This window comes from Anastrepha ludens, chromosome 4 (assembly GCF_028408465.1).
Source record: "Anastrepha ludens isolate Willacy chromosome 4, idAnaLude1.1, whole genome shotgun sequence".
In the NCBI taxonomy this organism is placed as follows: domain Eukaryota; kingdom Metazoa; phylum Arthropoda; class Insecta; order Diptera; family Tephritidae; genus Anastrepha; species Anastrepha ludens.
In genome coordinates this window covers 98051233-98123321 of record NC_071500.1, presented here as the reverse complement: position 1 = coordinate 98123321, position 72089 = coordinate 98051233, and the positions used below count along the sequence as shown (strand labels likewise).

General features: G+C 38.2%; 2 protein-coding genes across 2 annotated transcripts in view; one reads left to right on the top strand and one right to left on the bottom strand.

The window, feature by feature from the left end:
* The window catches only part of LOC128862123 (uncharacterized), a 22905-nt gene extending 12544 nt beyond the window's left edge, over window positions 1-10361 (top strand). Inside the window, exon 3 of the mRNA XM_054100575.1 lies at window positions 10200-10361. Within this exon, the coding sequence (XP_053956550.1) occupies window positions 10200-10353 (154 nt within the window). The 3' untranslated portion in view covers window positions 10354-10361. The remainder of the gene's footprint in view (window positions 1-10199) is intronic.
* Window positions 10362-23040: 12679 nt separating this feature from the next.
* LOC128860290 (uncharacterized) lies at window positions 23041-48841 on the bottom strand. Its single transcript, XM_054097722.1, has 6 exons — window positions 48264-48841; window positions 32169-33151; window positions 31884-32102; window positions 25206-27050; window positions 24847-24967; window positions 23041-24774 (listed from the first exon to the last, which is right to left on the bottom strand). The coding sequence occupies exons 3-6, from the start codon at window positions 32048-32050 to the stop codon at window positions 23188-23190; spliced, it is 3720 nt and encodes a 1239-aa protein (XP_053953697.1). The 5' UTR covers window positions 32051-32102; window positions 32169-33151; window positions 48264-48841; the 3' UTR covers window positions 23041-23187.
* Window positions 48842-72089: the final 23248 nt, after the last annotated feature.

The window sequence follows — 72089 nt, the reverse complement described above, 5'->3', positions numbered from 1 at the left end:
CATAGAATGGAATTAAAACTAGATTTACATAGTAACTGCAGCATTACTCGGTGTCTGTGTATTTGTATGTAGCTTTAAATGCGCCCAAGTATGTGTTCCTAAAAGTGTATGTGCTTATGTGCGTGCAGTTGCTATTTTTCGCAAATTTATGGCAGTTGTGCACACTTTTGTGGCGAGATTGCGTCAGTGCACTGCGTTTAATGATTTCACTTTGCATTTTTACGTAATTTTTGCTGCTTATATCTCTTGTTCACTTTGTGGGGAAAACAATTTGCGCGCCATTGTAACCCTTTTGACCTTGACGGAGTGAATCAGATGCAGTCGCCTGTTAATGAAGCAGGAAGTGAAAAGAAGTAAAAATACAATTTTTTTGAAAATAATATAATTAATATAAATTTCGTCTGTGGAAAGTGGCTGCACTTTTAATGTAAATTTCTAAAAAGTGGAAATTTATATATAAAAATGTGGCTGTTAGCAAACTCTTTAACTTTTTATGATATCATATATATTAGAATTTTCTGTTTCTCGGGCAACTGAATATTTTTGAATATTTGTGGGATCATCAGGAGACTAACCTGCAAAAAACCAAAAAAAAAAATCTTCTAAGCTACATTTCTAAGTATTTTTATGCTTACCACAGACATAACCGCTTAAGCTTAATCTTAAATTATATTTTGCTTTACTAGAGGGTGGCCATAGAAGAATGATAAGAAACGAAATTTAAATAGAAAATTTCCCTATGCCAGATATGAAATTGACTATGGCCTTACTTTGAATACCAAATCCCCAAAGCTTGGTGATAGCACAAATGGCTGTATCGGTAATGCTGGCAGTGTTTTGAGCGGCTGATTAAAACGTTTTTTTTTTCAATTTAAATCCAATTTAATTTATTTACTTAGCTAAGGAATACAATATTATTCTTACTAGCTAAGCAGTTATAAATCAAATCTATGAGTTTTCATATGATTTAGGAAAAAGTTCATCAATGCCGCTCCAATAAAAGAAAAGTCGATATCTGTGACCTTTTTTGATAACTTGGTCCAATATATGCGGTTTTATTCCGCAAAAAGCATCTCGAATGTTGGTTTCAAGTTTGCTCAGAGTATATGGCTGTGTTAGCACAAATATAACTTAGTTTGAATTGAATGTAGCCCCAAAGAAAATCATGCAGTGATGCCCAGTCGCATGATTACGACAACTAATAGATGAATACACGCCGTGAGTGATCCAGCTGTTAGGTTAGGTGGAGTTGTTAAGTTTCTCTTTTAAAACTAAGAGCGTTGCATTCCTTACCTGGCATGCAGCATCGTTCCATTGCAACCAGATACGCAAATAGAAATGCTGTCGAGCACTGAACACAGAAAGTTGATTAACATCGCTCTATACCGAAAATATTAGACAATAATGGTGCATTCTTCCTTATTTTGAAAGAAAAGGTGCATGCCACAAGCTGCAACAAATAGGATGCATTGATGCTTGGACAAGCACTTGTGGAGTGTGTTCGCTCTAGTAGTGGCAATTTTGCATGCTGCTGAACTTCGCTTGAGAAGATGATTTTTTGTCCCAAATCTTGAACTGCTTAGTTACAACTGAGCCGAAATAACGACAATATTTTTTTTTTTTTTTGAACAGTTGCATTATTTTTATTTTATTTGTCAGAAAAAACTACAATACAACATATCAAATCAAATTATTTATTAGTATACCTAAGAATGAACTTATCAGTGTGACTTTAGACTAAGAAAATCTACCATAGACCAGATATCTACGATACACCAAGTCTTGGAAAAAGCCCATAAAAGAGAAATCGGTGTGTGCCAATTTTAAAGCTGCATTAACGGTACAAAAATGAGTTGCCTATGTGCCGCAATGTCTGAATTTGGTATCCCCGCAAAAGTAATACGGCTATGCAAAATGACTTTGCTTAATATCAGGAGCGCCGTCAGAATTGGCAAGGACCACTCCAGGCCGTTTGATACCAAACGAGGTTTGACTCGCTGTCGTGTGACTTCTAGAACCTGATGTTGGAAAAGATCGTGCGAGCCGTAGAACTTAATCGCTTAATCGCAATTGTTGGAGTACGCCACTGGTATTGACACCATCGGATAAATAAGCAAAGCGAATGGGTCTGGTAGTGAACAAGGACAAAACGAAGTACCTCCAATCATCAAGCAAACAGTCGGCGCACTCATGCATCGGCACCAACGTCACTGTTGGCAGTTATGACATCGAGACTGTAAAAGACTTCGTTTATTTAGAAACCAGCATTAACACCGTTAACAATGTCAGCCTGGAAATCAAACGTGGAATATCTCTAGCCAACAAGTGTTACTTTGGACTAAGTAGGCAACTGAGTAGTAAAGTCCTTTCTGGACGAGCAAAACTAAGACTATATAAGGCTCTCATAATACCTGTCCAGAAGCTTTAACGATGACAACATCCGATGAGGCATCCCTTGGAGTGTTTTAGAGAAAGATTTTGCGAAAGATTTTTAGACCTTTGCACTGTGACGACGGCGAATATCGCAGCCGATGGAACGATGAGCTGCATGAGCTTTACGACTACATAGACATAGTGCAGCGAATGAAGAGCCAGTGGCTGCACTGGCTGGGTCATGTCGTCCGAATGGAAAAACGGCTGAAAGTATTCGATGCGATATCAGTTGGTGGTAACAGAGGAAAAGGAAGGCCTCCTCTGCGTTGGCAATATCAGGAGGAGAAGGACTTGGCTTCACTTGGTGTGTCCAACTGGCGGCGGTTGGCACAAGAAAGAAACGATTGGCGCGTTTTGTTAACCTGGACCAAAATCGCTTAAGCGGTTATCGTTTCAATCATAAAGAAGAAGAACTAAGAAGTCAAATGAAATTAGAAGAAGTAAAGTGGGATCGCCCAATAGATTTGTTAATAGTATTGAATTCGATCAGAACTTTTATGATTCCTTGCATTCCTTGCTTATAGAGTACTTGTGTATAAAACGAATATGCAAAAATCTAAATTACGAAGCACTCTAGTTGGTGTTTTAAGATAGATTTGCTGTGGAAGGTAGGGCCAATCTGAAACTTCTTGAATAATATCAAACACGAAAGATAAAGGCAAAGGTGGTCGCTAAAACTGCAAAGATTTTATTGTAAATTGATAAGTAGGCATCTAAAATGGGTATATGGGGTCATGAAAAGTAAGAGTACGATGAGCAAAGCCAATGAAAAATTTTTGGGTGTGCTCAATTAGAGCTACGCGAAAGGCATGATAGGGTCTAAAAATGAAGGATGAGTATTCCATTTTAATACGAAAAAATGATGTGTAGAGCAGTTTAAGATTATAAGGACTTCTGCATTCCTACGGGCTGAGTTCCACACATTCTAACAGGCGTCAAAAGATGCATGCTGAAATGGCAAACTTTACTTAATATGTGTGTTAACAGCTGCGGGACTTCATTGTTAAAAGGATTTCACTGTTGAAATATACCAATTGGAAAAACAGTCATTCCTTCAAGCCATCCTTTATTTTCTGTTTTTTTTTTGTGATGGGCATCCAAGTTTTTTGCGAGATTTTGCACCGTGTAACTGCTATCTATTATACATATATTTTGTCGTGGTTTCCTAGGGCCTTCTATCCATTGCGTAAGTGTAAAAGCGTCCTAAAGCCTAGTCCTTTGAAGCTATGATAGTGAAAGTTGCGCGAATTCTGCAGAAGCTGCCAATACAAGAAGGTTTTGCTTTGAATGCCACAGGAATAGATTGTACATTGAGTGTAGAAATAATCAATTATATGAATGCATGGATTGAAAATGAAATGCTTTGCAGCGACAGCCCCACTATTTAAATGCCTCACCTCATTTAAAAGGTGACATCTAAAAGCCGATATGCCAAGTTTTGGACCTTAGCCGAATTTGTTTAAAATTGTCAGTTGAGTTGATCGTAGCAATAAACAGTTCTGGTCATAAAAGGGAGTTGAATTGAATTGTGGACTGCCGAAATTTTCCAAGCACTCAGACAATATTACCCATTGTTCGAGTATTGGTTTTAAGACGGATGATTTAAATGATTGGGAAATACAAGTGCGGTAGGGATTCACTGTTTTTAGCAAACTGCCCAGAGTTTTTTCAAGACTCTGAGCAGTTAGTTGGGACAAAAAGAATCTATTTTTATTATTTATTATGAATTAGGCTTAAAAAATTTATAAAAAAATATTCGCTCAAGACACTGGAAAAAATAATGTAGCTTGTCTATTCTTAACACACACATTCGAACCAAAAATGTCCCATCAAGTTCAACCGAAAGCCGATTAGGGCCAGAGAAAAAACGTTGTGCTATTCTCATTCTCCATATAAAGTGGGCACAGTGCATCGTCGTTGTTGCCTATGGTGCCCATTTGTTATTCCAAATAAGTTTGCCACGCAATTAGTTTCATCAGGTCTCATAACTTACCCTTCCTTTCGCTGAATATGAATTTTGCTACCACACTGGTCTTTCAGGAAAAATTTAGTTATTTTTCAGCTGTCAGTATTGCACCAATAGTTATCATGACCTGGTCCCGCTTTTCGTGGAAGCGCCTAAGCATCGCAATTCCTCAATTCATTACCCAGTTTGTGGGCATGAACACCGCAGTGCCCACACATCCATATATGTTCAAGTTCATTCCACTTAGTAACGGAGGTCAGTCCCGGTTTACATTTCTGGGCTATCATTGAAGCATGGTTTCTCCGGCCTTTAGAACAGCTTGGCTGTCACCGAAGATACTGATTTTACGTACTCCGCAGCTTTCATGTATCAGCCAGTTCATTGCCTTGAGTTCATAATTTCAAGTTCACTCCACTTTGAAAAGCAGTTCAGCCTCGACTTACATTACTAGATTATTTATGAAGCTTTTAAGACTTTGCGTCCGCTTTTTAAAACTTTTAACGCTGCTTAGCTGTCAGTGCAGATTCTGATTTTATGTGCTCGCCGACTTTCGGTAATTATTCAGCCTGGCATTTAATTAAGAAGCGAATACTGCATATTGAAATGCACTACTTAAGCTGCTGCTTCCGTTACTCTGCGTCTACTCCTTCTTTCCCAATATCCTCATAAGTAGCTGAAATACTAGAGCCACTTCAGTAGCTTTGGTTTTTATGCCGTTAGGTTGCGAAGCCACTGCCTTTGTATTATGCGGCATTTTATGAGTCACTGCTATTTTTTCGCATTCATTCCACAATAAAAAACAATAATGTTTCCCCACAGTCACTTAACTATTATATGATACGCGAGTATTTGTTACTCTTTTATTATTTTTATTATTGTTGCTTTAGCTGCTACTCAGAAGTTATTATTTTTTAATCTACTCAGGTTTTTTTGTGCTTTCAGAATCAGCACAGCGCAATTTTCATTGCCATTTCACTTTGTTTGCGGAGTGTATATTTACCGTTAGGAAGTAGAGTATCCAGGCTTTTTTTTACAATATTGTGTACAGTGGTGAGCATAACTGAGTGCACGATTAGCTTAATATTTTTATGTGTTTCTAATATTTACAAGGACTTTCGAAATAGAATTTTTACAATAGTTGCATTTCTTTCCTAATAATTTTCACTCGTAAGCCAAATATAAATCAAATTTTTATGCTTTATTTAAAATGCAAAAAATACCAACAAACCTTTATTTAAGTTTTGAACTTTTGAATTAGAATTTTTAGAACATTTTTGGGTACTTAGTAAAATACAAAACTTCAAATAAAATTTACCTAAATTTCTAACTGGTTTATGGCCCTCGCCTTATTTGAAATGCTGTTTTTGGGGTGTTTCTTTAAAAACGTGTAAAACGAAAACGAAAAAATGATTTTTCACTTTTGTTTCTAGTATTTCTATTTTTTGATTTATTCTTAAAAAACAAAATTTTTTTTGACCATGCAAGGTTCTTTCAAAAACTTGTCAGCCTTCAAAAAATGGTCTTCCAAAACAAGATACATATGTCGCTGGCGACACGGACTTCGGGACTCACATGTGTCTGAAATCAAAAAGACAAAAAGGTTCGTGTTCAGTGTGAACGCCGTTATCCTGTGAACTACGATTTATAAACAGAAATGAAATATGACAAAATGGCGGACGCTCAAAGTGAACAACCGTTTTTTGCCCCTTTTTTACTTTAATGGTCCGCAAAAAAAAACAAAAATTTTGTTTTCCAAATGATCGTAAATCATACGATAGCGACATCACTTCTGCATCATTTCATTTTTATTTGATCAAAATCAATTCAGTCAAACCGGCTATATTTGTATCCATTATCCAAAAGACGAAAATTTTTTGAAGGCCGACAACTTTTTGAATACACCTCGTATGACCAAACCAGAATTTGTATTTTCTAATAATAGATCAGAAAATTAAATACTCAAAACAAAAATAAAATATCTCTTTTTGTTTCTGTTTCCTACATGCTTTTAAAGCAACACCCAAATAACTCCATTTCAAACACAAAGTTCGACAAATCTTTTGGGTACTGAGTAACATGGCCTATAATATTCTAGTAAAGCAAAGCCAAATTTTAAGCCACTAAAAAATAGCTTGGACTAAAAAAAAAAATTATTGACGGCTAGTTGCACTTTATTGCATATAAAAAAGAGTTTTTTGTGAAAGACAATGCGGAATACTGTTTGCAAAAAAAAAACACTAATTAAAAAATCCCTCTCAGTTGCTCTTAGATTAGGTTAGGTTTGGCAGCCGCAACGCACATAGAATTGTGAACCGCGGGGGCTGAGCTAAATTTCACTCTCCATATTAAACCATCCTGAGCTTTTGACAAAGCGTAAAAGGTTGGTGATACCTAAAATGTATAGATTATCTATATTCGTTAAGAAGTAGGATTTTAAAAATCTGTTCCTGCTTCTGGCTGGAGCTGGCCATGTGCAAATCATGCGTGCAAACGCTTAATCTCTTTGCATGATTTCATATGAGACAATGTCCTGTGAGGGCCCCTACTAAGGTCCTAATTTGAAGTCTACTCAATTTTATAAAACTCTTGGACATACGTAAATTTAGCCTTGGGCATGTTTGCCTAGCAATTTCATAGGTGCTAACGCTAATCCATCTTTGATTTGCAGACCTGATTAATGCATCCTTAACGAGAAGCTTACAAGTTGCGAGAGGTATCTCCATAAAATTATTTATGTCTGGCATACAGGTACCTTTTCTTGCAAGTTGGTCTGCCCTACAGTTCCCTGTTATATCTTTGTGGCCTGGAACCCAGCATAAGATTAAAGGATATTGTTTGGCCATCTCATTTAGAGATTGGCGACAACGTAAGACACTCCTTGATATTGTTTGGAATGCATCCAGGGCTCCTAGGCCAGCTTGACTGTCTGATAGAATGTAGATATTCCTTGATGATATTTGTTTATCTTTAGCCATTTTAAGGCTTCATGAATAGCGTTTATTTCCGCTTGAAAAACACTACAGTGATCCGGTATTAAGGACTCACTAATAGAAAGCTCTTCGCAAAATAACCCTGATCCTACACTGGTGTCCATTTTAGACCCGTCCGTGTAGATCTTAACGGGTGTGTTTTGTGTTGGATCTTCTTCAAACCATTCCAGTCTAGAAGGGATTTTCACTGAGAAATTCCTTTCGAAGCAGAGTATGGGAGGGTATATAATCTCAATCATTAGGTTTATCCATATAAGAGTCTAAGATGGTTTAATGTCCATGTGAGACAGTCTTCCATTATGAGCTCGCTCTGAGCCTTAAAGCGAAACAAACCGCTGAGTATTTGCAGAAGAGATCCAGGGGTGGCAGATGTAACATGGCGTCGAAAGCCATGGATGGCGTGGTTTTCATGACGCCACATATTGCTAATTCCGCTGATCTCTGCATCTTACTCAATAATAGAGAATATGTTTTTTTCTGCATGCCACACCACCAGACAACATTTCCATATAGAAGAATGGGTCTGACGACAGCAGTGTAAAGCCAATAAGCAACCTTAGGTTTAATTCCCCAGGTCTTACCGAAAGCTCTCTTACAGGCATGAAAAGCTAGGTTCGCTTTCCTCACTCTTTCTAAGATGTTTGACTTCCAAGTCAGTTTCCTATCTATGGTTAGTCCCAAGTAAATACTTGGTTTCTTCCGAAATCACAAGAGCTTCCCCTTTGAGCATAATTGGACTTAGTTGAGGGAGTTTGTGTTTCCTAGTGAACAATATGAGTTGTGTTTTGTATTAGGTCTCTTAATGTAGATACAAATTTACCAGAAACAGCAATGACAACATCATCGGCGTAAGCTATCACCTTACAGCCCACCGATTCCAGTATTAACAGAAGTTTATTTACAACTGCATTCCATAGAAACGGTGAGAGGACTCCACCTTGCGGTGTACCTCTACTTACCAGTCTCCTGAGCACCGATTCTCCTAGTTCCACTTCAATGATTCTGCTATTTAGCATTTTGCCAATGAAGCCTACCAAGCCCGGGTCTACCTCAAGATCAGTGAGTGCTGCAGTAATTGAGAGAACAGCTTTACACCTGCAGAAATAATCGAGGAAATAATGATAGGAGAAGAAAAATATAATGCCGTCGCAAATTTCGTTTAGGATAGTAAGCAGAAAAGGAGGCGTGAAATGGAAATTTATGCTGAAGAGCATTAAGCTTATGTTTTTCAATACAGGCGACCGTCGTCGCATGGAGAGTTTCTGAATGTGTTCTTCTTAGGACGTCGTCTTGGACCTCTACCTTGAAGCAATGCGGAAGCAGTTCCGGGTTCGAGGGAAAAATCCCAGAGAAAAGGAGACATGTTTGAAGTGGAATTACCACATTTTAAACCCAACCTTACCGCCAAAGAAAAAAAAAATAGAGAAAAAAACTCCAGTTCGCTTATCAAATTTAAGATAGACCTGGATTCGGCTGCGCGCTTTTGTCTTCCTTCTTTCTGCAACTGACTGAGATTTCTCAACCTTCTCTGCGCTACAGCGCCATATTCAAGGAAAACGTGTATAGAAATCTCCCTCCATTAGCCAAGTTACTGCATATTAAACACTTTCCAAAAATTCGGATAAAAAAGTTCTAGATTTAGATAAAAATTTTTTGAATTTTTTAAATTTTGTGTATGTTAAAGTTTAAGAGTTCGATTTATATGGGTTTTCATTAAAGAATGAAAAATATCAAAAAGAAAAAACATTAAGGGGTTACATGGGTTTCGTTGGTTCAAAACATCGATTTTTTTTTTTTTTTTGGCTTATTAATTTCTACAACATTTCAGGAATATTATCCTAAATTTTCAAGTCGATCCGAATAATAAATTCGGAGATACAGCCTTTGGAATGTGTGCGCTCCAACCCACTTTTATTGTTACTCAAAACTTTAAACGCGGTTTTCTCGGAACTGTGTTTTCAAAGTCGGTTGTCAAATGTTCTCGAAAACTACTCAACCGATCTTGATGAAATTTTACACACGTGTTCGAAATACAATTTAGTCGTGCTTGAACGAAGGATTTTGTTTTTTTTTTCAATTACAACTATTTAAAAAAAATAAAATGTCAGCAAATTTGACCGAATTTTTCATTTTTTTGGAAAAATGCCTGCCAAAATTCCAATTTTTACTTTTTTTTCTTTCCTTCGTTCAAGCACGAGTTTATGGTCTTAACTAAAGCACTTATTTTTGTTTTTTCATTTTTGATGAGTCTGTCAGGAGTTGATGAGTCTGACAACGCGGACGCACCTTTTTTCGAGGGGTCACCGGAAATGACATCACAATGGAGGAGTTTTATTTTTTTGTTTTTTGAGAATTTCAGAAATTATTCTTTAAATATGTATCTATAAGACAGAAAAAAGTTTGAATTAAATAAATAATTTTTTACATAGAAAAAAAAAATTTTAAAATAGGCCTTTTTTTACCCGACGAAACCCATGTAACCCCTTAAAAAATGAGAAAAAAAATTTAGCTCCTTTAAAAATCATCATCCAGTCAGTTATGCTCACCACTGTATGCAACTACACACACATATATATTTACATACTTTATTTGGCTTGTGTACTTAAAAAGCTATGCAAAGCTTAATTTCCTTTTGTTTCAACATTTATTTGCTTTTATGCTCATTGCTCGACTATTGTCATATTCCTTTGTTATTGTACTTCTTGTTTGTTTGTGTGTGTGTGGGTGGTGTGTGCATGCATTTGTTTTGGTGCTAGCATTTAATTCTCTTTTTTTAATTATTTCTTTTTTCTTGCTTGCTTCCTTTGCAGAAACTACAGAGTTCAATCAACCGGCATGAAACAATGGTACCTCCTCTCACTCTACATTGGCGATGCAGTGCGCGATGTGCCACTGTGTCGGCACCTGGCCAAACGGATGCCATGTCCAGGCGTTGGACCATTGCCGCCACCGCAACCACGTTAAGTCAAAGTCACCATAGACAAAAGTAAAACCAAAGCTATGTAAAATCAGTGTGAAGTTCCAGTGAGTGTACCAGCTAGCTACGCGCTGGGAGTTGACGGCGCTTTGGCGTGGGAGCAGGGCGAGCTGCTACGTCAATCATGGAGCGAAATATAAAACGCGTACATATATACATATTTATATATACATTTCTTTGCATTACTTACCAAACAAAGTCAGCGTACATCAGTAGATCACCCACATTACTCATTACCGTTTCAACAGAGTGCAGACATTTTTTCCGACGCTCTTTTTTTTGTTTGCTTTGCATTCCATTTTACTTTATTTTACTTTATTTCACTTGTTTCTGCTTTGTATTATCATACCTTTTCACATTTGGCACATTTGTGCTTTGCATGTTTGCCAAAGTTTTTAATTTTCAAGCCAACGCAATTGTCATGACAAGCAAATGCTATACTTTATGTATGCATGTGTGTGTGTGCATGTTAGGGTGACTCACCCAAAACTGAAAAAGTTAAAGTTTTTCCAAAAGAGTTGTGAAATCTATTATACTTTGAGATTTTACTCCAAGTATTGAGCAACAAATTCTATGCCTGGGCCGACTTTGAAAGTATCTCCAAAAATCGAATTTTTTATCAAATAAAATTAATTTTTCAAAATATCTTTTGCACAAAAACAAATTCAAAAAAAGGAGGTAATAAAGTAGTGATGATTAAAAGCCTTAATCTTAAAGGGTCTGCATAAAAATGCTGAACAATTTTATCAATAGAGTTTATCAATGGGATTTTCGATGCTATTTTTGACACTTTTTGTACGATAGACTTATGAAAAATTTGAATTACTCAGCCAAACTATAACCGATTTAGACTTTTAATTTTTTTCAAAATTATTGCATTCATCTCCCAATTTTGTTTCTTCGAAAATAATTTTTTTCTCGAAAACTTGAATTACTCAGCAGAACGATAACTGATTTTATTTGTATTTTATCAGCCTTTTGATTTTTTACAAAATTCTTACATTCATGTCCCAATTTTTTTTTTTGAAGATACATTTTTTTTCCGAAAACTTGAATTACTCGGCCAAAACATAACCGATTTACACTTATAATACGTCGTTTTATTCGTCTATCATCAGCCTTTTAATTTATCCAAAAATATTAGGTACATTCATGTTCCAATTTTTTTTTGTTCGAAAATAATTTTTTTTCGAAAACTTGAACTGCTCAGCCAAACCATAACCGATTTAGACTTATAATATAACATTTTATTTGTATATTATCAGCGTTTAAATTTCGTCTAAAATTATTGCATTCGTGTCCCAATTTTTTTTTTTGAAGATACATTTTTTTTCTGAAAACTTGAATTACTCGGCCAAAACATAACCGATTTACACTTATAATACGTCGTTTTATTCGTCTATCATCAGCCTTTTAATTTATCCAGAAATATTAGGTACATTCATGTTCCAATTTTTTTTTGTTCGAAAATAATTTTTTTTCGAAAACTTGAACTGCTTAGCCAAACCATAACCGATTTAGACTTATAATATAACATTTTATTTGTATATTATCAGCGTTTAAATTTCGTCTAAAATTATTGCATTCGTGTCCCAATTTTTTTTTTTGAAGATACATTTTTTTCCGAAAACTTGAATTACTCGGCCAAAACATAACCGATTTACACTTATAATACGTCGTTTTATTCGTCTATCATCAGCCTTTTAATTTATCCAAAAATATTAGGTACATTCATGTTCCAATTTTTTTTTGTTCGAAAATAATTTTTTTTCGAAAACTTGAACTGCTCAGCCAAACCATAACCGATTTAGACTTATAATATAACATTTTATTTGATGTTATTAGCCTTTTAATTTCTTCGAAAATTATTGCATTCGTGTTCCAAGTTTTTTTTTTCGAAAATAATTTGTTTGCGAAAACTTGAATTACTCAGCCAAACCATAACCGATTTAGACTTATAACAAGCCGTTTTATTTGTATATCATCCGCCTTTTAATTTATTGGAAAAATATTACATTCCTGTTTCAAATTTTTTTTTTTTCGAAAATGAATTTTTTTTTCGAAAATACAATTTTTTCCTTAAACTTGAATTATTTAGTTAGACCATAGCCGATTTGATTTGATTTCTTGCAAAATAATACATTCATACCCAATTTTTTTTTCGAGAATAAAATTTTTTTCGAAAACTCGAAACTTTAGAAACTTCATTATATCATATATTTTTTTCGAAAATTTGAATTTCCCGGCCAAATCAAAGCCGATTTATACTTATAATATATCAAATAAAGGTATTTAATAAACTTTTTCATTTTATAATCTCTCTCATTCATTATATCCATTCACCAATTTATTTTTCGAAAATATCAGGTCACCTCTCTTCCTTTGAATGTTTTTATGCACAACTTTTAATCTTGACTATAAACTATTAGCAGAGGTGATTTCTTGGAAGAAAATATTAAACATTTTTTGTTGTTATGAAAAGTTCGATTTTTGTAGATAACCTCAAATCAGTCCAGTTCACGTAAAAACAAATATTATAACGGACGTTGTAAAATATAAAATTCATAAAATCTTTTGTATGACAAGTGATGCACCCTAGTGAGCTTACACACGTAAGAAAATTTTAAAAAATTGCAGCAGTCAACGCTGAAGCGCTGAAGCGACAAGTGAACGAAATGAAACGAAACGCAAACGACAGCCACAAATAACACACTCCAATGTAATCATGTAATATATGTTTGAGTACTACCCCACAGCCAGACCTACTAGTTCTGAGGAACCTAACTAAGAGTTTTCCTTCCAGCTGAAGTGCTTCGTATTCTATATCTTTTCAATACTAGCAGCTTGCATTTTTAGCATCCTACGAAATGTCAGCTGTTGGCTTATACATTACAATCACACCAGTTAACGGCCTGGTAAGCCTCAGCCCCAACAACTAGTAAATCTATGCATTAGTGTTGAACCGGGTAATGAATTGGTTCGTAATGGTCCAAAACGCAGCTGATTTACTTCATTGACGATCATTTTATTCACTTAGTTTTCATTTTGTTTGAATCATTCTTTTTTAAGTGGTAAGACCATCCTGACTGCAAGAAAATTAGACGGTAATAAAAAAATTTGTATTTTTTGTATTGATGCTTCAAAAGTAGGGAAAGACTAATATATTAGTTTCGTAAAAAAAACTTTTAACCGTTTAATCTCCTTGCCATCAATGTGATCTTACACGTTGAACTCATAGAAAAACATTTTCGATGCATACACCTCGACTTAGTCCATTTGCAACTAGTGAAATTCAGACCACTCTCGAACTAGTATGATTTGTACCACTAAATACCACTACATTTCGGAGAATTTTTGTTAGTTTGTTAAAGTTTTCAGCAAAGGGTATGCACTTCTACATATGTAGATCTGTATGTGTAGATTTTTCTAGGTATGCTGGAAAAGTTAAAAGTTCTCGATTAAGGGTTTCGTAAAACAAAATACTCTTAACTGTTTCAATTTTCTGCCACCAATGTGATTTTACACGTTAAATTCATAGAAAAATATTTCGCTTGCATTTATCGTATTCCTAATTGGTCGCTTTGCAACTAGTACAATTCAGTCCACTCTCGAAGTAGATGATTTGTACCACTAAATACCAGTTCATATACAAGAATTTTTGCTAATTGTTAGACTTTTCACCAAGGGCATATATATATGTAACTATGTATGCATGCATATCTCTACGTAGGTGTTGGCTGCCAACATTGGTCAGCGCATCACTTTTACCTGCACTCCCTCCCATTCACCCATTTATGCACATAATTGTAATTGAAGCGTGTGGTAGGAGTTAGCTTATTGCGTCGCTTTTGTGGCAGCCTTAATGGAGTATACTTGCACTTGCACCTTACTTCTGCTTTTGCTGTGTGAACACTGGTAGTTGCCGCATGCATATGTGGCATACATACATACATACGTGGCATATACATATGTAAGTAGATATGTATGTAAGATGTATATAACTTTCAAAAGTGGAATGTAAATAATTATGGCGAATAAATTAAACAAATGTGTGCACATGCAAAGGCGGGAGGCGGGAGGCCGACGGTTGGCAATGACGTGAAATAAACGCTTCAATGACGCTAACTGCTTTCGGAGGAATCCACTTGCAATAATACTTTTTGTAGTACTTCTTTATTGAAGTCTTTAGAAAGATTTGTAAGAAGGCATGTAGGGAAATATTAGGTGAAGTAAAAAGTTTTGAGCATTTTTTCGCTCTATTTCGTTGTTGAAATTGATGAAGTTAGAACCAAAAGATTTAGATATGTTATTGTTTTTTTTTCTATGACTAATCTTCGGCTACTAATTTATGGAATATTGACTTATATGCAGTTTTTGTTTCTTAGTATTCTATCGATGCTTTCGATGATGCTAGTAGGCCTAAATCTTTTTTCTTCTTCGTTGTCCATACTTATTGCCAGAATAAAATAGTTGGAACCATCGCTTTGCCATTTCAACCGATCTTATATTGGATTCATAAGTTAGGTTGTATGGCTCTCTACAAGGATAAGTGGGCTTATTTAGAATAGCTTTGGGTTCATAAACAGCACACATTTTTGTTCGTCCACTTAAGTCATGAAGCACTGAAGAACGCATCGAACCTCCTGTTTTTTTTTTAGCTCCTCTTTGAAACGCTGTAACATGCAAGTGGAGCCATCAAATAAAAAACGGTCAGAGAACTTTTTGCAAATAGCAATGGCAGCTTTATGAGCTGTATGTACTTTAAGGCGACATAGACATAGTGCAGTGAATAAATATCAAACAGCTCTGCTAGCTGGGTTATCGCGCCCAAATGTATAAAAAACTCTAGCACTGAAAGTATTCGATGCGGTACCAGCTCGTGGTAGCAGAGGAAGAGGAGTACATTTTCTGCATTGGAAAATCAGTGGAAAAGGGCTTCTCTTCACTTGGTGTGTAAAACTGGCGCTGATTAGCATGAAAAAGCAACGGCTTTGTTATACTGTAAAACTCATTATTCAACTCGGCCAAAATCGCTTAGGTGGTAATCGCGCCTGGAGCGGAATCTTACTGGAAGATCTTTCGCTCTCCATTGAAGAGAGAATTGCTCAACTGCTTCACCGGGCCCTCTAAAACATCCTCCTGATACACTTTTGCCCCGGTATTAACCCCTTTTTCGCAGAAATGAAAAGATGTAATGCCCTTACAAGACACTCCTCACCACACCACTACGGAGGTTGGGTGGTGGCCACGCTGAACCCTTGGAACAACATTTTTGCGTCTTTAGAAGTTTTATCTTAGATTTTGTCGTTTTGTTTATTAAAAGCTTCTTCAACCGTGAAAATTTTCTCATCTGTGAAATGAATATTTCCATACCTGCTGACCGCGTGTCGCCGAAGAAGCTGCTTGCATCTGTCGAGTCTAATTTTCTTCAAGCGCGTTGCTGAAATATTACCAGTTGAGCGACTGAGGGCTCATTAGTCTTGACATGGATCTGGTCGGTACATTAAATTTCCTGAACATGAGTCTCTACTTTCTAAGCGTGAATTTTAGAGCTATTAAAATTAAAATACTTGAACTTTCTTTAAGAAACTGGAAATATGTCACGCCAGTCCATAAGTTCGTGCGTTTTTTAAAGGTGGTTTTAAGATTAATAAAAAAGATGTTTAAAGTATTTATGAATCAATAATATATTTCCTTCATTATTCACAATGTCAATTCACGTTTAGGCAAATTTTTAATTCCCTGCTCAAAAAATTGTTTGTCCTTGGAACCAAAATACGCTTCGATATCCCTTTTTATAGCTTCCTTAGAGGAGCAGTTCTTGTTACTCATATGGGATTGAAGTCCACGGAAAAGGTGATAATCACAATTTGCAACATCCGGTGAGTATGGAGGATGCGACATTAGCTCCCATCCGAGCTCGTTCAGCATGCCTAATGTTTGCCTTGCGGCTAAAGACGGTCGATTTTTTTTAAGTGCCCCATTCAGGTTTGATAGCTGATGGGAATGTAGTTGCATTTTCCACTTTTAATATTTTGTTTGCGGTGGACTTTTTGGTAGAAATGACCATATGGAAAAAATGACTGTAAAACTGCATATCCAATGTTAAAATATAAATCCAAAAATTTAAGTTTTTTTTTTAATTCTGATTATATAGGATGAAGATTTGATGAAAATTGAATGAAGGTAAAAAAACTTTGCATAAAGTTTGAAATTTAAATGCATGTGGTTTTTGGTCATAACATGAAATATATTCTTATTGAAAACCAAGCAGACATTACAATTAAATTCTAAAGAAATATTGTCAAAAAGTATGACTTGTTTTGTTCGCTGAGTAGTAGAACCTAAGCGTTGTGAGTCTGAATGTTCTACTGTGAAGTTAGCAAACAGTGCAGGAACAGATTTTTGACAACCTTTTTTTAGTGCATCTCTCAAAGTTGGCAGTCACTTATTTTGATTAACAATAAAATTTTTGTAAGTTAACTTTTAAAATAAATATTAAAGCAATTCACAATTAAGTGCAAGCAACTTGTCATTATCATCGATTGCTAAAGTTCCATGCTGGAGGGCCACTGTCATTATGATATTTGAAAATTTTCATGGAAACACTACAAAAATATGTATATATAGTATTATTTATGCTGCCTAGCCATGCATAATACAAGTATACAAATCTTCCGATAGAGTGAATAAATTTGCGCCAGCTGGTATGTGTAACGGAAATATCGTGTAAGTTGCTCGTCAAAATGAAACAAATATTCAATCATAACTGCATTACAATAACATAAATATCACAAAAAAATACATACATACACAAAATTCTATTGCTGTTTCCCAAACTCAGGTATTTTTCTAGCAAAAAGTACGCACTTCCAATTGAATTCTAATGCAGTTCGTGTTTGGGCCACTTAACTTTCTTCTCTTTTTTGAAACATAAGCAACCTTCTGCCGCCACTTCAATGCTAAATGGTGTTGTTTTTTTTTTGTTTATATGGTTTTTTGCATCAATTGTAGTTGTCGCTTCTTGCTTCCATCGAACTGATTGCTGCGATTTCATTGTCGTTGGCCATTGTCGCTGCAATTTTGCTGTAGAACTCTTTTCTCAGTTGCTTAAATAAAATGAAGAGGTAGATTTTTTTTTTATTTCTTAATTCAGTTTTGCTTAATTTTCATTTCGTTTAATGCTACGTGCATTTAATTCGTATTATCTCGGTATTTATTATATTCTGTTATTTAAATCCATATTTAATTCAATTGTTGTACAAATATAAATTCATACATATTTAGGATGGCTAGTAAATATTTCACGAACTTCCACTCCATTTAATATTTTAATTATCTAATTTATAGCTAAACACCTAAACTAAGTCAATGTTTAAATTGTTTTTATTTATAAATAAATGAATAAAAAATAACCAAACAAAAATTATAAACTGAAGTTCTTTATTACTGTTAGGGGAACAATTGTCTATTAATGCTACCATGAAACCGAGCGACAGTCAAGTTTTTCGAGGAAAATTTTGAAAGGCGTCTGAAACTATAGATTTCATATAGAAATACTGCATACTCAACTTTTTATTTTCTTATCCATTTAATTTTTAAACGGTCTTTAAATTATATTAAGGAATTAAATTTTCAGAAAATAGTGTTAATTACTTATCCTTATAATTATACTAATTCTTATACTTATACTTATACTTATACTTATACTTATACTTATACTTATACTTATACTTATACTTATACTTATACTTATACTTATACTTATACTTATACTTATACTTATACATATACTTATACTTATACTTATACTTATACTTATACTTATACTTATACTTATACTTATACTTATACTTATACTTATACTTATACTTATACTTATACTTATACTTATACTTATACTTATACTTATACTTATACTTATACTTATACTTATACTTATACTTATACTTATACTTATACTTATACTTATACTTATACTTATACTTATACTTATACTTATACTTATACTTATACTTATACTTATACTTATACTTATACTTATACTTATACTTATACTTATACTTATACTTATACTTATACTTATACTTATACTTATACTTATACTTATACTTATACTTATACTTATACTTATACTTATACTTATACTTATACTTATACTTATACTTATACTTATACTCATACTTATACTTATACTTATACTTATACTTATACTTATACTTATACTTATACTTATACTTATACTTATACTTATACTTATACTTATACTTATACTTATACTTATACTTATACTTATACTTATACTTATACTTATACTTATACTTATACTTATACTTATACTTATACTTATACTTATACTTATACTTATACTTATACTTATACTAACCCCTTCATATCAATTCCGAAAGAAGAAGAAAGAGGATACAACCAGCTATTACAAAAACATTGTTGTTTATATTTCCTCAAATACATGGCAATATTTAGTTAAAAAGTATTCTACATAATTTCATCAGTGCATTTTTATATGTGTGACAACATTGTAAATGACATAACCTTTTTTTTTAATTTTCGTGGAGTTTCGGTTTTTCCCCGCTTATTATACTCGTAGTATATAAAGTCATCCAGGGGTGCCCAATACATTGCATCTTGTTGCTTGAAAAATTTAAAAAATGTTATCCCGCAACAACATGTAATAGCCTACAGCGACATGATAAAATAGAAATTTGATATTGGCTTTAATGTGGCTTTAAGTTGTAAGAACGACGTACAAATTATCGACCGGCTACCGTAATTCTTTCATTTATTTATAACCAAATATGTATGTCGAAATAGAACGTCGAACGCTGGAGTATGTCGCTGGAGTCGGACACATAACCATTGAAAAAGAAATCGGCAAGATGCTAAGTAGCGAAGAAACGTGGGAGATCATCATTGGTTTCGCGTAGAGAATCCTTTGTATTGAAAAAGATGAAACGCCACTCTGAAGTAATGGAAAGTAGGATGGGCGACGGTTCCAAATGATGACGCAATAGGCATTTTAAACCTCCTCATCCGCAAAAAAAAACTAGTTATGTATGTATGTCAACTATGATCATTGCGCTCACAAATGCCTAAAATCACTTAATACCGTACAACGAACTTTTGCACTGAACAATCCAACTAAAGCCTGGCATACTTTTAGGGAGAATGTCAACAGCAAATAGGCAAATGCTTGCTAAAGAGATGTATAGCACTCGTTAGTGTAAGGTACAATATGAATGCGTAGTTGCATCGTAGTGAGGTGCCATCAGAAATGATGAACGAATTCTCCTCCTTCACATGATTTGGTAGCAATAAATGTAATTAACAAAGGTGATTCAACATATGACCGGTGGGCAGCTAAGATGCGCGGAATTAATTTGAATTAGTAAATAGTTAATCGGAGGTATACAGAACTGTGGTTAGATAAAGTGGCTGTCTTACGGTGCACCTAAGCCAAATAGAGGGCCTTTGTGATACCACAGGAAATATACTATCCTTACTCCACTTGGTCCTCTTTAAACTTCTTTAAACGAGGGGTAACTTTACGACCGGAGTAGGGAAACATATCGCACCCTAAATTCAAAAGGGTCACAACTCAAAATTTTCCACATTCGAGCTTGACTTGTTTACAGTAGCAGAGAAAACAAACTATGTGACATATCACGCTGAAATGTGTCATGTAAGCTTATAACAGTCCTACCAAAAAACAAAAAATTTATTTTTGCCATATGTCATCCGCGGACCGTTTTATTGATAACGTCTCGTTCATATTTGAGCAGAAGGTACATTTTGTTGTGACCCTTTTGTATTTAGGGTGCGATATAATTAAATGCTGCTAAAGAGCGAATAACAGACTACATTTGTTGAGCAGCATATCGAGTGTAGTAAAAATGGCTACTTTAAACGTAATTTTATTTTTCGCCCATGACCGGAATAAAAGAAACCTATTTTCCAATCGCATATATAATTTCTACACCGATAAATCTATACCAGTCTTGCAGAGAATGAAAGAAAGGATGCGTAAATTAAGACTTTTGTATAAGTTATAAGAGAAAAGGGTGTTCATATGTTCACCAAACTATTGTAAACAAATTTTGAATTTGACGCAAAAATAATGGAACGGCTTTAGATTATAGTACATAGTGTTTAAACAAAATGTAAAAACAAAATATTTTTATCTGGTGTTGCCATCTGAATTTTATTGCAAAAAAAGCAACTTATAATTTCAACTTATACATATATATATACATTTTTTTGCTTCGAAAAAATATTACACCTGTATAGTGCCAAGTCAAAGTCAAGTGATGCTGTAAGACCATTCATGTTCAGTATAATTTAGGAAAATGTAATTCATTTTTAAAATATTCACCATGATAATTTAGATAAGTACATAAATATCTTTCTTATTATTGCATTAAAAAAGGTCAGTTTATGTTTTTCGTTTAAGTCTCTGCTTACTGATTTTTTCTTCAGCAAGAAGCCCCCTCATCGTCGGATCTGTGTGCGTTAGAGGTCTGCATACATATGTGCGTTCTGCTCGTGGCTTGTATTGCTTTTACTTATTACTCAGCCGATGTTTACTTAAATGTAATCCTTTATTTTTATCGATATCTGTTAACTACTCGATAATTTTCGCCGATACCAGAAACAAGCAGAATTTTCGATACCAGAGAGCTATCGCACGATTATTACTCTAGAGTAGTTGCAAGATGCAGGCAGTTGTATGCTCTCGCATATAACGGCACTTTTCATTGATTCACTGATTTGAATATAACTCGAAAAGTTGTGGGAATCCCATTATGAAACCTGCAGAGATTATTAAGGATAGTCTTGGCTATTAATGGCGAAAAACAATAAATAAATCTGAAGAGGGTTTTTTTTCAAAAATTACCAAAAACTTTTGGTTTTCCAATATTTTTTAAAAATATATTAAATTTTTTCTTAAATATTGTTTTTTAATACAAATATTTAGAATTAAAACCAAGATGCTCACAAAAATATTTAAAAGAGCCTACATTCTTTCAATTTCAAACAAAATTTAGATTTTGCAAAAATCTTAATATTAAATTTTTTTAAATTTAATTTAAATTTAAATTAAAAAAAAATAAATAAAACAAATTTTAATTTAAATTTAAATTAAAATTTATTTTTTTAAATTTAAATTAAAATTAAAATTTATTTTATTTATTTTTTTAATTTAAATTTAAATATTTTATTTTTTAGTTTTTTTCTTCCATAATTTTATTTATTATTTATTTACCTCATTTATTGGGGTCCTCAGGGAAGCAGAAGCCGCGGTGGGCCAAAGAACACTTGGAAAAATTCATTCTGCTTGACTTATCTTCCATAAATGTTGGGTTGGTTAGTTTTGAGGCTTAGAAATGGAATACCCAGGAGGCGCAAATCAACAATTTCGACACCTGCTCTTCTTTGCTTTTCATCCAAGCCGAAACAGCTCGGCACATTTGTGATTTGTATGAAGAAGGTGTCATGGGCGAAATGGTTCGAAAAGTTCAAAAAAGGCGACTTTGACGTCGATGACACGCCCCGCAGTGGCAGGCGTTCTAAATTCCATGGGATTTACCGAAAAAATGGGAGTCTGGGTGCCTCACGTGCTGAACGAAAAAAACAAAGAAGTTCGCCTTCAAATTGCTTCACAGAATCTCGCCCGCCATCGTGCAATGCAATGCAAACCGGTCATAAATAGTGCCTTTTGTACCGAATCGTCACGGTAGATGAGAAATAGTTAGGCACTAGCAAAGAAAGGAGTGTATGGCTCCAGGAGATACACCAAAGCCAAGAGTCAAGCCGGACTTTCATCCAAAGAAGATCATGAAATGTGTTTGATGGAATAGAGAGGGCACTGGGAAATGCTTGAAAAGAATGCCACAGTTAACAAGGAGGTCACATGAGTGAGGCTATTCGACTGAAAAGACCTGATCGACATGGACAAACACACTCCTTCACGACAGTGCCAGGCTCCATGTTGCACAAGTCGTTAAAGCCGTACTGCAAGAGCTCGAATGGGAGGTACTTCAGCAGCCGTCGTATTCTCCGGACCTTGCACCGACCGATTACCTTCTTTTCCGTGTCAAACCATATGAAAGGCGTTACCTTCGATAACAAAGGGGTACTTAATGCTAGCTCAACAACTTCTTTAACACCAGACCAGGCGATTTTTGGCGGAACGACATCAATAAATTGGTCGAGAGGTGGGAAGAAGTTGTATACAGCAACGGCGAATATATAATTGGTTAACTTATTGATATAATTATTATTTTTTGTTTAAATGAAAGACTTCGGTAAAAAGACTACGAACTTATTCCTCAACCTAGCACAAGCTGGGACAGTGCTAAGACAACAGCATCTAACTGCGTGCGTTGGAAAAGCCTTGTAGAGGCCCTATGCTTCTCAATGAGTAAACAGGAGAACAAAAAAGTGAAGCCCTTAAATATAGCAATTTTTAGATGAATTGACGATAATGTCAAAAATATTTGCATCACTTGGCATGAAATCGCTCAGTGAACCAATAATTGTATGAAAAAAAACATGCATATAGATGTATAAATTTTTGTATTTTACTTTATTAAATAAATAATGTCGTTAAACTAATTTCATTAATGAATTAATTATTTGTGCATTTAAATTTTTTAGTTAATCAAATTATTTACACACTTCCCTTTCGAAGTCTAAAAACTTGCTCTTCAATTTGCTTAAGAAATAAAATAATGCCTCTTATGGGTTAAACTCCTATGCTGACTATGCAAATATGGAGAAATTGAATTCTCCTTCATTGACCCTTATAAATACACCTTGCGCCCATCTGGCGTAATATAGTGCGTTGTCACCCCCTGTGCATTGGTCACATAAATATTGTGATCATTCTCGCCGCCACGAGGCGAGCGCGTTGTCGTTTGGTAACGACTGCCATAACGGTTATTACTAACATAACTCTTATTTGGGTAATCGTAGCGATTACCCGATGAGGTAGCAGCGTAACTGGGACGCTTCTTATAATTTGCAGATGAGCTGCTGGAGGAGTAACGATTTTTGTTGTAATTAGCTGAAGAAGACGGGCTCGATTGGGTATAACGATTGCCGTTATCGCTCGGGTATGTGTCAGCGCCACGATTGTAATGCAATCGGTTGTCGCCGTATACCTGCAGGCGCGTACTATGATGCGTAGTGTGTTGTTGTTGGTGCGTTGAGGACTCACTATAGTAGATGGGGCCCAACTGCTTGTCACCATCAAAATTATCGCTATCATCTGCGGTCGCATCAATGTCATTGTGCACCGGCCGATGGCTGTCGGATACCACAAAATGATCTGCATCCTCATTTTGCATATAATCGGCATAGTTCGAGGCATATAGAATGGGTCTATTTAGAATTTTACCCTTGCGTATGTGCTTGTCGTAGTGATCTGGGAAGATCACGCGTTCACCGCTTTGTTCGGTATGTTCCACATCGAATTCTTCGCGTGGTTGGCGTGTGGGGTCATAGCCACTACTTTCACTGGGCTCTTTGAGGAGCACAGTCTTACCGCGGCGTGTTGGCTTTTTATAGTGTTCGGCTTCAAAGTGTATTGTGTTGCTTGGCTTCTCGGTTTCACGCAAATTGGTCACGTCACTATCATTTTCATCACGAAAGCGCACCACTTTGTCGCCTTGGGTATCCAGTGACTCGCTGTAAGCCGCACTCTCTTCTACTTGGGCATCTGCGCCAGTGGGAAATTTCAGTTTCTTTTCCAATCTGTCTGCATTAAATTTATTGATAACTTCTTCCAGATAGATGTCTTTCAAACGCTCTGTCTCTACCTGCCCATCGCCTTCCGGAAAGAAATGCTGACTATGTTCGCCACTTTTGAATACTACTCGCCCTTGTGAGTCGCCATATTCGGCGCTTGCAAGCGATTCGCTAGTGGCCTGCTCATCTTCAAAGTCTACCACTCCGTGCATATCCTCTTCATCCTCAGAGTCGTGAAAGTCTTCCGAATCGGTATCGAGTGGAAATTTTATGCGCGCCTTTTCATTTTTCGGTGCATCCTCGAAACTAATCGCGCGTTTAGCACGACTGCTCCTACGCTGATACTCAACGCCACTAATATATTCAGAGAGTATATTGCTAAAGAAATTGCCAATGCCCTGCGTAATGTCGAAGCTGGCGAGTGTGGGTGGTGGCGTGGGCCGTGGTGTTGTGGTGGTTACAGGCGGATCGGCGCCGGTTAGCGCAGAAAGCAAACTGAAGAGTGAAGTGCCACCAGACGAGCTGGACGAGCTGTGAGTTTGCTGCGTTGGCTGCGAAACGCTGGGCTTTTGTTCCTCCGACTCGCTGAAGAACTTGAAGAAGCCACCGCGATGGTTGTTCAGATAGTAGAGTATCTCGTACTAAAGTGTGCGTGCAAGGAAAGGTGATGCCAGTGAGTTGATAGGAAAATAACAGTATTTATGTAGGCTTACCTCATTCTTCGGACACTTAGCATACGTTTGCGTACAGCTGCGCTCTCCACCGCTAATGCCCAGCAACGCTGCACGTCCGTAAATGAGCGCTGGCGATTGTGCTGGAAAGCCGGCAAGGAAGCTGTAAACGGCAAGTAAGAAGGAAATTGCATTAAATACGCAAGTTTATGGATCTAGCAAGTACATCAATTCAAATTTTAAACGAAGTACAACATACACCGCATACACCAACACATTTGCCTTCGAATGCGCCTGGCGTTCAAAAGCAATCACTGCTCGGTATTACTGCTAATACCCAGCAACATTAAAATTGAATTACTCTTACCCCAATCTCTTGCCACGCACTCACACATACTCACTTCGTTATCGCCGGTGACGTGATGAAGTTAGGCAATTGTCCACGTTGTGTTTGACTAGCAATCATATTGCACAGCACCTTCGGCACGCATTCCAAGTCATCATTCCGTGCGATATTCTCTAAAGCTTTTATGAGTTGCATGTTCGGTGGGCGACCTCCACTGCCCAACGGGCGCGTACCAGTTAAAGCGTGCAGCAGACCACCACCACCGCCATTGCCGCCCAAGAGTAGGTTAGTGAATTGTGGCGCATACTGTTGTGTGCCACTGAAGATGGAGGCTAAGGTAGCTAAGCCGCTCATGCCACCACTAATACCACCAGCAGTTGGCTGCTGTGGCTGGTATTGAGGCGGGGGTGGCCGATAATTTGGTGGCGGTGGGTAATGCTGCGAAGGTGGGAAATTCTGTGAGGCTGGGTAACTCTGCGGAGCTGGGTAGTTCTGCGTTTCTGGGTAAAATGGTGACGTTGGGTAATACTGTCCGGGTGGGGGTCTCTGACCGCTACCTACGCCTGATTGCTGCACTGAGGGTGGTGGTATTTCTCCCAATTGATACTCATAGTAATTATTGTTGTAGTTTGGTGGACGTCTTATCGGTTCATTGCCTTGCGGGTAGTAAGGCGGTGCTGGTCGTACAGGAGCTGATGGCGGTACGGGCGGACGTGGTGTAACATACAGAATATCGTTGCTGTAATGTGGTGGTGGACGCTTGTAATAGCCACCACCAAGATCGCCCGCCTTACCGCCGCTTCCAGCGCCATGCAAATAATTACCAAACTTGTTTGCATAATTAGAAGACGTCAGCTCTGGTCTGTTGAACGTTATTGCAGCCATCGTTGTTGTTGCTGTTACTGTTGGCGCTGCTGGTGCTGGTGGCGTTGCATATGCTGATTGCTGGTAATTTGGTGTGTTGTCTTCTTGTCGTTTCGGTGATTGGAAATTCGATGTTTGCTGTTTATAGTAACTGGGCGGTGGGTAATCATGCGAATCGTAAGAAAGCTTTGTAATCGTACTTGGCGATACACCCAATTTACCCTGGAACGGACGTTCCGTTTGTGTATCACCATCACGTCGATTATAGTCGCTGGTGGGTGGTGTGGGCACGGTGCTGTCAACCATTTCATATCTGGTGCCATACGAAGGTCGTTGATTGTAAGACGCACCCAGTTGTTCATCAAACACATGTCCAGGCCGTTTATGCTCGCCTCCTTCCACCACATACTGTGGTCTCTGCTGATTGTACGTTGCCGGTGGTCGTTGTTCGGCACCCACAACCAACATGGATTGCACCGTGTACTCTTGCGGTCTGCCAGCCTCAGAATATTGCACTTCGTATATCGGTTCGGGTGCTGGACGATAGTCGTGTTGGCGCTGACTGGTATTGATCTTATTAGTGTAAGGGTCTCGATAGATAAGTATGGGTGTTGTGTGTAATTGAACGGGCACTAACGACTGCTGTGTGGACGACGGTGACGGTGCGTTGCTGTAGAGGTACTTTTGTATATCAGTGTTTGTAGTAACTACGGCTGAGGCAGCTGTTGCTTGCTCCTTTTTATGTGGAAAGCTGAAGTGCTTTTCTTCTTTTCCATAGGAGACTGAACCATATGGTCCTCCTTTGCTAATGTGCTGTGTATGATAGTTCGGTTCAAGGTAACTGGGCGGATATTTTTTGTATGTTGACTGTGCATCTGATGGTGTAAACGAGATAATTTGTGATGGCCGAAAATTGCCATTGTCACCTGTAGACTGATGGCGCTGTAAGTTGTTGCTGGTCGTGGCTGAGGTTTCTTCTTTTACCTCGGAAAGCAGCTGTGAAGGGCGAAAGTCTTCGTTGTAGGGCGCTGAGTAGCTGCAAGTGGAAAAAATAAAATGAAATAAAAGAAAAATTATGAGGGGTCTTTTGTATTTCGAATGAGTTTTGTTTTTCTAGGGCCATGCTAGTGAGCTTTACTAACGAAACCGTGGGCTAAACAATGTAATCGAGCATTCCGACGCACAAGTGGAACATAGCGAGGAAATCGGTGTCGCCAAATCGGATAGCTCGATTTTGCTAAATACAAAGTCTCCGTTACAACAAAGATCATAGGCTATAGATTTGACAAAGTAGACTTTAAAGTCTACCATACTCTGATAAATAAAACTGCTGAAAATCCAAAGCTAAATGCAAAATCTTTCGACCCACTCTTCGATGCAAAAGGATCATAGGCTATGGGTTCAAAAAAGTACATCTTAACATCTACCACACCCATCGTAAAGGGATAGCACTGAAAATCTAAAACCGCTGTGTGATAATAAGTTCAAAAAGGCGGAAGCGCCCATGAGTAAGGAGGTGAACTTCGTCATGTCGCAGGTTGACAGCGAAGCTAATGTTACTTCTTATATCGCGAGTCTCTCTTCAGTATGGCACAGCTATTCAAAAGGAAAGAGAAAGAGAGGCTCTAGTCTTTTTTCGCCATTTTGGCCGCGTTAAGCAAAGTCTTCAACTACGGACCGCATTAACGTCGGGGCTCTATAGAAGATCGCAGAGGATGTGAATCCTTTGGATACATTTTCAGCACTCTAAGGATAAATTTACAGCACTCTTGCGTATGCTCGTTTTTCATTCCCCCTGGAGCAAAAGTATTTTTTAACTTACAGGGTCCGGAACTCGAGTGTAACCAACTTCAAACCTGTTAGTTGGCTAAATAACAGTTCAGAGTTTTGTTTACAAGTGCGCGGAAGCATTTTGCCGAGAGTAAGCACGAAAAAAGCAGTGGATCTCAAACGTAAGTGCCAATCAAATGGCGAAAGAACTGAAAATACCTCAAAGTCAACCCCTATAATATTCAAAAGCAACAAGTCAGACTTGAGACAGCGCAGGAGTTGCTTCCCTAGGGTGAAAGCGGTCAATATCCGAACATTGTGTTTTTTGAAGGGAACATTTTTCAAATTAAGCAATTCGTAAACTCCCAAAACGATAGGGTTTATTTGACCGACCGTTCATACGAGAATTTGAGTCATCGATTCGGCACTAGGAAGCAGCACCCGCCACAAGTAATAGTTTGGGCCGCTGTAACCGCAGATTGGCGCTCTCCAATCGTTTTCATCGAGCCTGGCGTCAAAGTAAATGCGAAATATTATCGGGAAAGTATTCCGGAGGTTGCTTTGAAGCCGTGGGCAGACAAACATTTCGGTGGACCACCATGGAAGTTTCAATAGGGCTTGGCACCGTGGCACCGTCTCACAAAGCTCGAGTGAACCAAGAATTGTTAGAAAACCACGTTCCGAACTTCATAACGTCCACACCAAAGGCTCTCAAATTCACCAGACGCGAATCCGATGGATTATTCTCTTTGAGCCATTTTGAAGGGCAAAGTCCGACCTAAAAGATTTACCAGTCCGGAGGCGCTGAAAAAAGTCACATTCGGGCAGCTTGCCATTCGTTCCTCGACCGTCTCAAGGCCATAGGCAAGGCAAAAGGTGGTCATATCGAGCAAAAGTAAATTGATTCTTAATTCTGTATTATTTTCACACATTTTTTACTTTGAATTTAGCAAAAGAATTTTCCAAACTAAATTTATGGCACTTTTAGTTGGTTACATTTCGAGTGCCGGACCGTGTATCGCAGCACTTCACTTCATCAGCTGAGTTTGTTTTAGTGAAGTTTGAACTTTACTCGTTGACATCAAACCCTAATAGAAAACCTTTGGCTTGCAATCAATTTGTTTCAGTAATCTCGGTAATCTCTTCATAATTCGTGTACGTAAGGGTTGGTCCCTATAGTGTTTTTTTTTGTGTTACTGTAATCAGATGTTATTCTGACAGTGACAGCTCTTTACCGCTGGAAATTTTGATATAATCTTAGTATAATATCTTCGCTGAGCGAAATGAATCGCTTTACGCTTTAACAACGTAAAGCAAACATATTTCTGAAGTCTGTATTGTGTAGCCCAAACTGTCCGTTTATTGAAAATAAGTCAACATCAAATTTTCTGATGAAGCGCATTTTCGGCAGCTATGTTAACATATTAACAAACTGATACATAAGGTAATCAGGAAACCCACACTGGGTCGTCGAGAAACCAATGCATCCTTAGAACAGTTTCATACCGATCAGTGGCCCATTTTGTCTTTGAAAATGCTCCTGGAAACGCCATTTCTAGTTTTCATGGTGAGGCATGATAACAATTTTTCCTGACTGTAATTTGGAAAAATGGACTTTGACGATCTTTGGGTTTAACAGGATGGCGCGCCATGCCATGCAGTCCATGCCACAATCGTTAATTTGAGCGCCAAGCTCGGTAATCGTGTTATCAGCCGACTCGGCGATGTCAATTGGTTGCGATTTCACGTCGTGAGACTTTGTTTGGCGGGTACTGTGAAAGACCGCTGTAAAGCGAACCATCGGTTAACAATTCAGGTTCATACGGCAAATATCGCACAAATCATTTCTAAGATAGCACCAGAAATCATCACGCAGGTTTTAGAAAACTGTGTTAACAGAATTAGCTAATGTGAAACCAGCCAGAGGTAGCCACATGAATGAAATCGTATCCCATAAATAATGGGAATATTTGTTCAATAGTAGACTGAAAAAAATAAGTTTTGCTAAATTTTTTTAAAATTTTTAAATAAACCTCTCAACCACCCTGTATCTTCTTTCTCATATTATTATAAACAGGGTGGTACTATCAAAAGTAGCAATAAACGTGATGAGTTCTCGGTTGGTATGAGCTGAGGAGGTTTTAGAAAGAGTTCGAATCTTTGGAAAACGATTTCGCGTCTGATTGGTAATAAAACGTCTGCACTTCTGACAACTTATGTAACTTTTTGTTTGGTTTTGCATTCATTGTTTGTGCATAATAAATTGGAAGTGAAGGCTTCAAAAACGAATAACTTCCCATATATCTGTAGTGCATTTGTGGTTCTTTAAATGAGCAAAACAAGATGATAGCCGCCTCCTTGAGAGCCTGTGGTCTACTCATGAAAATATGGGCCTCGCGTCCACTCAGCTAGCGCTGGATTAGTGCGGAAACGTGCAAAGTCGTGAGATCCTTCCGACCACAGTTGGATCGGAGACGCTCGAGAGAGCTTCTAAGTCTAACAAAGCTGCAGGTTGCGAATTTGGGAGTTATGCTTACCGGACAGTGTTCGTTAAGTGTCCATGCAGTGAGACCTCGAATTGCTTCAAGCCCGTTTTGCAGAAGCTGCCTAAGGGATGAGGCGGAATCACCTCAGGATCTTCAACTCAGCGGCTCTGCTCTCGTCGGGTAAAGATTTAGACATATGGGCTTTCATTTTTTTGCTACACCTCCGAATATTGCGGGTTTAAATATCACACATTTGGTGAAATTCACCAGTAGCTTGAAATTCATCGGCCACTGCTGGTCGTGAACCTCTAATCCAAAGCACCTTCTTCCTTTTTTTCACCTATGTGTTTTTTTTTTTTTTCTGTTTCGTTCCCCTCCTGTATGACATGACAATGGTCAAATTTCAATTATTCGTCCAAGTGGACTCCTCGCAAGGGCAACCATTTATTCTATGCCTGGGGTCTTGAAATTGACTTTAGAGCTAGGCTCCAATTGACTCTTTTTCTTAGAACCTTCTGTCCGTTTTGTTTCGTGCTGGAAAGATTTGCGAAAGAAAGCGTTCCATCGAAATTAACCCATTCAATTGCACACATATTTATTTTCTTCTTGGTATAAAACTTAAGGCAAGGTCCCTTTCGCCCCTTCTCTTCGCCATCGCCCTTGACGACGTCATTAGCCAACTGACCTTGCCCAAAAAAGGGAACGTAAGGAGTTTTACCATACATCTTGGGGTCCTGGACTTCGCCGATGACATCGGCCTCCTCTCTCAGAAACTCTCTGACATGCAAGCGAAGGCGACCAAACTTGTCGCTCTGGCACGCACTATCGGACTGGAGGTTAACATCGCCAAGACCAAGGACATGAGAGTTAACCACAATAATGCAAGGAAGATATTGGTTGAGGGATGCAGATGGTGGAGCAGATGAAGATGTCAACTACAGGCTAAAGAAAGCAAGGGAGCATTCGGGCGAATGCATATAGTATGTGGGAGTTCGCAAATCTTCAGGGGCACTTCTCTACGAATATTCGGCTTACGCGTAAAATCCGTATTGTTGCACGGAAGCGAAACATGGCTGGCCTCTAACACCATCACACAGGGGCTACAATCCTTCATCCACAAATGCCTCCGCATCATCTACAGAATATTCTGACCAAACACCATCAGTAGATTAGACAAATCGAACGCAGAAAGTGGCGATGGATAGGCCACACATTGAGAAAACCATCAGATAGCATCACGAGAATGGCACTGGACTGGAACCCCCAAGAGAGCAGAGGTCGCGATCGACAAAAAAAACACTTGGCGTAGCTCGATGTTGCGCGAACTAGCAGATGTCGACATCTCCACGAAATAAAAGACTTGAAAGTCTTACATATAAAGCATAATTTTTTAAATAAATGCAATAAATATCAACGCTTAGTTTCTCTGCTTCTTCCTTCTTTTCTGTACTTAGTTTTTTTTTGAATTTGTGTATGATTTCTGCTCAATGACCTCGCGTGCCTTTGAACCTCATCCAGTGTATATAAAAAGTATCAGCAATAATTTCCTCAACTAACTTTTCTCATTACTCATTATGCGCTCACTTACCAAAACTTCTCTTACCCCAACTTACCTTTCATAATCAGCGATAGCTCCCACATTGCTGCTACCCATCACCTGCACCGCACTGCCACCACCACCAGCAGTACTAGCCGTATTACGTATGCCCGTCACGTAGACAGCAAACGTTATAATTAGAGTTGCAATTTGTTGCATACATTTCGGCGGTGAGAACAACATTTTAGCAAACCTTTCTGCTACTTATGATATGCTGCACAGACGGCAAAAATTGCTAAGACGGCAAAATAGAAAAAAAAAAAATATAATAAAAGAAAAAAATAAAAAATTAGTCGCGTACTCATGCAACACTTGTCACCACTTGACTTTGAATTATTCCAGGCAATCAGACAGCAGCAACTTCTCTGGCAACTCCCTGAACTCTCACGCCGCACGCACACCTTGAAGTGCTGCTTTCTTTTCGCCTCAAGCGTGTCGTTGCACGCGCCAAAACAATTCGCACTTGTCCTCCGTCTGCTGGCGCTTTTGTTGCTAACACTTTTATGTAGGATCTCGTTTTGGATTTTACTTGGTTTTGAAGCAAATGTCAACGTTGCCGTCGTCAGCAATTCATAAACATAAGCCAACAGCAATTGCGCTGAGACAAGAGATGATAGTCTTTAACTAATGTACTTATAAGCTGCTAGCGACGCTCAGGGTATGGGTTGGAGTTGCAGGTTGCAGGTCTGCAGCGCGTTGCCACTTGGCACCTCGCTATGCTTTTTTTATGAAGAATGTGTGTATGTGGTCGCGTTCACTAACACTCATGCCACGAGTTGTTGCTATTTGAGTATATCATATCTTGGAATTCGGAATGTAGAAAAATTGCAGCTTTTCTTTTCATCCGCGGCTAGTCCTTGGAGATCACGCTTTCAAATACACAGTCTCGTATTTGCATTGGCATTTAAGTTGCAACGATTTGCACTACTTTCCACTTCCCTTTCGCTCCTTTTCCTTTCACGCTGCTATGCGTGTACCACAACTTCTTGGCAATTCTCACGTGCTCATCTGGGACGATAAATACTTTAGTTGATTTTCCCTCAAGTTTAGTATTTGCGCCAAGTTTTATTGGTCTGCTCGTAGCGTATTTGCTTTGCTTTGCTTACACTCTCCGCATTTGCTACTTCTCTACCACCTGATTTTGGCGCAAATTTAATTTTTCCTGATTATGCAACGTCACAGCATTCCTTGCATTCATTGCATTCACCGGCTGCCTTGGCGTCCTTAGTGGATTATGTTGATTTGGTGTGTACAATTTTTCTGCGCCTTGGAGTTCGGTGTTGCCTGCAAAGTTGACAGGATAATAAATGAAAAAGTCAGTTTAGTAGTTGAAATGTTGCATAATGAAAATGATGGCGAGTGAGTGAGGGCATAGAACATCTAGTGGCATAGAAATTATTGCATGCAAATTATTCAAATTATGTTGATTGAGTTGCGTTATGAGTGTTGTGACTGCCTGTACGTGAGGTGTATTAATGAAAATATGAGGAGCATAAAATGTTGGTGTGAGATTTCCACTAATACTCATCAACTAAATATGCGTTATTATATTTATTAGACTTGCAATACGAGGTAACTATACTGTGGATAACTTGGAAAAGTATATAATTTTGGTTAGTTATAAATTTAATACTTTTTCACTTCTCAATTCCCAGGCATATAAATGAGCGCTCAGACTAAAACTGCGTTTCTTCAATTGATTTGAAGCTATTAATTTAAAGAAAAAAAATTTTTTAATTCCGAGGTGTCAGCGAGTTCCCATTCCACCTTTTTCGGAAGACTCAAAGAAGTTCTACTATTTCATAATCCTGATTGCTTTTCATTGACCTATCTCACGGACTGACTGTAGACTTAAAAAAAAGTAAAAAAAATGCTTAGGTCTCACCGAATTCCTAATGCAAATTTTTCGGAAGACTCGAATTTTATGGACTAATCGAGTGGGCTGAAAAAAAAAACTGTTTGAATGAAAGGCACCTATGAAGTTTTTGAAAAGCTGCATATTTCAATTGCTTGATAGTTCCCAACGCACCTTTTTCGGAAGACTCAAAAATATTCTCCCTTTTCGTTACCTTGAAAATGCTCCAGCACGTCAGGATTTTTGGCAATTTGAAGTTAAATAGTCAAAAAATGCAGATTTTGGCCATTTTTTTAATTTTTTTTAATTTTCCACAACGCCATCCCAAAGTACTACTCTTTAGCTTTAAGGTCCTTTTTTAAAAATATTTTTACGATTAATATAAAAAAAAGTTATTTTTTTTTGAATTGGAGACTTTTAGATGTGCAAATTCAACCTTTCTAACTCTCGAACGCCCCTCTAAAGGCCGAATTCAAAATAGTATAATTTTTTTTTATATTAACCGCAAAAATATATTTAAAAATGGATTTTAAAGCTGAAGACTAGTACTTTGCGATGCCGTTGTGGAAAATTAAAAAAAAACTTTACCTTGCTTAAGAAAAAATTAAAAAAATTGCCAAAATCTGCATTTTTTGACTATTTAACCTCAAATTGCCAAAAATCCTGATTTGCTGGAGCATTTTCAAGGTTATATTCGTTTTCAGCTTAAAAAAACCTTAAAGAAACACCCATAGCCGTTTTAGAAACTGTACCTCGCAGGACTGTGACATATATCCGATACATTTTGGTACATAAACTTTATTTTTACTTAATTGTAAAATGTGAAAAAATTGATGGGTGATATAACTTTTTAATTATTTTTTTCGCAATCAGGACACCAAATTACAAAGTAATTAGTTAAAATTGTCGAAAAAGTTTTTTGGTTGTTGGCCTGTGTTATCTTTAGATTAGATTTGCGGCGGGTTGGACCGGTCTGAGCACTCAGTCAAAAAGCCCTTCTACTATACCCTATATACGCATAACAGGGAAAAAGGGAACTACCCCAACTGCTGGCATGGAAGCGCTTTTAAATTTACCACTGCTACATTTAGCAATACAAAAGGAAGCTACTATGCAAGCACTCTATTTTTATAGGAAAGAAAAACTTAAACCAGGAGATGTTACTGAACACCTCAATATCTTGAACAGGGTTCAACATGCAGTATGCATAACCCAGGTGAATGACCACACGGAACCTGTACTAAATTTTACAAAGAGATAGAAGGTTATCTTCCGTCTAGGGAAGAGTGGAACACTAACCCCACATGGATAAATGATGACTCACAAAAATGGTACACAGATGGTTCCAAAACGCTCCAAAGAGTAGGAGCAGGAATAGTGGGGTCTAGAGCACTCAACTCCCTAACACTAAGTACAGATACCACATTTTTCCACGCGGAGCTCTTCACCATAATGGAAACAGTGGAAATCATATCCAAAAGAGGGTTCGAAAAAGTAAAAATTAAAATACTTTCGAACAGCCAATTGGTTCTCAAAGTCTTGAATAGCTTTACATTCAAGTCAAAAGTCCTAATAGAGTATAACAATGCACTCAACAAACTGGCCACTCATAATCAAGTCGCACTGATTTGGGTACCAGTACATGAGGGACACGAAGGAAACGAGAAGGCAGAATTTTATGGCAAAAAAGAGGCGGCTTTACAAAAATAACATAAAACAGGAAACTAAAAAATGGGTCCAAACTAAAATCAGGGAACACTGGAACGGCACAAGCGGCCTTAAGAGCTCCAAAAACTTGAACTTCAAAGCAGACAGAGCAAAACCTTCTCTTACCTTAGATAAAAAAGGGCCAAGATTACTTTGTGGAGCACTTACAGGTCACTGTGCCTGTAATAAACACTTCAACACAATAGGATTATCTAGTAGAAGATTATGCAGGTGCTGCTGTAATCAAGAGGAGTCTATGGAACACTTAATCACCAACTGTGAGGCATTAGGCCACAGGAGACATAGAATCCTGAGCTCGTACCTACTAGAGGAGGAAGACCTACAATTGCTCCCTAATAAGGAGCTGGTTCGATTGCTTGGTATAATAAATAGTTACGATTAAGTAATTAGGGGCGCACAATAGATCAATCTGGTCGCAGTGCATAAAAGCCTTAGCCTAACCCGTACAACCATTACCATACAAGGATAGATTACAGTGGAAGCAATAGACACATAGGTTTGAGGTCACTCTACCGCAAATCTTTTGGATTCCTTGATGAATCTTAGGAGGCCCGGAAGAGGAAGAGTATGAACTTTATCCATACTCAGTTCATCGCACCCCAATTCATCAGATAATGACGTATTATCCAATCCTCCCTTAATTAAAGATTGCAAATAAGTTTACTTTGTTGTTGTTCTCACCCTCGAAAAAGTGCATTTTGTGTGGCTATTTGAAGTTATTGAACAAGTTATAAACTGCTGAGAAAAACCTTACACCCTTTTTGGGTGTTTGACCGAGCTTCTCCTCCTATTTGTCATATGCGGCAGATGGTTTTTATGAAGAGTTTTTTCTTGGCAGAGATAAACTGGGAGGTTTGCCATTGCCTGTCAAGGGCCGACGGCTAATAGGCATTTTTTTTTTGTCGGGACAACTAGTCAGTGCAGCACTCAGACATTAATTAACTCCATTGTACTAGACTTGGATTCCCTTTTAATTTTCTTTAAATCTACCCGATCTCCGAAGAAATCTGAGTAGATCTTTTGGTGCCAAGGAGCCAAGGTAGTCGCTTCTTAACACATCAGTGCCAAAGACCTCTAACCTTATTCGAGCGAAGTGGTCCGCCGTCTTATCCTCCTCTCCACAAGCTGGGCAGAGTACACTGTCTGAGATGTCTACCTTTTCCATGTGCTTCTGCTTAATGACACGAGGATTTGCAACAGTCGATCGGGCATGACTGGTAACGTCAGTTTAGTCTATCTGCAGCCTCTCTCAGCCCTCCAGGCACGCCTGTGGGTTGTAGTAACCCATTTATTAACCGTGGCTTTGATGGCTGCAGAAGGGAGTGGCAGAACGGGTTCCGGGACAAAGAAGTTAACATCAGGCTATTATGTCTACCGACATAGTTCTGCCTGGATTTACAGGACTCGACTACCCCTGATGTGGTTGGGGGCTGTCTGAGGCCATAAGCGCAGCTTGGATGTCGCTGCAGACACATATAGATCTGCCTCTCCTTCGGTTTCCCACAACAAAGTTCATCGCTTCTTGAACTGCATACACCTCCGCTTGAAACACAGATTCATACATTCCAAGAGCAAAGTGCAGTTTTGTCCTGCTGGATTCCACGTAGACCCCAGAGCCGGAGCCATGTTCGGTCCTGGAGCCATCCTTGAAAATTAGTCTTAGTCAGTTAGTTCCGCGTTCGTTTTCATTAGGTGCTGATTTTTAAGGCGTTTGCTCACGCATCCATCTAACAGAATAGCCGAAATAATGAAACGGGTGACTTTAATGGTTCAATAGCGAAGGTAAATTTATTGAATATTTAAAGGATAAAAGTATTAAATTCAATAACAGTGCATTTCAAATTCTAAAGTAGCAACTCAACCATACGCCACCAATGCCAATCAACAACTGCCTGCACTTTCTCTCTGTCATCCCCTGCTAAAATTGCCAACAGTTGACACATCTAATTTCATATTTTCGGAAACACTGCCATGCGCCGCGGCTCAGTATATACTAACGCTGTGCTGTTGAAGATTTTTTCCGCATTAAACTCTATACTCCATTTTAAAATTGTTTCGTTTTCAAGTAGTTCGATTTTTTACCGATAAAAAAACATAATAATTGACAGAACAAAATTTAGCAAACTATATAAGGTATGTGGGTAGGAAGCTCGAATTTTGCGAAAATAATTTCGTTTCGTGTCTCAATAAAAAAATGTTGGGGTCAATCATACATACGTACGCACTTACTTCTTTAAGTTTTTGTTATTAAATTTGAGTGCGTTTAGTAATAAACTTTTTATTTGCCTATAGTCTTTAAGAAACTTTGCATATACTAAACTTATATGAAAAACATTTTACAAATTATATTTGTATGCCCATAAGTCACAACCCACATCGCGATGATCAACCAAATATTGGCTAATTAATTCAATAAAGATATTTCACGTAAACTGATGAGTTACAAAACACTGACCTTCGCATTACGCTTTCTCTTCAAATTCCCTAAGATGTACATTACCACAAGCTTTTATGTAACTGAGCACCTACACGCCTATTATTTGCTTCAAAAGCGCATCTAAGCGTGCTAAGGTTGAGTAACAACATGACGAAGATGTAAAACGATGGCATAAGCGGATTTGCTTTCGTTATGGCAAATGCCAGTTTCATATAAAAAAATTGTTTGCTCGAAATAGCAGAGCAAAATATGAAGATGATATCTCTGGAAAGGTATGATGTTTACTGCGGATTTAAATTTATTAACTTTTGAGTGCGATGCTACACAACTCGCATTTAACCCTCCTTTGGTACTCGGGGCTGACACAATTTCATTGACACAATTCCATTATAGCTAACGATTTGGGCTTCCAGGTAGCTTCCTGAAATTTCATTTTCTATCGATTTATGGATATAACCTTTTAGAAATCATCCTCGAACAGGAAGAGAAAAGGGCAGACCCGGTTGCCCAACAGAAGCTTTTAAAAGAGGTGTCCAGCGGAGTGTTTAAAGTGATGATCGGAATTAGAAAGACTAGACCTAAATTTTATGCAAGAGTATGAAAGAGTTTTATGGTAAACTTTTGCAAGAAGTGTATTTTGAATGGAAAGGGTATCGAAGCATTTCGGAAAAATTACTACATATATTAACAATTTCACTGAAAACCTTTGCTTTTAAAAGCGTGCAAAATGGAAAGAAAAACGGATTTTTTATTTTTGTTTTAAGTATTTCATTTCTCAATCCATTGTTATAAAATAATTTTTTTTTTGGAATCGTCTTCACATAGACAATGGTCACAGACATAGCCAGGTCTACTGAACCCATTTTGATGAAATAAAATTAAAGTGGCATACCTGTATTATTGATGTCGTTATCGTGTGAACTGCAATCATTCCGAAAAAAATTTCAGTCTTTTTTTCGGAGTTTTAAAGTAAAAAAGGGTCAAAAAACATATTTTTGATCGATATTTGATCGACCCCAATTTTGTCAAATATTTTTTTTAAGATCGTAGTTCACACGGTAACGACATTCATACTGAACGAGAACCTTTTTGTCTACTTGACACCTGTGACGGATTTTAGACACCTAACGGTCAGCGACAAGCCAAATAATTCCTAGTGCCAGATAGAGGAATTTCTGATAAGCAACATTCGGTTAGCAGAGTAGACTTAAAACTTTGAACTGGTTACTTTACAGGCCACTGTTGCCTGAGATACAAAAAATAAATAAATAATTGGTGCGTTAACGATTCTGTTGGGTGTTTGGCCGCGCTCCTCTTCTTATTTGTGGCGTGTGTCTTGAGGTTGTTTCACAAATGGGAGGATCTACAGTGTAAAGTCGCAAATGGTTTTTCATGAGGAGTTTTTTCATGGCAGATATACATTCAGGGGTGTGCCATGGCCTGCCGAGCGGCGATCGGTATTAGAAAAACCTCGTCTATTATTGGCAGAGATATCACTTTAAAAAAACTGATTTCCCTGATAACATCATGTGTCACTTCTGTGAAAAAGACACTGAAAATTCAGAACACATTCTTTGTGAATGTTCTGAACTAGGCTAGGAAAAAGGCTACACCACCTTTATGGTATTGTTTCGTGCACTCGTATAAAATGTGGAACAGTAAACCTCTGATTGAGTTAAAAATTATAAAGAGCCTTAAAATATAGGGTACAACAGTAGGGTTTGCACAATAGATCTCGTTTGATAGCATAGCAGCTAGGGATAGAAAAAATAAATTTTCAGAGGAAAAAAATTTGTGCAAGTTTAAAAAAAATTCAAGGAATTGTCATCAAAATGTCACACTTTTTAATTTGAATTTTTAGCAAAATTTCAAGTATGCAGTTTTAAGGCGCATTACATTCTTATATAAAGTGGAAGTTCGAAGTGACTCAAAAATCGCTTTGATTTTTGACAATTTTTTTTTTTGCTGGTGGTCCTGTTGATTTTCTCCATAGAACGAAATAGTGCATCAAAGGTTACTGGTAGTGATACGACCTTCAGAAGTGAAGGGTAGCTGTGAATAAAAATTTATTTTAGAAATTTCCAGGCAATAATAAGCACCGGGTAAGTTTAACGCCCAAGAATTCCTACTGACAAGACACACCTTCAAGTAAGAATTCCGCCCTGATTCCACAACGCAGCGTCTGTCTTAAAATGAGGAGTGACTTAAACGACGCCTGCCTTGGAAATACAATAGAATTCTACATGAGCTCTCGAGGTTAGGGACTCTAGGCTTACAACCAATTACTCCGAAATCACATTGTTACTGCAACCAGACCTGGTACTTTACCAGTGATCGACGCTATAGTAATTAATCATCATCCCATCAATGTCACATTGCGTTGGAAGCATCATTATCATCAACCTAGCAAGCATCACAGTCCTGTGTGAACCATTGATTCCTTTACACTTGTCCTCCACGTCACTGGGTCTTCAGCTTTTCTTTTGACATCAGAGGTGCCCATAGTCCGTCGGCCTTCTTCTGTGCCATCTCTCTATTTCTTTCTCGGTCGAGTTCTTCTTCTATCGTCTGGTGGATTTGTTTCGAAGATCTTTTTTACAGTTCGAAGTGACTTAAAAATCGCTTTGATTTTTGACCATTTTTTTTTTTTGTAGGTGGTCCTGTTGATTTTCTCCTTAGAACGAAAATCGACTTTGTTTTTTTACATGGGGAAAACACCCAACACCGTCACATGAGTGTTGCGCTCATTCGTAAAGTAGTGTGAGCGGAAGAGTTATTATCTTCAACAGCATGTGGCAAAGTAACAAAACTTGCAACAAACGTAGAATTACAAATGAAATTTAAGTTGTGGAACGTTGTAAAGGAAGTTAATACACTTTAATGGAAGGCAGCCGAAACCCCGTATATCCCACTCGCAACTTGTTATTGAACTTGTTGGGCCACTCGATTGTTGTTGTCGATGTTCATGCTTACTTGTTTTTATTGGTATTGGTTGGTAGCAGAATTGCAACGCTTGGGCGTGTACTGCAGCAGCAATAAAAGTGCACTGGGTAAGAGAAGCAATCGTGTCAGCAATTGTTGTTATTGCCTGGCCAGCTGTAATACAAGCGCTTTGCTGTTGTTATTGTTGTTGTTTCAGCAACAATTACAGCTTGCCAAACATTGAAATGCAACGTTTTTAGAGTGCAAAGGAGTGTCACAGCCATAGAATTCGACTCAAATATGCACACTTGCAACACACGCACACTTCTTTACGGCAATAATCGTTAAAAAGGATGCTGCACAACAAGGATGTGCTGCAGCCGCTGAGTTGCTACCACCGAAAGACTCCACCACAGCCTCCGTCAGCTAGCAAATGCAGCCGGAAATTGACTAGTAACGAATGCATTTCGTTTGTTAATGTAAACTATGAACGTGCAACGCATCTTAAAACGGGTTGTACCACTTGTGTGACGGTAGCCACAATTGCCACAGCTGACTGACAACTCAAGCCTCAACTGCATACACGACGCTAGCGTTTGTCAATTTACCATGAAGAAGTACCAATGCAAAGGGGCATTTAAAATTTTATTACAACCAGTAGAAGACGTGATTCCAGTTTACACCGTTGTGCAAGGCGTGTGGTGTTGCCACCTGCGGTGAAATTTGATACGCGCAAGCCACTACTGCCCGTGACTGCCAACGTAGCTCCTACTGCGCTTGCTGCGACATTGCTCCACATCGCGTTTCGAGTCGTTGATTCAAATGGCAAAACATCGCTAATCGTATCACTCACTCAAGTCGCGCGCTTATTTCTTATTACGATCGTTTACATGTAAAGTATACGTGTATTATACACACATACACGAGTAGTTGTGCGCTTGCAAGCCACTCTGAGTGGTATTCCGGGGGCACCAGCCGCTTGGGTTGCACTACTCAAGTTCAAGTTTATTAGCCAGGTTTTGGTTTGCGTACACGCAATTATTCGCATTATTTTAAAACAATTTTTCGGCACTTGGGCATGCCTAATGTTATTTGCTTATTATTGCCTCCAGAGTAGAGAAACTTTCAGGGCAGTACGAGAATGAAAATTGTTTGAATTTCTTAAATTACTGCTTTTCATCATATAGTGGGAAAAACTTCTGTGAACGGCTTAACAGTAGCGGTGGGACTACTTTTGCTAAAGAAAAATACAGTAGCGTTTACTGGAACTATTATAAAATATTGGGTATTTAAAGCGGAAGCATTGTGTAATCTTTTCACTGTTGATAGCCATTCAAGAACGAGCAATGCCACATCCGGTATCGCGCAACTTTCGAGTGCCATGGAAGCCGAGCTGCAGGCTACTGGACAGATCACAGGAATAGTGATTTTCTCCATAGAACGAAATAGCGGATCAAAGGTTACTGGTAGTGATACGACCTTCAGATATGAAAGCTAACTGAGAATAAGTATTTATTAAAAGTAAGCAGCTCCGGAAAAGCAAAGTACAGAAATAGTGGGTGTGAGTTTATTAAGTACTTGAAAAAATCCACAGTACCGAAAGATCCAACTAACTAAAGCGAAAAAATTCCTCCTCCAAATAAAAATTCCGCCCTAATTCCATAACGCAGCGTCTGTCTTAAAATGAGGGGTGACTCAAACAACGCCTGCCTTGGATATATATATTAATTCCAGATGAGGCCCCTCGAGGTTAGAGATTCTAGGCTCCTAACCAATTACTCCGAAATCATATTGTTACCGCAGCCAGACCTGACACTATATGCCCAGTGATCGACGTTATAGCAATTAAGCATCATCATCATCAAAGTCACATTGCGTTGGAAGCATCATCATCATCAACATAGCATCACAGTTCGGTGTGAACCATTGCCTCCATTATAATTGCCCTCCAGCGGGTGGGGGAAAGATCTCACCCGCGGTAACGTATGCCTGTCGCATGAGGCGACTAAAATCCGGCAGGAGAGGAAAGTTTCTCGGCTGAAAAGACCTCTTATACCCTGGGTACCTCCAGCGTCAGGGCTGTAAGCTCATCAGGATTGAGACCAGTAAGACCAGCATGGCTTCAAGTACGTTCGATGCTACATTATCATTAAATTGGTGGTACAGGCTGAGTTGAGACAACTCCTGAATAGTGGTTCCGGCTCTGAACACAAGCTCCGTAAGGACTCGTGTCAAACCTCGCCTGGCCTCCCTGCACTTGCATACATAACCACGGGAATAAGTTTTAAGACAACTGTACATCGTGCAGAGATACAAAATACAAAAATGGAAGGTAAACAAAAACAACAAAGCATTTAAAGGAAGGGCCGATGAGAGAAACGAGTTCAAAAGTGGCAGCAGAGTACTGCGATCTCCAGTCCTGAGCACGTCTCAATCATCAAAAAAGGCAAATGAGATTAAGGTGGCTCCAGAAGTGAAGCCTAGGAAAACAATAGTGGAGGCTATACGCGATGCATTGAAACAGCTAACACAATACCTCACTCATACACAAACCGGACTACTGTCTTAGTATCACAGTTCTCCAGAACAGGGGTTCGTACAATAGAGCCGCCGAAGGAGAATCCCTTACGAAATGTAAAATAAATAAAATGAAACTTGCGTTTCTAAAGCAAAAGAACGTCAGCATGGACATAAAAGACTTAGTATCAAACTCCAGTAAACTAGCCTAGTCTTGTGTACCGTACCTCACGGAGTATCAAAATTGGAAGAAATTTTCGATGTAATTGACAGCTACCGACGAAACTGGATGACGGCAGAAAAAGAAATATTTTTTGAATTTAAACACTATGTGACCAGTATCGAAAAATGTTGACTAACCCGCCAGATCACCCGATATACCAAAATATTATTTATGGTGTTAAATATTTAAAGTCCAAAGTATACGTCAACGACACCAATACCTTATCTCAATTTAACTGCAAGATCTACTTAAGAAAGAAACTATAATAAGATTTATTAAGTCTCATTTACTTAGATGGCTGGAACATGTGGCTAGAATGCCAAGGGAGCGATCAACGAGAAAGGCACTAGATCTGCGCCCGATTGGAGAAAGAAAAGGGGACGCCCGAGTAAAAGATGACTAGGAGATGGGGAAGCTGATTTTAGGAAAATGCGCGTGCAATGTTGGACGGATGTGGCTGTAAATCGAGATCAATGCAAGAAGCTGTGAAGAAAGCAATGGTTCACCAAGGACTGTGACGCTAAGAAGAACAATAAGAAGGAAGAGACTAAAATACTGTTCAACGTGATGGTAATCATCGAAAAACCCAGACGCGGGCAGAGACACGACAAGCTGCATTGCAATCTAGCCTACAGTCAACGCTAAACTTAGGCATATAATTGGCTCTTTCTATTATGTCAGCCACTTTTCTACCTTCAACGCAACGCTCCAGTGTCCTGTACAGTCATAAGTTCAAGCTTATCCCGTTTGGTGACGGATTTTTGCCTTAACCTAAATTTCCGGATAATATTCCAGAGTCCTAAGCGTAGCATAATTGTCGCTTACAGACTCTAGTCTAGTAATAACCTGCGTTTATGTATGTACTCCGCTGTCAAAAAGGTTGCAACCATTTTCATTTGATTTTCACAAATCCGATCGTGGCGCTCTCAAAAATAAATGCCTTCAATAAATCTTTATTACTTTCTATTGCAATTTTCCAATCTTTTGAAGATAAAAAAGCAAATGCCTGAGTTTAAATCCTTGACAAAGTTATACCTTCAAGCTCCAGAGAGCTTCAAATAGTTATTAGAGAGCTTGCCTTGAGAGCAAATAAATTTAACCGCTCCACCAAAGTTCGTCGGAAGTGGAACTAAGTGAAAACTTTGTGAACTATGGCAGGTTTCAGATGTCATATTCAGTTCAAGGTATGCCCTCCACATTAGTTTCTTATGAAGAATTACTCACAGATATTTCGTTAACGTAGAATTATAATTGTTGAAGCCTTTCCTTCCTCGCCTTCCTATCTCCAAAACTCGGCTTACCATCAGTACGAGGTGTGTCCTGCACATTAGTTTTTAATTCAGAATTACTCAAATATATTTCGCTAACATAAAATGATAAATGCTAAGGCTCCCTCCTCCTTCTATCTTCTCAGTCCTGTTATTTTCCCCGAATTTTTGAAATGCAGTGGTACCACTAAAGACGGCTTTGATTTTTTTCATCTAAGTGGATCCTTTCGTCAGGCAACCATTTAACCTAACCGAAATGTGTGGAGGTTGAGATCTCCCAAATTTACTTCCCGCCCCATTAATAACACTAGCTGATGCCGACACTGGTAACACAAGGAATTAGTACGCCACAGTATAATGGAAGTCCCTGACGGAGACAGGCAAAACCGTTTCTCTCTTCTTTAGTAGAGCATAGAGTAGGCTTTTGAGCTCAGATAGAGAGATCTTACGAGCTTTCACTGTATTTTATAAGGAGCATTGTAGCCTTCGTTATTATTTGAGAAAACTAAGACTGTTAGGGTTATTCTGGGTTTAGATTCGAATTGAATACGCTAAGAACCTCAGAAAATTATAGCCTGAAATTCTGAAAGTCAAACAAATTTTGTCGACTTGTGCAATACAGAGTTGTTCTGTGGAAATTAACAGCAGGTTTCTTCGAAGTGCAAGAGCGAGGATTTTCTTTCTTTGAGCTCAGACAGTCCTAAGACATCTTTTTGATGCCAGTGTACATTGGCAGCATGGCTTGCATGTGATGGAAGTTTCGTACATTCATTATGAGTCAGTCAATTATTAAATACTATAAAATAGGCCAAATCCGCCCTCCTTATTGTCATGATATTATATAAATGCGGTCTATCTAACAATGCTTCGTAGCTGAGTATATGGATCCAAAATAACCCATTTCTAGTCTTACTTCGGAAAAAGTTACAAGCGCATGTAGAGCTGAATCAAATTTGCAGTTCGAAATCACGAATTGTGTGCTTTTAATATTGCACTATGAACGCTTCCATATGCCCAGTGAGCCAAGAATTTTGGATATTGTCAACAATTCTTCAAACATCGGCTTACATAGGTATTTGAAGAGCGACTTTACCTACCTGTAGCGAAACATTTTTCAGTGGATTTCATATAAATGTGAAAAAGCGCCACAGTTATTCTTAATAGGTACACCGTTGCGTAGGTTGATGTTTTCGATTTAGTAGATATTTATATTTGCTACAGATAGGAAGGAATTTGGAGGCCATTGAAATGAGCTTGAAAAGAATCGAAAAATATTCGTTTACTACCTTGAGCAAGAAGTTCACGGAACAACCGCCAGGTTACGCTTTGTAATTTGTCCCATCTGTGATTAATATTCCTACCAAAATTTTAGCGCCAATGCTTGACATTTCTTAAGGTTACGCCACCTTGAGTAAATCTACCTCTGCACGCGTTCTCGATTTGCAGTTTTAAAAAGGGAATTGAATGGTACGAAAACTTCAGAAATTTGGGAAACTGTTTCGGTAATGTTATTCTTAAGAATACAGCCGTTTATGAAAGGCATACACTCTTCAGAAGAGATAGTGAATCCATTGAGGATGACGAAGATGTGGCATTCCGTCGACATAAACAACTGATGAAAACAACAATAAAATGAAAGAAAAGTTGATCAACAGCTGAAAATTAACCTTCACAGAACTGGTAGAAGACTTGAACTTATGGATCCGTTCAGGACATTATAGTTAATTATGTTGATAAAGACATGATTTCCAAGCCTGAATCCGTCTCAGCATTCCTCAAACCCATCATTAGTTGAGACGATACGTGGAATTTTGAGTACGACACGCAATCCAGACATCAGGCTAATGAAAAAATACCGAAAATTGAGTTACAGAAATGTTTCGAGAACTGAAAAAACACTGGCATAAGTGCTTTGCAGTTGCTGGGGAGTACTTTGAAGGCGATAATATCACTTTTGAAGAATAAACTTGTGTTTTGATATTTCTGAATATATTTCGGGAAGTTTTTGGTCGAGGGAGTATGTGTCCAATAAGTGTCTTAAAAGAGTCTGGAGTAAGAGTCCGAGATGAGTTGAGTCATATATGACTCCTACACTGACGGTTCTAAGATGAACTGTGGTAAGAGAGCTGGTTTCCATTCGGAGCCGCTCAACCTATCTCAGTCAATTCGACTTCCTGACTATGCCAGCGTGTTCCAGGCAGAACTTTTAGCGATCAAAGAAATATGAAAATCACTAAGTTGGTGCACGAACATGCACGAAAACTCTACAAGGAAGTCGGTGGAAGGACAGTTAAGCAGCTATCAAGGTCTTAGACTCCAACTCCATTTCATCCAAATTAGTCTTAGAGTGTATAGAGGAACTATAATTGCTTAGTTATTGACTTGAAATTACTCTGATATGGATTCGCGGTCATAGGAACATACGAGGTAATGCGATAGGGGATGAGTTAGCAAGAAAAAGTTCGACAATAGACATAGCAGAGGCGATGGCAGTCTCCACCCTACTCAACACAATAAAAGCATTCATTGCGCTTCACACTATCTTGCTTTAGCCGAAAGAAGGAGGAAGCAACTACCTACATGTATTACAACAAAAAACACATGGCCGTCGTACAAAATCCAAAGGACGAATTACCTGTTAGGATGTTCTCGACCAAACATTTCACGCATCACTGCAACCCTTACAGATCATTGGAAAGTAGGGAATTATGTAGCTGGACTCAACCTCCCTTCAATCCCATCTGCAGAAGCTGTCAAGCTGTTATTTGAATGTCCAGGGCTAGCTATGGCACGACTTCGCTCTTTCGGTAAGTTTTTCTTAATGAAAGACTCAAATTAATGAGATCTCAGACATCGAGAAAAGAATTTGCTGCTATACTTGGATGTCACAAAATGGATCTGACTTAGAGGAACGGTCTGACAAAAAAAAAAACAAAAAAACGGCAAGACATGATCACTCGAGGACAGTGGTAGTAAAACGGTGCTGGTCGCTAATTAGGATTATTTCAGCACAAATACTCAACCTCTTCAACAACAACAACATCAACATATATGACTCATTGCTGTATGCATTTAAACTCATATAAGGCGATTTTTGCGGAAAGGGAAAAATCTTCATTTCGGGCTAGAAGAGCTCATTGTGAGCGTAAGCGCTTGGAAATATGATGCCTTAATGCCTCTTTTATGACTCCAAAGGTTTGCTGGGCTACAACTTTTTCTTGTCGATTGCTTCTTTCGATGGCATTGCAGTATTAGCATTCACGTACTTATATCTTTGTCGCGAGTCAGCTGATTACATCACTGACAGCCACAGCTAAACACTAAATGCCATTTGTTGTAGTTACTAAAACTTTGTTATTGCCACAAATGCAGTTTAATTTGTATTTTCTGTACCGTTACAACTTTTTTTTCATGCATGCACTAATTTTCTGTATGAAATCTCTTACTTTTCTTTAGTGTTTCATATCCCCTTTACAATCTCACTGAATTTAATAATACACCGCAGCCCACTGGAACAGCTTACTACAACAGTACTTTCTTAAAATGTTTTCACTTCCACAATTTTATTTCTTTACTACTCCTCCGCTTTTCTCTTCATTCACATATTCCATATATGCATTTATTAGTACATGTGTATGTGTGTACGTAAGCCTGTCCAAAAAAGCCCGCGTGCCGGAAGCAAGCTGTGCCCCAGCGTTGTTCACGTAACCTCTCCACAGACAATGCGATTACTTTGTTGTTAAAGTAAGTAAGTAAGTAGTTGGTATTTTTTATTTTCTTATTTTTATTTTTTAATATTTCACTTTTGCTTTCATTTCGTAGCTGCTTACTTTTCGCGTACGGCTTCACACAGTCTGTCGCTAGTGCCTGCAAAGCACAATAATAAATATTTTTCTTGTTATTATTTTCGTCTTCGCGTGCCTGTTGTCCCGCTTTTCGTTTGTATTTTCAACCGACCGTCGATGCGCATGCGCTTTAGCCAGCGTTGTTCGTCCGCGCCGTCTCACGTTTGGTTTACATTTGTTGGCCAGCTCAGCTCGTTGGCTCGAGGTTGTTGCCACTTTTGGTGCTCACAAGCAATACAACGATTCAACTCATGCAAGTTTTATTTGCTCTGTTGATTTTGTTTACCATTTTTCAATGAATATCACGAGTGTGAAGCATTAAATATTTCCTTATTGCTTTCGGTTGCGCTCATCGAAATCGAAAGTGAGTTGGAAATTTCTTTCTTGATGCAACAAATGATTTGATGGACCATGATTTCTGAGTGAAATACTCGTAGAGTGAAATGAGTGGAAATTAGTAAAATGGGTGAGAGCACAAAGTGGCGGAGTTTAATGATAGCAAAGATTGTTGGAAAAGGTGATTGTCGAACTTGCGGAGTCATGGTTACGCTTAAAGCGTGTTTCAGTGGGGTTTTGAGTGCAGAGCTTTCGTAAATGAATATATGTATACAAGAATGATAGAAAGAAGATTGCGCCCATCAGAGCGTACGTGACGTCACGTTTGCAGAGTTGTGCAGTATTGCCAACCATTTGCTCTTCTCAATAAATTTTTTATACCGAAAATGCGACAATTTTTAAGTTTGGTGTTTGTTTCTTTTTGTTTTTAATTTAAGGCTACCGAGACTTAAGTTGAAAAAAAACTGTATTATTATACAAAAGAAGTTTAAAAAAGGCCACTCTGAAAAGATTTTAGTGCTAATGAAAAGTTTTTTACTCTTATAAAATTTGATAATTTGAAAGTGCAAATTTAATTTTTGGCTCCATTTAAGGCTATGCAAAAATATTAAATGCCCCTCTCTCAACTCTTCTTAAGATTGAAAACCTTTTTACACATTTTAAAAAGCCTTTGAATTTATTGAATGCGAATTGAAACCATAGAGGTGTAATCGTTTCTTCCGGTCATCAATCCTTAGTGAGACATAGAGCATCAAGAGGTGTATTCATAGTAAAAATAACCAACAAAATACCAGAAAATACTAAAGAAACCATACTGACATTTTTACAAAAAGAGTACCTTATCTAGTTACATAACTTCAAATATAGCAAAAAAGTCGTTTCCTTAACAAAAGAATTTCGCTTAACAAAAAAAACTCTTAAATTAAATTGTACATAAGCATAACACATTTATTTAAAAAAAACGCACATTCTACAGACAATTTGTCACGCATACAAAGTTCTTACTTAACACAATAAAAATTTCGTGTTTTATTTTCTTTAAATGGGCATTTAGTGCGTTTTTATATCCAAAGCTAGGCAACTCTGCAGTAGCGAGAGAGAGATTTGACTGCCGAAAGCAGAAGAACACCCACAACACCGGCAATCGCGGGCAATGCCACCAGATGTAAAAAAAAAAGTAAAGCTAAATAAAACTGAGTGAATTATTTAAATAATTATTAAAAAATGTATATTTTACAAAATTATAAACATGACATTTTAATTAGAACAGCTAGAAAAATGTCATGAAGAAAGAGCTAAACCTCCGAGACAAAAAATAATAAAAATAACAAAAAAAAATGCTAAATCAAGTTACGAAAATGGTAATCTGGCCATACTGGAGCTAAAATCACGTAACTAGTTGTCAAATTCACTGAGCGCAAAGTAACGGGACCACGATGGGCGCCATCTCATTATTCTTTGCATCATGATATGTATATATACTTAATCGTTATGTATGTATGTAGATGTGAGTATGCGGTATAGTGATTTATTAGTGATTTTTGGGAGCAACTTGTGCGCTTAGATCTTTAAAAAAATATGGGTAAATCCCACCAAAAAGGGATTTTACCTCAGCAAACTATAAAGTTGGCAACTTTCGAGGAAAGCGAAGAAAAAAATTAGACATTCAAATTTTTAAATGTTCAAAAGTCTCAAATAAATACTAGGCATTTATTCGATGTGTTATTCTTAATATTTTTTTATGCGTTTATACATCGTCGATGTATTTGCGACGATGAAATTTACAAATACTGCATTGGATAGCTATAGCGCAGGGACTTATTGACAATTTATTTGTTTCTTATTTCATTTTAATAATTTTTTTTTTATGAAAATTTAAGAGGTGGTACAAAATGAATCCTCCAATTTCGTTTTTAAATAACTGTTTTACTAAATTAAAAAAAATATATTTTCAGATTTAAAATTAATTATCCAATTAGGTTTTCAAATAACTTTTTTACTACATTAAAAAAAGTGCGTGTAGCGTAGTACACATAACAGAAGTGAAACTCTCAAGGCAGACAAAGAAAGAGGGATAGACCCGAGAGAGATGAGTGAGAGAGAGAGAGAGAAAGAATATATATCTAAATAAATTCACAACATTTGCAGAGAATGAAAATATACAAAATTTACAAAAAACGGAGAAGGGTCGGCCGGTGTAGGTAAACGCCGGACACAAACTGTGGCAACAACGCGCACTACTCCGAGCGATTATCACCGGCACAACCGCACAGGATTCCAACACTGCAGTAACGGCACAAATTACCGCAAGACAATACCAATAAATCCGACGCTGGAATGGATAGCACATTATAGTAAGCACAAGCACTAGCCAGGCAACGGAAATAAGCGCAAAAGTAGGCACAAAAAAACGTCAAAAAAATTGGGACCAAAAAATGCCCCAAAAAGTAGGTACCAAGAAATATGACGCCAAAGGAATTTCGTTTATTCCCGACAGAGGATTTAATTCTATTTTTTCAGAGCTAACTTCACACTTAAGTCGCATTGTTAGTTAGCAAGGTTTGTGTGTAAATAAGTTCAATTGATTTTACGCAGTAGTTTTTTTGTCAGTGCCCTTTTAAATATGAAGAGCAATAAGCAGCATTTTCGTCACTTTACTTTTTTACTATAGAAAAGGTAAAAATGGTGGTCAAGCCATAAAGAAATTAACCGATGTGTATGGAGAAGATTTGTTGACAATACGCTAGTCCCAGCACTGGTTTGCAAAATTTCGATCGGGCAATTTTGATATCGAAGATGCACCATGTTCTGGAAGGCTGGTTGAAGCTGATAAAGACGCGATGAACACTTCAGAAGAGATCGGGAGTCCATCGAGGATGACGAACATAGTGGCAGGCTGTCGACATCGAAAACTGATGAAAACTCCAATAAAGTGAAAAAAAAGTTGATCAATAGCCTCAAATTAACCAACAGAAAACTGACAGCGGACTTAAACGTTGCACATGGGGCCATTCAGGACATTGTATAAGCAGTTAATGATTTGAGTTTGCGCCGTGTTGCTCCAAGATTGGTCCCAAAGGACTTGGAACGGGGCAGGCTGATAATGCGAAAGACATGGTTTTCAAGGCTGTAACCATCAAACGCATTGTTACTCAGGGCGAGGCGTGGGTTTATGAGTACGACACGCAACCCAGACATCAGACGAGGGAGTGGAGAGTTCGAAATGAACCAAAACCAAAAAAACACGTCGTTTTCAGTCAAAAAAGAAATCGATGCTCACTGTTTTTATGGATTACAATGATATTTTACGACACGATTTTTTCCCGGAAGATCAGGCAAGTAATTAAACTTTTATTTGGACTTTATGAGCCGTTTACGTGAAGCAATTCATCAAAAAAGGAAGGATTTGTGTGCGTGATTGTCCTGCATGATAGCGCACCATCGTTTACCAATAACGAAACGAATACCATCCAGCAGCCATCGTATACACCTGATATGGCTCCTTACAATTTTTTTCTGTTTGATCGAGTCAAAAACCCACTACGGGGAACACGTTTTAACATCCGAAAGATGTAATGGACAAATTCGAACACGGCTCTGATGGTAATGTTGGCTATACCGGAAATAGAGTTCTACAAATGTTTCGAGAGCTGGAGCAAATGCTGGCATAAGTACGTTGCAAATGATAAGGAGTACTTTGAAGGTGATAATATCAATTTTGGTGGTATAGTGGTGACGCTCGACATTTTTTTTATATAGACGAAAACAACCAACACAGTCAGCAAAAAATTGTCCTAAATCAACCCATTTTTCGAGCCACATGGAACTTGCACTTTATTATAGCATGAATCGCCTGTAAAGCTGCATTCCCCGCATTTTTTTAGAAATTCTGCCTAAAAAATTTGGAATTTTGTTGAAAATTTGATAATATTTCTCTTAAGTTTTCACATGGTTTGAAATTTGGATTTAGGCTAATATTTTCATGAAAAATTATTAAAATTAAATGAGAAACAAATAAGTTGTTACGGCTTGTGAATAAGTCTTCCTGCTACAGTTATTTAAAGCAGTACAGCTCAAGTTTAGTCAAATATGCACACTTTCTTCGATAAATTTTGCTTATTTTGCAGGCAATTTCATAATTCTTTAGAAACAAATTCCCCATTTCAAAAACTAGCTTATTTCCCCCAGCGTCTCTTGGAGGCAGTTCTATTGCATCAAGAAAATGTTGTATATTCTTGAAAGGTTTAAATTCTCAGGATCCCTAGAGTGGACCAAACGGTGGATGCAATAGACCTCCCATCGAGTGCTCGCGTCTTTCGGTGCTTCGTTAAAGGTATTTGTGGAGCCTTGCGTTGCCTTGATGGTTACAAGTCTGATTGCTTCTGGTCGATTGCTTGCTGTAATCCGAGTTTTTTACATATGCTAATTTAGGAGTGTTTGGGCGGATAGAAACAGCTCATGGCAGATGATTCCATTATTATCCCATCAAGCACACGTGAAAGCCTTTTGGAACGTTAATACGAGCTTAGTAATCGCTGAGGACAGTTCAATAATGATTTCATATCGATATTCATTGGCTGCTGTTAAAATCCATTTTTAAGCGGCAGTTACCAAAATGGGTCTACGTAATATAGGTAAGTGAAATGGTTGAAGGGCCACTCTGGCACTCCTCAAGTAGCACCGTTTTGATACCATTATGAGACCTCCAACAGGCAGATATCTACAGCCAGCCAGAGCTATTGATGTAATGGAGAAGAAGGATGTGATTTAGCTTCGCACACTGCCCCAGGCTGTCGAAGAAAGGAGCACCCAGTGATCTTAATCGTATAGCTGCCAGTAAGAGAAAGTGCTCAACAATCGTCTGCTCTGAAAGATCCTCACAACTTCTGCCATGGGGGTAAATGGTAACTCTACCTTTTCTGCATGTGTGCCGGTCGTCCAGTGACTGGTTAATACAGCTATGAATTTGGAAACTGAACGGCGAGGAGTCCACAGGGCTTTCTGAGTCCTTCGTATATTGTACTGGATCCAAAGAATATTGTACTGGATTCCTAAGAAATAAGTTGTGCAATTCCCCTTTAACAACTGTCAGGGGGATGCCGATGATCGAGTCGGAGGTCTCTGAGGTCAATTCGGTCCCCTTCCTGGCACCTTGGCGTCGTCAGAGCCTTGATCGCGGCTTGACTGTCGGAGAAAATATTAATATCTTCCTCGCTCCCGCGTTCTCGAAGCATTTTGCATGCTTGCCGGTTTGCAAAGACTTCAGCTTGAAAAACACTAGCAGTATTCGGAAATTTAAAGGAGATAGATAAATCTGCTGACTTAACCCCCTTAAGAAATCCCCTGTTCTGACTCCCGTTTCCATCTAGGAAATTTCAGTGAAGACACAGGTGCAAGCTTCGGTGCTGATTCCCAATCCTTCCTATTTGGAAAGATTGCCCTAGCACGACTCTCAAACTCTAGTTTGCGGATAGAGAGATCTGTTCAAAGTTCGGACAAATACGGTGTTAACTGCCCGAAACCCAACCTTCTTTAACTTGATTGCACTTTGAGCTGCGATAGAAATAACGTAAAAGTCGATGCCAAGTAAGTGCAAAACGACATTCAGGGCAGCACTGGCGCAAGTTTTACATGCTCCGGAATACATACAGTCCTTCGCACCCTCCCCAGTTTAGGGTCTATTCCATTACTTTTCAACAAATTGCAGGTGCCAGTGTGGTACCTCCAAAAGATTACTTTTTGACGTAAGTTCCTGTGCAATAGAATAAGTGTTCACATGCCGGTCTGGTTGGAAAGATTTCCATAAATTTATTGATATTTTCCACGATTAATCCACCAAAGCGTGCCTGATATTCGATGTCCATATTACCCGAAAGGAATCATGTTTAGACCTACACATTTTTTTGTCTTCCGTTTGAGACTCAAGTAAGGTGAGTTACTTTTAGTAGAGATCCGCATGAGTCCACCGCAAGTTTTCTGTTAAAAGTGAATGAACTCATAATTTTTGTTTTAAATTTAGGTCACGTTGAGCTGTTGAAATACTTGTTTATTAAGCATCGATTGAAAAACAAAAACCAATAAAACATCCAAAAAATTAACACGAAATTATTCGATTGCGTATTTGCATAAATTATGAAATTACTCAGCCAACATTAACAAATACCGCAATGGTGGCACTTTGCGAAATTTCCCACTAAAACAAATAGTTCCAATTTATATTGTATTAAATAAGAGCTTATAGAAAGCGAAAGAGAGGAGAAAGAGCGCTGGACGCGATGTAGGTGCCAAAAAAGCCAAACGCAGTCATTGTGCCAAATCCATAAATAAATACAAATACAAAATGTAAATGGGCAAAAGTGATTAGTATACACATTTTGCTCATAACAGCAGTTAAGGTGTTGGTAGGCAAAATTAAAAGCAAACATAAAATCGCTAAAAAATGAAGATATGTGAAAAAATATATTACGTTAGCAAGTAGTCGATTTTTTTCCAATAAAATGCATGCCCTTAAATGTATTCCTCAATGAATGAAACCTACGTAAACGGCTAGTTTCCATTTTAGCAAACGATTGAATGTATGACCACCCTGTTTATTCTCAAGTGTCCTGAAGTCACCGGCGTAGAATCTTGACGTAGGAACCTGTTGTGTCAATAGACATAAACGCAGATCCCCCATGAATAAATGCTAACGCGGTTCCAGGGTGAAAATCAGCCGAGGAGGAGCCACTCACACGGGAGCACGCGCCATATACCATAGTGTGACGGTACCTTTGATAATGTTTCTGACATTTTGATATCAACCGCCTTACCAAAAAAAAAAAAAACAAATAAACAAAAAATAATCCTGAAGCCCACATTTCCATCGTAAGCGTTTGATAATGCCACTTTTAATAGTATTCGCAGCTCTGCTAGTAGACACGGCGTAGACCGGGTTCTAGTGAATTGCATACGTTCGATACTGGCCCAAAGAATCGTCTCGGTGCGAGCAGAGGAAGATCAGCTGGAGTTATCCGGGGTTAATAGAGGTTGCCCCCAAGGCGGTGTGTTGTCTCTATTGCTCTGATGCATAATGATCGATCCTTTGCTCACCACCTTAAACGACTCGGGAGTCTACACACAAACATATGCGGGTGACGTTGCCTGTTTGGTAACAGGCCCTTCACTTATGAACAGGAAAGTGCAGGAAAGAGCTCTGGATATGATTGACAATTGGTGCTGTGCGAATGAGCCATCGGCAAATCACACCAAAACTGGTATTGTTCTCTTCCCCAGAAGGAGGAAGCTTGATGGACTCGATCTGCCTAATCTAAAAGGAGTCCCAATCCAGCTATCCAGGGAAATTAAGTACCTCGATAGTAAACTCCTCTGGAAATCACACGTTGCAAGAAAGACATCCAAAGCACTGACAGATTTCTGGCAGTGCAAGAGTGTTTTTTGGGAAAACGTGGGTTCTTTCTCTTAGCAAGGTCCTATGGATGTACATGTCTATGATAAGTCGTATTGTCACCTATGCTGCAGTGATCTGGATGAGTAGTATATCTCTCGTGGGAGTCAGGAGGATCTTGTCGAGACTACAAGGCACTGTGACTATCGCGTTGGAGGTTTTCCGAGTACTTCAGGCCCGGCATTAGATGCTCTAATTGGTCTACCACCACTTGATTTTTTCATCCAAGGAGAGGTCTTAAAGGCAGTCTAAAACACAATGGAAATTGCTAATGAGCCCGGCGAACACTGTTTTCTCATTTTCACAAATGACTCTAGAACCAAGCACGGTTTCGGCTCTGGGGTCTACGTGGAGTCCAGCAGGACAAAACTGCACTTTGCTCTTGGAATGCACGCATCTGTGTTTCAAGCGGAGGGGTAAGCTATTCAAGAAGCGATGAACTTTGTTGTGGAAAACCGATAGAGAAGCAGATGTGCCTGCAGTAACAGCCAAGCTGCGCTCATGGCCTTAGAAAGCCCCCAACCACATCAAGGGTAGTAGAGTCCTGTAAATCCAGGCTGAACTATGTCGGTAGACATAATAGCCTGATGCTAACATGGGTCCCGGATTACGTGGGTATCGTTAGTATCGTGACTCCTTAGGTTAGCTCCGGACCAAAGAAGTTGGCCACAATATACGCTGCCCAGCTTATGAAGAGAAGGATGAGACGGCGTACCACCCACTTCCTGTGCGTCTCTCCCGCCTTCGCTCGATTCAGGTTAGAGGTCTTTGGCACTGATATGTTAAGAAGCGACCACCTTGCCTCCTTGGCACCACAAGATCTACTCAGATTTCTTCGGAGATCGGGTAGATTTAAAGAAAATTTAAAGGGAATCCGAGTGTAATACAATGGACTTAAAAGTGCAGCACGTTGCTAGTTGTTCCGACAAAATAAAAGTATAAATAACACACGTACGGAGTGAAAATTCTCTACTAACTTTCGCATGACCGCTCAATGGGAACATCAAAACGGAAAAACATCGATAGATCTTTCTTGATTCTTTCCACTTTATAAATTCCATATACTTTTCGTACAAAGTGTATAAAATACATAAAATAATTTCCACATAAAAAATCTTTTGTTTTCTGGCGGTGTGTCATGACTAACACGCAAAATATTGAATATTTATTTCATTTTTCATTTGTGTTTGTGTGTGAAAAAAATTCATTTTCATTGACCGCTTTTTTCGACGCTAAATGGAAAGAAATGCAAGGAAAAAGAGCGAAATGTGTGCCAGATAAAGAAAAAAGTACATTGAATTCAATATTACGTTATTCTTCTTCTTAATTGGCGCGATAACCGCTTACGCGATTTTAGCCGAGTTTAACAAAGCGCGCCAGTCGTTTCTTTCTCTTATTACGTTATTGCTTTTGATATAAAAACACATAAAAAATTTCAAAATAGTTTAGAAAAAAACTAGGGAATGAACGAAAATCGATTTTTAAGGCCATATCGAACCTGCCGGACTTCGGTCAATTTTAGCCGAAGTCGAACCGAAACTAAATCAAACATTTTAAAGGGAATGACCTAGTCGAACGAGTCGGTGCTTGACTAAGGTCGTTGAAAGGCTTGCAACTTCGGGCATGAAACAACTAATGATAGCAAACAGTTTCCTTTTTTAATATGAAGAACTTCTCATAAAAAACCATAGGCCATTCGAAGGCGGAAGAAAACTGCTGTTCAGCCATTTATGGAAAAACAGCAAGTCTCTCATCAAGAATAGGAAGAGGAGTTCGACCCAACAGCTGATAAGGAGTTTAAGCGCCAATAAATAAGCAATATTTTTTTAAAAATCCACTACGTTTATTGAAAAAAAAATGCAACAAGGTACATTGTAAAATTCAGGAGGCTGTTAGAATCCAAAGTTTTATAATATGAATATCAAACTTTGCTACTTCAGATTTCAACAGTCCGATAAATTTAAAATTGATTGTAAAGTATATAATAATGTAATATATAAAATATATTTATGTCGAAATACCTTTTCTTTGCATGTATGTAATAAATATATAATATAATATGAGGTGCTCAAAGAGTTCTCGCTGTTTTTTTGATGAAAATACGACTTTATTCTGACAAAATGGTCACAAGTGAATCATTGAAAGTATTGCCCCTCGCTGGCTATTACTTTTTCCCATCTTTCTTGTAGATCTGGTGTACCGTCGCGGTAAAACTGTTCATCTTTTGAGGCTATCCACGGATCAATTTTTTTGATGTCTTCATATGAATGGAACTCCTGGTCAGCTAGTCAATGTGCCATCGATCGGAACAGATGATAATCCGACGGCGCAATATCTGGAGAATATGGCGGGTGGGGTAGGATTTCCCATTTCACTGTTTCCAGGTAGGTTTTAACGGGTTTGGCAACGTGAGGCCGACCATTGCCATACTGTAGAATCACTTTTTCATGCCTCTCTGCGTATTGCGGCCGCTTCTCGCAAAGTGTTCGGCTCAATCGCATCAATTGAAGTCGATACCAATCCCCAGTGATGGTTTTGCTTGGTTTTAACAGTTCATAATAAATAACACCAACTTGGTCCCACCAAATACATAGTATAACCTTCGCAGCGTGAATATTCGGCCGAGGCGACGACGTGAAGCATGACCGGACAGTCTCCATGACTTTCTTTTCTTTGGATTGCTGTAATGAATCCATTTTTCATCACCGGTCACGATGCGATGATGAAAACCCTTCCTTTTTTTTGCCGCTGGAGCAGTTGTTCACAGGCAAAAAATGACGTTCAGCATCCCTTCGTTTTAACTCATAAGGAGCCAAAGTGCCCTGTTTCTGAATCATTCCCAAAGCATGCAATCGCTTGGAAATGGATTGGCGCGTAACTCCTAATACTGAAGCAAGCTCTTCTTGCGTTTGACATGGATCCTCATTGAGCAATGCCTCCAATTTAGCGTCTTCGAAAGTTTTTGGCCTTCCTTCACGCGGACGGTCGTCAACATTAAAATCACCGTCTTTGAAGCGACGGCACGTTGCTCCACTTAAAGCAGCATTTCCATAAACTTTTTGTAGTTTTTGATGCACTTCAGCCGCCGTTTTTTTTCGAATGAAAGAAGAAAATCAACACTTCCCGCAAATGACGATTATTTGGCACAAAATCGGACATTTTCACAAAACCAAAAGTATATGCTACCAAAACAAAATCAGTAATGTGTCGAATCAGTTTATTTACCATATCGCACCCTAAATACAAAAGAGTCACAACTCAAAATGTTCCACACTCGAGCTTGACTTGTTTACAGTAGCACAGAAAACAAACTATGTGACATATCGCGCTGAAATTTGCCATGTAAGCTTATAACAGTCCTACCAAAAACCAAAAATTTATTTTTGCCATATGTCATCCGCGGACCGTTTTATTGATAAAGTCTCGTTCATATTTGAGTAGAAGGTACATTTTGAGTTGTGACCCTTTTGTATTTAGGGTGCGATATGTCTAAGCTTGGTTTATGACGTTGAGGTTATGTTAGAATGGACTGGCACTCACTGCTGACGGCATCTATTGACAAACAGCGAGAACTTAGTTGCGCACCTAATATAAAAAACTAAAATTTCATACAATTTTTCAACAAAACAGAATACCGATATGTTCAGCCAAAGTTCGACTTTTTTCTACCAAAGTTGAAATTTTTTGAAATTTTTGAAATTTTTTGGCCGCACATGGCCGAAGCTTTAACTGAATTTCGATCGTTCTCTAAAAATAACTATAGTGAAAGAAAAGATTATGGAAAAATTCAAAACAGAAAGCAATACGTAGCCAAAAGTAAATAAAAAAATCGCAAATTACAAAACGAAACATTCGGCTCGTCGACGTACAAAAATGAATACCCAAAACGATAAGCGATATGAAAAATAAAAGTAATTTAGCCAACGCCAAAGTGAAATGCGAAAGATGGCTAAAAGCAAAAGCAAAATCAAAATCAAAAGATCTCATTCACGCAGTGGATTACTTAATTTTCGAGATTCGCATAACGTGGCCTAAAGCGTTTACTTTACTATTTTTGCTTCCAGTTATAAGTAAATATATGTATGAATATTTGTGTTTAGTGAAGGACAAAAGCCAACAACAAATTGGCCGAAAAGCAACGAAAGACAGTAACTAACTAAATGGTGACCCTGTGCGTGTGTTTGAGCCGGCTAACTTTCTCCCAACAACCAGCTGATTGCGGCGCATTGTTGCGATGAGCGAGCAGCTTACTAATTGTGTGAGGAGAGTAGAACTCTACTTAAGCACACAAATATATTACAAATATGCTTAGTAAGGGCGTTCACAAGCCTTACATAGAATTAAAAAAAAAAAAATTAAAAATTAAAAAATTAAAAAAAAATTAAAAGAAGCGACCTTTTCCTAATTTTTGAGCTGCGCAAATGATTATGATGATGATGATACAAGATTAGTTCGCTTGAAGGCAGCGGGCAATAAAAATATTTTGAAAATATTTATTTTTTTATTTATTAATCGAGCCATTAGTTATTTTACAGTGCCTAGAGCTTAATTCTGGAAGCTAAAAATAATATTGAAAGTAGAGATTTTTAGGGAAAATATTTGACAAAGAGAAGTAGTAGGCTGTAAAAAGTGGAAATAGGAAGTAGGAAGCGAAGATCAAGAAAACATATTAGCAACTTAGTGAGCAAAATAATGTAGAGGTTCATTTCAAGGTTTAAAGCTCAATGAACTTGGGCTCGGTTTTGATCTTTTGTGGCAGAGCGTTCCAAAGATAAACAGCAAAAATTAAGAACTGACGCACAGATACAAGTCAATTCTATTTCACACTAAGCAAGTTAAGTAATCGTGCTGATCTAGTGAATTTAATCGTTCGAGAAGATATTTGGGCTCACGAGTGTATTAGGCGATTAACTTTTAATAAATCATCGAATTTTAAAGAAAATATTTTTAAGGCAAAAACTGATATGTGATCGCGACGTTTTACACAATACACGCATCTCGCGATGTTGTTGTAGAGGGCATTAAGTTTACCTATTACGACATAGACTTTCATAACTAGCATACAATTCACAGGCATACAATAAAGTTGTTAACAGAAATGTGACAGTGGCATTTTTATTAGAATAAAGTACTGAATAGCCCACAATGAACGGTGAATGCCGTAGACATCGGCTATAGCACTGTAAGTGTGGCTTTTTCCACTATTTTTTCTATTGAAAATTATTCCTAGATTTTTGACAGAGTCAACCAATTTTATAATAGTGTTGTTCAAGTTTACTTCACTGTAAATATTTGCAGCTCGCGTCTAACGATCAAGCACATCAACGTAATTTTTTTTAATGTTCACTGTTTTTTTTTTATAAAAATATATCTAATTGTCTAACAAAAATGCATACTAGCCACATTTAATTTTGAGTAGTTTTTTCATCGGCAGTTCCTAAAAGAAGCCTCGCCGCAGCTGAGCTTTTGCCTCATAGGTAACCCCACCTTCGTGCAAAACAGTGAACAGTTAATTGTCTCTGTTACACTAGGCACGTCTGTTTTTCAGTCGAAATCGCTGATATTCTGGAACCTTGAAGATGACTGGATTGAACGCATTTATTGTCCACATCTTAGAGCGAACGTGGATTTACTCTTCGAGGGCTCACTACCTCCTCCCCACGCGATAAGTCATAAGCCAGGTACTCGAATGAGATATTCGTGTTTTTTTACTAAGTTTTTATTGAGTAATTTCACAGTTTTAATTCAAACTACTAATTGTTGTTTCCTCGTTTAATTTAAACACATTAAATTTGTTGACGTTTAGTTTGTGGCAGTCGATTTGTTAACCAAAACAGATGATTTTGCCTTACCAATATTTGTTGCCGATTAGCAAAATCGTTAAAATTTTTGTTAAGGAAAGATAACAAAGCCAATATCGTTAAGATGTATTAGTAATCGGACTACTGTAGCTTGAACTCCGATCTTTAAGATTTTCTGGGCCTATACCCTTTCACAACTCGCGTCTAAATCTATTTGGTCTAAAACCTCCTGAATCAAAAACAAAATGCAATTTTCTCTCTAATTTTTTTGGCATTATTAATGGTACTGTTGCTTGTTCGTCTTCATTGTCACGCTTCTTTGCCATGTGGGCTTTATGCAAGTAAACCTCTTTCTATCCAGACAATGTCAGGATTAATGATGGCATAAATGTTCCTTTAGCGCGCACTTCTGGAATTCAATGAGATCACATTTTCTCATGAACGAATGAACGGGTGCGCTAACAAAAAACTGAGACTTCTGAATGGGTGTGATTTGCCTAGCGACGATAGCTGCATACCTTATCCGAAAAAAGCAATAAGAAAAATAATGGTTTCGGGAAGTAATATCCACATATATGCATGCCCCCAAATACCATATAACCCAAGTTGAAAATTGTGAAGAATTAGCGCATGAATACTTGTATGCTCACGGTTTAATACCATTTTTGGCAAAGATGGATTTTTAAAGCCACTGTAAATAGCATTGAAATGGCTCCAATATCAAAAAGTTCGGATTTCACTTATAGTGAAATATGTTAAACTTTCCAGTGTCTTCAAGAAGTTTTCAAGATCAGAAATATAAATGGCAACCCTTGTCTTATTCCGAGAGCGAGAAAATGAATGCATTAAACGATTATGGTAAGGCAGAAGATCACATAGAGAGCTTGAAAGTTTTTAAACTTTTTAGGCAGAATTAAGTTTTTCTTCATTTCGTTGAATTTCTTCATTAAGTCTATGGTTACAGGAATCTCAAAAATTGGATTGGATAAAAAGTTCTTAAAAATAGCTTCCGAATGACTAAGTACGAGTACAAATAATTGAATTTTAATTGTGCATCACAAATCATCCGCATGCCCACTCAATAATATTAATTTTTGAATTAAACATAACTGGAAATTTTTTAAACAAACGAGCTATTACATGAATTTCTAACAGCTTTCCGCTGATATACTAAATGTTGCATTTTTACACTTCATGTTTTTTTACGGGGATTGTGAACGACTCCTACTTTACTCCAACTCAACGCGAGCATCGCCCTAGCCCATGCTTCCAACACCGGCTTTTGTCTGCAAATATTTACATGAACTAAATAAAAAACAGAGTGAACAACTAACTGTTGATATATACAAATGTCGTTTGAGCAAATACTCTACAAGCTCAAATTTCATTCAGCAAATAACTCAAAACAAATTGCGTTCGTTGATTGTGAAAAGTATTGTGGCGGCCTCAACAGTTGCTAGCTGACATTTCGACATTGTAATGGAGACAATAAAATCGCAAATCATTTTGGCTTTATGTCAAGATAATCTACACTATTTTATTAAACCATTTTTTTTGCTTTTTTGAACAACTGTTTAAATGTTAAACATATGAGCGTATGTATGCATGTGTGAGTATTTTTAAATGTTTATACCTGCAGAGCGCGCTCTTGACTTAAGTGCACTACAACTTGGCTTTGTATATGTATGGTAATGAGATTTATGACTTAAACCAACACATAAATATGGAGGTTTTCATGCTTTGAAAGTCAATGCGATTTCAAGACTGACAAAATTTAACTGCGGTTCTAACATAAAGTTTATTAAAATTAAAATTTCATTTCGGACTAGTTCGTCAACTTGATCTTCTTAGCTTGCAAACTGGCTTTCTTGGTTGCCTTTTTGGGTTAGGTTAGATTGAAGTGGTTGTCTTGTGGGATACACTGGTATTTTTCCTAAAACCAGTGTGCTTTTCAAAAATTTTAGAATATCTCTGATTTCTGCAGAACCGAGATCTTCCGAGACTGTCTGCTTAGAATAGTAAATCTCCTCTTCCTCATCAAGCAAACTTCTACAGAAGCCATTTGCAAACCCATTAGGCAATGCCACGCTATGACTGAGATCAGTGTGCTAAGACTGTGTTTATTTTGGCTCGGCAGAGATTCTGTGCGTTTAGCATTGAGAGTCGGCCACAGTTGATGGGCGATTTAGCAGGTGGCTTCATTACGCCATCTTTCGTTTGTTTTCCTTACGATTTCTTCAGGGATGAGTAGCTTACATGTTTGCAAGTGTATGCCTATGCCATTGTCTATGTACTCATCGGTCAATTCGGTGCCGAGTCCCGCTAGTTCATCGACTCTGTAGTTACCCTCAATGTCGTGATGGCCTGGAATCCATATTATCCTTAAGCGAAATGACTAAGCCATATCGTTAAGAGATGTGTGGCATTTCATGTCTAGCTTGGAGGTTGTCGACAGTTTTGTATGGAATTATTTCGCCGCTTGGCTGTCAATGAAAATGTAGATGTCATTTCCAGATATCGAACCACACTGTACCAGTGTCGCGGCTTTCATTATTGCCGTCAGTTCAGCCCGAAAGACATTACAGTAGTTGGGGAGCCGAAAACTGTAGGAGAGCCCCAGTTGCTTGGAGTATACATCTCCGCCCACCCTGCCCTCGAGCTTTGAGCCATCTGCGTATACATGGATAGATTCGCCTTGTCTTACATCGTCCCGTTCCCACTCTTCCCTTGAGGGTAGGAACCTGAACGTTGTACTGGCAAGTGTAGGCGGGAGTGCATAGTCCACCAATCCGGGAAGCTCCGAAGTGCCAGCCAGGATTTTACCGTGCCCGTAGCTCATATATGACCTGGAACAAAAAAAAAAATTTTACTACTTATAAGTATAAAAGGGGTTTCATTCATGGTAAGCCGATGGTGACAGGCTGTGGCGGCCATCTTGTTTTAGCGGCCCCTTTGTTTAATAGCCAGTCAATAGGGTCAAATTACCTTTGCAAGTCACGTGATTGAGCGGTGCATCCAAATGACAAATCTTTGTTAAGAAAATACCATATATATAGGGGGGGGCCATGTAAAATTTGCTTTTTGAATCGAAAAAAAAAAACTAATCAATATTTTTGCAAACTTTTTTTTTTATGATGAAGATTGAACATTGTCTTTTATGAATGAAAAATAATATCGTTCAAATGAGTGCCACGACTGGCTTTACAGTAGGCCATTCGATCAATCCAATTTTTGAGCACATTTTCGAAAAAAAATGGCCCGATGATGCCGCCAGACCAAAAACCGCACCAAACAGTGACTCGTTGTGGATGCATTTGCTTCTCTACTGTAAAGTGTGGATTTTCTGAGCCCCAAATCAGACAATTTTGCCTAGAAAATATGATTTTTCGGTAAAAATGAAGATGAGTCAAACTATTTTCTGCCAATTGAGCGAACCGAAAACGAATTGGATGGTCATTAGTCTTCAGTTCTTGCACCAATTGAACTTTGTAAGCCTTAGTACCGACGTCTTTATGCAAAATTCTCCTTAAAGAAGTGCGTGAAATGTTCAATTCTTGAGAACGTTGACGAGTTGAGGTTGTTGGATGTTCACGCACATTTTCGGCTACAGCAGCAATGTTTTCGGGTGTACGCACTGTAGGAGCACATTCACGTCTTGTTTTATTAACGATCCACTTTCACGATCACGATTAACAAATTGATCCACAAACTGTTTTGTTGGCAAATCCTTTTTTTGGAATTTTTTTTCTAAATTTCTCACAGCTTGAGTAGAAGACTCACCACTTTGGAAATAGGTTTTCAATATTTCCCAATTTTATTCAAGCGCATAGCGTCCCATTTCGTAAATGTCAAACCTTTAAGTAAATTATGAATACATTTGACATATCATTTGTGTTACCATTCTCAAAAAAATAGGCGGTTCAAAAAGCAAACGCTATATGGCCCACCCTGTATATATGTTTGAAAACATTGTTCACATCGCGCCTATTTTAATTCAAGTGTAGTCGCACTTTAAAGTCGATTTTAAGTTGAAAGATAGCCTGAGAACATCACCGGTGTATACGAAAGTGGAAACCACAACAGTCCAGGGCAGACAAATTTCACTTCAAGATTTGGGCCTAACGCCGTACACTATTCAATTTGCCCCTGAGCTAAAAGTTAATGACCATAGAAAAGATGGCTTGTTCGCTGAGTAGGTTGCGGAACTTTTGAAAGATAAGTCGCTTTTTTGGTGTGAATGGTGTTAATAAGCAAAATTTCCATATGTGGGAAGGCTTCAACGGACATACATTTCACCAGGTCAATGTGTGACAAATTAATTACTGTTTGGTGTGGATTTCGCGCCGGCAGCGCAATTGGTCCGCACTTCTTCGAATACGGCTTTGGTGATGAGGCCCTCATCGTATATGGCGAGCGTTACAGGCCTTTTGAATCCAAATTATTTTAAGGCAAATTGAATCATTTGGTGGTGGATGGCATGTATATCCAACAGAATGGTGCTATCAGCCATACAGCGGTCAGCGTGATAAATATTCTGTATGAACGATTTGGGATAGGCTTATCTCTTACAAAGGTGTAGTGGATTGCCCACCAAGATCGTGCGATTTGATCGCGTTAGACTTACTCTTGTGGATATCTTCAGAAGTTGCAGATCCATGCTAAAAAATTGCGATCGACTGTTGTCAAAAATGTCCAATCTTTTTGACTTTATAAGAAATTTACTCAGGTCATCTAATGTCTGGCCTGAGAAATTGGTCATTTGATGTTCCATTTAATGTACTGTTCGAGTGCGCTTTAACTCAAAAGTGCCAAGCTCAGGCAATCGTAGAAGAAGGACATTTTCTTTCCTATCATCATCAAAACTAACAATATAGAAACAATTTCTTGGTCTCGGGTTTCGGTCACAGGTGATAAGACATTGTAGAGTCCAATTTGAAAAAAAAAAAAAATAGAGGAGAAACTTATCTTAAAGATTTTACTACGAAATGTCACCAACTGCATTAGATATACAAATTTTGCTGCAAAATTATGCGTTCTTCTCCTTCTGGCACTTCATTCTTAATTGTATGTGAAAATCATATCACTTTTATCGTCATTCATTGCACACTCACGCATACCTCGAAGCCGCTCATATAGACTAGCATTTAAACGACAAAATTTTACGTGTAACTATGAAAATTTTACAATTACAAAATTAGTGTGTGTGTGTGATTGTGGGTGTGTAAGCATAAAGAGGGAAAACACTAGAGATTTTAATAATGCATGAAAAGCAGACATTTATGCGCAGATACGTGAAGAGAAGAAGAAGATACTTATGCACCGAGAAATAACCCTGCAGTAAATGCGACTAGTGTGGGACTAGCGCAGATCTAGCCCGCAGGAAAAGATAATTATAAAGGCAGGCGAGCGCTTTAGACCCTGAAATCTCACTACATACCTAATTCTTAAAGTAAAGGAAATTCTGTAGAAGACTTCAAGTAAAATAAATAACATGCACTATCTTTCTGTCGCTTCTGATAATAGTCGGTTATTCGATGGCAAATCTAAGCTTATGAATGAACGCGACCTTTAGTTCCGTTAAAATTTGAGAACCACCTCTCTAAGTCATTTAAAACCAAATGAGGCTTTTAACAAGGCGATTCACATTTGCTCAATTTCTTCAGTCTAAACGAACGTTGTTACTGGCATATACAGATGATATGAAATACAAAGTGAAGTCTAACATAAACAAGACTTAGCTAAAATAGAAACGACAGGAGCTTTGTTCTAATAACTTAAAGTTTTTTTATTCAAAATAGTCCTCTCAGGCCCCGACACACTGTTTCGCGCGATCTAAAAGCTTTTCGAAAGAGTGTTTCAGGTCATTGGTCGAAATGTCCTTCAGGATGTCGGTACAAGCCTTCTGAATAGCTTCAACGGACGCAAACCGTTTTCCTTTCATGACCAAATGCAGTTTTCAGAATAGGTAGAAGTCACAGGGAGCCATATCAGGCGAATACGATGAGTGATTGATGGTTAAAATGCGATTTCTAGTCGAAAACTCAGTAACAAGAGTGGATCGATGAGATGGTGCATTATCATGCAATAAGCGCCAGCTTCCCCCATCGCGGTATTCAGGGTGAATTCGACGAATGCAAAGCAACAAACGCTTCAAAAAGCCAAAATAAAAAATTGCATTGACGGTTTGGTCCACTGGCATGAGCTCCTTGTCGATAATTCACTTGGAATCGTAAAAACAATTGAGTATCGACTTGATTTTTGATTTCTCCAAACGCGAGTTTTTGGGTGTTGGCTCGTATGGGGCCTTCCATTCGGCACTTTGACGCTTAGTTTCAGGTTCATGCTGGAAATACCACGTTTCACCTCCAGTTACAATGTTGTATAGAAAGTTCTCGTCTTTTCTCGCCTTTTTAATGAGGTCATTCGAATGTTGAATTCTGAGCAATTTTTGCTCCACAATTAACTTGTGCAGAATGAAATGTGCACAGACCTTTCGTAAGCCCAGATGATCTACGAATCTGTTAAATGCAATAAATCGATATTTTGGAGATATTCAACTCCGATTCCATGATTTCTAACGATGATTTCAGTTCATTTTTGATAAATTTACGAATAATTTCGGTAGAGTTTTCGGTGATTACTGATTTTGGACGGCCCGTATATTCATTGTCATTTATGTCCTCACAAACATCTCTGAAACGTGTAAACCAATAATGAACTCTGGCACGAGATAGACAATCAGCGCCATAAACAATTTTATGACGCCAGTATTGTTATTTTCAACTTCACCTTGTACTTCTTTTCCTTATGGAATTGGGCTGGTTTTGCACAGCAAGTGCACGTAGCTGCTACTGTAATTATTATTAGCGAATTGCAACCCTTGACGTATTGGGCTTGACAAAAACTTTATAATTGAGGGCTTCTGATAAATTTGAATACATCCTCAGGCCTTGAATTGCATAATACCAATGGATTTGAACTCGCATTGAACTTAGACGTGCGAGTCTTCTTTTTGCAAGAGCTGCACTTTCGCAGATAACGTATTCTGAAGTTTCATTATACAGCTCGCAAAAATGCTAGATACTTTTTTTTAATAATTCTAGTTTTCCAAAATGATACCGAAGACTACAATGCCGCATATAGTAAGGGTCATTTCTATTCAGCTGTAGTAACCTATTTGCAGCCCTTCTAGAGGAAAGAATACTCGTTTTGCCCACCACTATTCTGTACCTTCCATTCAATATCGAATGAACTCTGTGCCTTCCCAGCCTTTGATTACTTCCTTTATGTGTGCTTTGGTGGGCCGTACCTAATTACGCTAGGCAGTCCGCCTAGTCACCCCCTTCGTTTCATGAGCGGCTACGCATTTTTGACTACTATCCATCATTCGTACAACTCGTGCCATTACTCCATTTACGTCGGTATCCGTCAACCGGGCAGACAGCCACAAATCAAAGGGCAATAGTCCTCTCGCATACTCTACCGCCTCGCTGATTTTCAGCTTCATATAAAAGGACGAGTATGATGAGAATATTATATTCAGTTTTTATGTTTTGTTTTTAAGTGCCGAGAGACGTGGTTTTGCCTTTAAAATACCTACCTAATCCCAAATAGCATCTCTTCGTTAGTTCGAGTTAGTATTCAGCTATTTTCAAGGCTGACATCGTTGGTGGTAGTTTTTGTTATTTTTAAGCAGACAAACCTCTTTATAAATTGGAAGTTATAAATGTTAATAGCGACCTGCACCTCAATTCGCGGAATTCATTTTAAGTTTGTAGTAGCTACTTTGTTTTGTCCTCGTCCTCTGCTAGGCCAACATATTTTGGGTCTTTCGCTAGACGCGGTGACTACTCCGGTAGTAGTTACATAAGAAGAAGAAAAATTGCAAAAGTTTTAAAAATTTAGCGCAAACTTATTAGAAACATGTGTATGTATATAAAAAAATGTATTAGAAAATTAAAAAAAACCATATCCTTCTAAGTGGGTTTATCTCCGGCAAATCTTACCATTTTTGTTGATAGTGAACCAGCGAACAAGGCGTAGATGCCCGAGCAATTCAAGATGTTTTGAAGAAAGCTCTAAGGGTCGCTTTCGCTTATCCAATGACACAACACCTCAACACCACACTTTGTAGGATCCCCGGCCACTCTAAAGTGGAATGAAATGAAAGAGCGGATGAATGTGCAAGGAAAGGATCTGAGCATTCCCCTAAACGAATCCCTGATCGTAATCGGTGAAACCAATAGAACGTGGTCGCTGACTACTAACAGATGGCTCTCCAAAGCGGTCAGGCCAAAACTGAATCTTAAAGTGATGAAATATCTGCTTGGGTTCAACAGATCAGCTATCAACTTCTTACTCCACTATTGACACCCTAGCCAGTAGTATGGGTGTACCACACAATGACTTCTCCCGGGGTTGTGAAGATGAAGAAGAAAGAAGAGTCGGTTCAACACCTTCTTTGTGTGTGTCCTGCACTTCCAGGAAGCCGCGCCAAATATCTTGGCGATTATTTCTTTGAGGACCTGGGAAATTAGCAAAATGTCTCACTGGAGGGACTAGTTACCTCCTTAAAAAGTTTTCTAAGTGGTTTAAGCAACTTAGTTCGGGGATGGAAATTAAATGCAGGTATTATAATGGGTAAAGCAACTGAGTGTTTTGTTTTAGACAAGCAAGCTGGCTAACCTACCCTACCTAACCTAAAGTATGGGGTCAGCATATGACCACCATTGGAATCGTTCAGGACCCAATGTGCCTGCCTTACTTGGAGGAGGTGAATAGCACTGAGCACTTCCTCTGTGAGTGTCTTGCCTTTGCTAGAGCAAGGCTACGAGTTTTGGGTTCCGATGGCGTGAGAATGAGTAGTATTCATTCTCTAAAGCTGGAGGATATTTACAAATTTGCCAAAGAATCTGGTAAATTCTCACCTTTATCTCTGTCTCTATTCTTTCCTATCTCTTTCTCTTATGCTTTTCTCCTTCCCTCCTTGACTATCCACTAGGGCGGGTCGATTTAAAAATCACTCATTGCTCTGTGAAAATCGTATTCTAGGGATCAAAATAAGAAACTTTGCCGAAGGAACTAAAACGAATTCTGATGTCCCCCAATTTGGGTCGAACGAAAAATCCCACTTTGACCCATTTAGAGTGCTCCAATCGAGTCCAAATGTATGACCGATCCCCACTAACTTTGGACGGCCGATCCACCCATGCCAGTGGCACACCCCCTGGAACTCCTCTGGGGGGTTCCCCATACAATCATTTCAAAATATCACCATTTTTGGCCTTTACATGAGAAAAGAAACTATAAAGTTCGACCCAAATTGGGGGACATCAGAATTCGTTTTAGAGGTATGGTTCCTTCGGCAAAGTTTCTTATTTGATCCCTAGAATATGGTTTTCACAGAGCAATGGGCGATTTTTTTGCCTCCCTACAAAAAGACCCGGCCTACTATCCACCCTCTTTTCAGAGCTCTAAATACAATGCGCTTTTTAGCCTGAGTGTTTTAGGAGCCTCCAAATCTCTTGTTGCTCCTTGGCTCGATATATTCAAATTTCAATTTTTCAACCTAGAGTAATTATTCCTTCAGCGCTTCAGTTGCCAAAATCTTTCGTGACTTGAGAAAACTATTCTATCCTTTCTTCTGCTTGTATATACATATGTCTGAATATAATTAGCGCATACACCCATTTTTTGTTTTGGGTGTTCGGCCGAGCTCCTCGTCCTATTTGTGGTGCACGTCTTGATGTTGTTCCACAAATGGGGAGACTTACAGTTTCAAGTCGACTCCGAACGGCAGATATTTTTTTATGAGGAGCGTTTTTATGACAGAAATACACTCGGATC

Bases quoted from the DNA above. Each gene is read 5' to 3' on its own strand.
- LOC128860290 (XM_054097722.1), bottom strand. From the start codon at position 32,050: ATGTTGTTCTCACCGCCGAAATGTATGCAACAAATTGCAACTCTAATT. The intron at 27,051-31,883 runs GTAAGTTGGGGT...TTCCACTTGCAG, and splicing joins GCTATCGCTGATTATGAAAG to CTACTCAGCGCCCTACAACG. The intron at 24,968-25,205 runs GTGAGTATGTGT...TGCCGTTTACAG, and splicing joins ACGTCACCGGCGATAACGAA to CTTCCTTGCCGGCTTTCCAG.